The sequence below is a fragment of the Triturus cristatus genome, chromosome 2_2, assembly GCF_964204655.1.
Source record: "Triturus cristatus chromosome 2_2, aTriCri1.1, whole genome shotgun sequence".
In the NCBI taxonomy this organism is placed as follows: Eukaryota; Metazoa; Chordata; class Amphibia; order Caudata; family Salamandridae; genus Triturus; species Triturus cristatus.
This window is the reverse complement of record NC_140582.1, coordinates 146100566-146172654: the sequence shown is the minus strand read 5'-3', so window position 1 is coordinate 146172654 and position 72089 is coordinate 146100566.

The window sequence follows — 72089 nt, the reverse complement described above, 5'->3', positions numbered from 1 at the left end:
TGTGGCTTTGGTACCACCACAGGCACAGGAGGTAGCATATAGGAACCGCAAGCATTACCACTCCATTAATGCCCTTGTGGTGTGTCTTGCCAACATGGTGATTTCACATGTCTGTGCTCGTTTTCCAGGATCAGCACACGATGCCTACATCATGAGGCGTAGCAGGGTGCCTGAAATGATGCTGCAGCTGCGCAACGAATGAGCATGTATTGTTGGTGGGTATACTCTGGCAGTCCTGTATTTAACGTCATCTTCCTGTCTTACTGCTTCTCCTGACCCACTTTTGTCAATGATGTTTCCATGTAGGGGACTCTGGCTATCCCAACATGCCGTGGCTGGTCACGCCTCTCGTCAACCCCAGCACGGCTGCCGAGCACCGCTACAACAACGCCCATGGGCGGACCAGGCGAGTGATAGAGAGGATGTTTGGCCTCCTGAAGAGCCGATTCCATTGCCTCCACAAGACCGGTGGAGCACTCCCATATGCACCGGTGAAGGTCTGCAAGATCTTCCTCGTGTGCTGCATGCTGCACAACATGGCAGTGGAGAAAGCTGTGCCACTCATCCTGGATCCAGATGAGCAGGACCATCCACCCGTGGAGGATGAAGGGCTTGGTCACGAGGCAAGTGATGTGGAGGAGGAGGAGGCTGTAGAGGACATCTGGAGTCGGCTCATACGCAACTTCTTTGCTTAGTGGTGAGTTCCAGTGTCTGAGTGTGCACGCATTGGGCCGTGTGTGGCATGTGTTGCAATGTGTGTGTCCATCTGCATGTCTGTCAAGTGAGTCAGAGGTGTGTTTGGATGTGTCACTCGAGTGATGGTGCAATAGAAGAATGTTTTTCCAGAGTCATCATTGTCACCTAGCATGTTGACAACCTTATATGTGTCGAGTGCATGCACATGCATGCGGATGTGCTTCTTTTGGCTGACTTCTGGTGTGTCTCTCATCCACAGGTACTTGTGCATTCTGTCTGCTGGTGGCATTGTTGTGCTCCTGCTATTCCTCATGAACACAGCAACATGTGCTGAATCAGCGTTACATGCACGGACAAGTTTGAAAATCTCCTTAGGGTAAGGGATGCAGCACGGCTTTTTGGGAGTGGTATTTGTTTTGGATGTGTGTGCACTGCTCCTGTTCATATTTGGATACTTTACATACATGTAGAATCACCATGGGGCACATGACATGGAGCTGAATTCACCTGAATTGATGGTCAGACTTGGTGACAGTCATCTGTAATGGGATTGTGGATTGTGATGAAGCCATCAATGTGTGTAACACTGCCCTCGGAAACATACGGGTTGCACCGGGTTGACATGGTGTGTGAATTCCCCATTAGAGGCTCAATGGTGTATAGCAGCCTCTCCGTGAGCAGCAGGGGGTGTTTAGCTGTAACCCGTCACTTGTGTGCCAGTTCTATGGATTTCCAGCATCTGTGGTGCAAAGGGGGGTGCCAGTGTTGGTCCCACGTGTTCATCCACATGACCTGTGTATGTGTTGACAGAGTTGCATTAGCATTCCGACACACATGACTAATAAAGTTGTCCCTCTGCCTCCAAGGTGCCTCATCTCTGTCAATGGTGGACTGTTGCCACTGTGCATGCGGCATGTCTGGCATAGTTCTCAGAGAGGGTGCATGTGTAGAGTAGCAAGATGCAAGCTGTTTGTCAGGGATTAGAATCTGTATTGTGCATGATGTCCCTGGCTGTGTAGGTATTGTGGCATGTCAGTCTCCACGACGGCCACTGTGCTGCATGTGCATCCATTGTGTGTGTGTGCCATGTTGAACCAGACATTCCTTCCTTGACATACACCTTTTGCATAGTTCCTTCCTGAGATCCTTGTCTTTGTGTGCTACTTGTGGCATTGTTTTCTTGACATGGCGCATGCTGCTGCAGGCCCTGCAGCAAGGGCACCCAGTGTCCACGCAAACGAGCTGGTGTTCATCATGGATTGCTTGCTGACATGTGCTATGCTGATCATCAGCATCTGTGCCTCATGCTGCAGCACACTCTGCATTATGCACAAGATCCCCAGTTCCATCCACCTCAAGGCAAGAGAGACCATTCCCCAGGTCAACTACGACAGCCGTGTCTAATCCTACCCTGCACTCTACGGACATGTGCGTTACAACTCCCATGATACTTGTCCACATCCAGGGTGCATCTGCACAGCTCTGCTTCTACATCCGGCGACCAGGCCACATCAACGTCCAACAGAGATGGGGGAATGGATCACGGCCAGTTGCAGGATGACCTTCTCAATCCACGCACACACTCAGGATGCAGCCCATAACCTGGGAGTAGCACCCCAGGACACTCCACATGATCCCTGACCTCTGCACATGACTGTTGCTCTTCTAAATAGGTCTGTAGGCACAGTTGTGCGGGCACCCCCTCAGCTGGTTGGGCCCATCACGGGTGAGTATGGTGCTCCATGTCTGTATTGGATGATACATTGTGACCCATGTGTGTCCTGTGCCAGACTCAGACCCCAGGGTATGGATGGTTGGAGTTACTTCTGAAATCAGGCATGGTTTGACTTTACAACACACACATGTAGTGGAATAATGCAAAATGACGGCATCATCTCGTGATTGTGATGATTTTTATTTGTGGTGGGGTACGTGTTTGGGGGGATGACAAGAGGTGCTTGGCAGGAGTGTAGAATCCAAAGTTCACAGGGGGAGTTGGTATCCTTGCCATTGGAAGTCATCAGAGTCTATGCCACAGTCTTTGTCAACATTGGTCAGACAGTGACCAGCAAGGCCATGTGGCAGAGAATGTCATTTGCTGATGTGCTGCTGTTGGGCCAGAGGGCCAGGTGCCAGGCCAGGTGACCTGGGAGATGGTGATGTTCCGCTGACTCTCACGGTCTTTTGCGTGGACGACCCACCTTCCTGCGGGGACCCTCAGAAGCAGGCCGTGATGATGCTTGTGATGCTCCGTTTGATGAATCATCCTCCTCCTGATCCCTTCCTGTGGGTGGTGATGTTCTTCGCCTGGTGGCACAGGGAGGGTTGCCCATGTTTTTGGCAATCTGACGGAGTACACGGGTCATGTACGTTTGCAACGCCAGGAGCTCAGCCTGTCTTGCCTCCATCCGTCCTTGGTGTCGCTGTTGACAGGCATGTTGCTCGGCCTGCAGGGTCTTTATCTCCTCGAGGGTCCCCTTGATGTCTGTGAGGGTAGACGCAATCTGGACCATGCCCCTGGCGTCACGCCGGTATGTGTCCAGGATGTTGCTGACGTGTGACATTACCGGTTCCTGAGCCAACTGGTCAGGTTCGCGCCTCCGCCGTCCTCCACTCCCACCACCCCTGCCCACTTGCACCTGGCCTGCCGTTGTGGGCACATCAGGTCTCCGGGACCCCTGAGGGATGGCATTTGCAGTGTCGCCTGCCTCCTCCTGGGTGCCCGGAGAACCTTGTCCCTCCTGGGCAGACTGGCTGTGTTGTTGTGTGCAGGCAGGGCTCCTGGGTGTCTCCTGGGATGTGGCAGGAATGGGGGTGGTGGTTGGCACAGTTGTACCTGACGCAGGTGCTGCAGATGGTTGGACACCAGAGAGGCCAGGTTGGTCTGGGTCATCCACGGAGTGGTGAGAGTCGTCGCTGCCGGTGGGGTCCTCTTCACGCAGAGCCTGGTCCTGTGATCGACTACGTTGACCTGTGTGTGAGAGAGACAATGTTAATTGTGTTACATGCGACATCCATGTTTCATTCATTTTTGAGTTGGCACAGTTCCTCTGGGTGGTTGGATTTGGCTAGCATTCCTCTCACAGTGCACTTGTGCATGGGTATGTCCCTTGGCCACAGCTTTCAACACTTTACCTATGTGTGACACAATCTTAGTTGATCCGTCTTTTTGGAACGCAGTCAGCAGTGTAGTGAGCGGGCGTAGGAAGCCATGCAGAGCCGACTTACGTGTTGCACTGTACGTGACCAAATGGTGTTTTTTCCATGCTATTTGAGATTGCAGGTAGGTAACTTAAGCATTTGTGACAGGGTTCTGACAAACACAGTGGGTGGGTATACTGGGTGTAAGGTTAGGTTTGTGCCTGCAGCACGGATGTACTTGTGCACAGATTGACACATGGCCCAGTGTTTATCAAAGGTTGAAGGGGGGGTTCACGCACTGCAAGACCTTGTCTACATGCACACAGTCCACCTGCTGACGAGCGGACATGGCCACACCACCCAAGGGTGATTTGGTCTCCCTCTGTCTTCCTTTCTCCCTCCCTCTGTCAGCCTCCTCCCTCTGTCCGTCTCCCTCTGTCTCCCTTTCTCCCTCCATCTGTAACCCTCCTCCCACTGTCCGTCTCCCTCTGTCTCCCTTTCTCCCTCCCTCTGTCAGCCTCCTCCCTCTGTCCGCCTCCCTCTGTCTCCCTTTCTCCCTCCCTCTGTCAGCCTCCTCCCTCTGTCCGTCTCCCTCTGTCTCCCTTTCTCCCTCCCTCTGTCAGCCTCCTCCCTCTGTCCGTCTCCCTCTGTCAACCTCCTCCCTCTGTCCGTCTCACTCTGTCTCCCTTTCTCCCTCCCTCTGTCACCCTCCTCCCTCCCTCTGTCTGTCTCCCTGTGTCCAACTCTTACTCCGTCCCTCTCTCTACCCCTCTCCCTCCCTCTGTGTGTCACCCTCTGTCACCTCAGCCCAGCTTCCTGGGCACACACAGTTTGCAGGTCTTTCAAAGGCCATTGGCTTGTTCATGTGGGTTTGTTTCTTATCTCCGGGCACCCATTGGGCGGAGTGTCTGAGTCTGCGCTGCTGCTGTGGCGGTGTGTGGTGACACACTTTCAGAGTGATGCATCTTCATTAGCTGCTGTTAGGTGCAAATTGTGCCTTCATACCCATGTCATCCTGCAACGCGGCCACCATTTGCAGGCAACACAGTACTGTGTGGGGACACACTGTTTGTATGGCTGTGCTCTGGCCATATGGGCTGAGGGCATTGTTGTGTGCTTCAGAGTTGCTCTATGTTAGTTTTGAGGCCCACCCTCCCGGCATCGGGGACATCCTGTCTTGTGTTGGTGTTTTGTGTGGCCTGTGACTTGGCATGGCCTTGCTTGGGGCATGGGGCATGGAGGCGCTAGTGGCATGTGTGTGTTTTTGGAGTGTGGTTGTGTACGGTGCTGGCTTTGGGGGGGTTGCGTGCATGATTGGTATTTTGGTTGTGTATGGCGTTCCCCCATGTGAGGTGAGTTGTTTGTGTACTCACCAGGCTCTCGGACTCCTTCTACTCCGTCTTCTCCCACCGGCGGCAGCGTGGCCATCACCTTCTCCTCCCAGGGATGGTAGTGTACCGGTCTGTGGGGCGGCCCTCCTCCAGTGATGTTCCCCTGGTTGTGATCGTCCGTCATTTTGCGGCGGACCGTCCTCCGCAGATCGTAGCACCTGGCTTGGCACTCATGCCTGATCCTTTTGGTGGACCCAACAGCATTCACAGAATTGACAATCCTCTCCCACATGGCTTATTTGTCAGATATGCTGGTCCGTCTGACCAATGTTCCAAAGAGCTGTTGCTCGACTCTGACGATTTCGTCGACAAGGACCTCAAGCTCCTCCTTTGTGAACTTTGGATTCTTGTTAGTGGGCATGGTGTGGGGTGTGGGTGTGGATGGTTGTGGGGGTGTGGGTGTGGATGGTTGTGGGGGTGTGAGTGTGGTTGTGCAGGTGTGTGTGTGTGAATGTGATGAAGGTGTGTTTGTGATGGTGGTTGTGTGAAGGAGTGCAAGTGTAAGGTGTATTGATGGATGTAGTATGCTGCAGTGCGTTGTCTCTGTGGTCTGGCAGTAGTGGATCTGTTGCAAAGGATCATGGTTTGTGTGTGCTGGGCCTTTTTATTGGTCCATTTGTGGGTGTGGCTGTGTTTGAACTTTGGGTGGGTGTGTTAAAAGGAGTGGTTGTGTTTTGGGCCTCTGTTTAGCTGTTTGGCAGTTGCAGGTCAGTGTATAGGATGTATTTGGGCTTGTTGGACATGTTTTGTGGTGTTGTGTGCAACGAATTGACTCTCCTTGTGTTGTTTTGGTTTGTCCTGGTTCAGTACGAGTGTTTTTTGCGTCTGTACGGTGCGTACATGAGCCATGTTGTTGTACAGTGCTGTCCTTTGCTATGGCTTAGTACGACTCGTACATGTGTGATGTTGGGTGAGGGTGCTGGTGTAGGGGCCTGGGGTAGGGTGCGTACAGACACGGGCAGGGTGTTGGTCCGCACCATCCATCGGTGGTGGTGTTTCGCACCGTACATACAGGGGGGGCTGGGTGTACGCTCCGTACATACACGGGTGGGGGTACGCTCCGTACATACACTGGTGGGGTGTGGGTACTCTCCAATCATACACGGGTGTGAGTATGCTCCGTACATACACTGGTGGGGTGTTGGTACACTCCATTCATACACGGGTGGGGGTACGGTCCGTACATACACTGGTGGGGGTATGCTCTGTACATACACGGTGGGAGTATGCTCCATACATACACGGGTGGGGAGTTGGTACGCTCCATGCATACACGGGTGGGGGTATGCTGCGTACATACACGGGTGGGGGTCCACTCCATACATACACTGGTGGGGTGTGGGTACGCTCCAATCATACACGGGTGTGAGTACGCTCCGTACATCCACTGGTGGGGTGTTGGTACGCTCCATTCATACACGGGTGGGGGTACGGTCCATACATACACTGGTGGGGGTACGCTCCGTACATACACGGGTGGGGGTATGCTCCGTACATACACTGGTGGGGTGTGGGTACGCTCCATACATACACGGGTGGGGGTACGCTCCGTACATACACTGGTGGGGTGTTGGTACGCTCCGTACATACACGGGTGGGGGTACGCTCCGTATATACACTAGAGGGGTGTGGGTACGCTCCGTACATACACGGGTGGGGGTATGCTCTGTACATACACTGGTGGGGGTCCGGCGCGTACATCCGTGGCCGGTGGGCGTTTGGCACGTACATGCGGGGGCTGGGGGCGGGTTCGGCGCGTACATACAAGGGCTGGGGGGGTGTTCTGCGCGTACATATGGGGTCTGGGGTGGGGTGTTTGGCGCGTATGCGGGCACATGTCTCCATGGTTGCTATAGGAGTTCGGTCCGTACGGTGTTTTTTCCATACGGTTGTAAAATCGAAAGGACGGGACTGATCGTACTTGCGCGGTCGGACTTCATTTTTCCGATTCGTACGGTAAATCGTCCGGGGATGTGTCGGACACATTTTCCGACCCGAGGACGTGTGGGGAAATTTTCCCAATGCGATTCGTATGGACTTTTTCCCATGCGAATCGTATTTGGCAGGTTGTACGCTACTTGTACGATTCGTACAGAAAAAAATCCGGATACGATTCGTACAGGGGAAATTTTTCCAGGATCGGAATCGGCCCCATAATTGTTATTAGTTTTTATTACTTCATTTTCTAAATAACATAAATATTCAAATAAACATTACTCTACCACTTTCACTTAAACAGCATTTTTAGTTAGTATTTTTATAAATACATACACTTTTTTACTTACATTATAATTTAAATAAAATAACTCATTAATATATGGACAAAACATTTTTCACATAGTGTCCACATTTTTTAGAAGTCATTATGTTTTGCACATAAAGAATATTTTTTTAATATTTCCTTATTTTCCTTTGAATTTTTTTTTTATGAACCACAGGAAGAAAAATCCACATACATATTATAATATTTTAATTTATTATTGACAAAATGTTATTTTACATTTTAAACATTGTACTATATAACATATTTTACATTTCTAAATGGTTTTTTATCAAAATTATATTTCAAACATTTGTACACTGAAATGCATCGAACAGTAGTCATTTTTTTATATAAAGCACCATTTTTTCCAGTGTATAGTACTTTCTAATGTTTCTTTTAGTATTCATTCAGCTGTGTTTGGCACAGTGGTCGAAGGCTGGATTGCTTTTCTTTGGATTAGGCAAGAATAATTTCAATTTATAATTTATTTTTTCATAAAATGTGTGGGAGGGAATGCTTACTGTATGTAATGTTAGAATTTTTAAGTTGTTATTATTTTGGACATTCTGCATTTTAATCACCATGTACTTGTACTGTGTTTGACTAGTAATGTGTTGCAATATTTTAATTCATATTAATTAGTTGATTAATTAATTAAGTATTTCATATAGTGTGTGATTTATTTCATTTCATTTATAGTTAATTTTTAAAATGTTTTAAAGTTAATGAGAGAGTAGGATTTTTGTTTCTGAGATTTGATTTGACTTTTTTATGTATTCATTTAAATTGGGTTTGTTTGTTTTTAATCTTGATTGAAAATGAATGAATATATATTAATTATTTAAAACAAATTATGTTGTTTATCTTAAAAGGCCATTTCCCTCATGTATTAATTTTTAACTGTGTGTTTTTAGAGAGTTTTTTATAGCGTTGTTATTTTGTTGTTTTGTAAGGTGATTTAATTATTTAATTAAAAGTAGAATGCATGCTATTGTGTCTAAGGAAGCTGATTCTTTATACATCTAATTTATTACCTAATACATTGTGCATGTAATGGAATTGTTTGGATAGTTTAGTTTGAAGGTTTGGTCTTGAAATTGTTTCACACTTAGTTCATGATAGTAGTGTTCATCTGTAGGATTTCAATAAACTGGTACTGCATAACTTATCTTTTAATGGTGGCAACAGAAAGAAATGGTGCAAGCCTCTTGCTGCATATTTTATCCTTGCTTCTTTGTTTATGTGCTGTGATAAACATTTCACTACGGTATTTGAAACCTGGTCTGCTGTTTGTCCTGAGTGTTGCAGATGGGAAATCCTGGTATGTTCAAAGTGGTTGAAGAGAGTGGTTCATTTTTCTTCATGGTCTTCATAGACTTTACATTCTATTCCATCAAAGAATTGAGTTACTTCTTTAGACGGTATGACCATAATAGCAAACAGTTTATTAATTTGAAATGCGAAGGTGCTTTTTGTTGAGTAATCAATACTCAGGCCGGAAAGATGGTGTCAGATGGCTCTGTTATTGTTCAAATAGCATTCAGTATTTGGACATTTGCATACACTGTTGTATCATAGCAAATTTGAACTCCATAACAATCTCATTGTTAGTTTCTTCTATTGTTATATGCAGTGGATTCATCTAGGATGTGTTTTGTTTGTTTGGAACTGGTGTAAATATGAGGGGTATCTTGCTTTGTTATTACCCAAGTTCACATGCAATTGGTAAAATGGAGTTGGGCAGGTTCTAAAGGTGCCATCATGAGCCATACTGGAGATTGGGTTAATTTCAATAGGTTCTGGGCTGCTGGGATGTTGCAAATACAATTATGCATATCTCATTATTGAGGTTATCATACAATATGTAATCCTCTTTTGAGTGGGTGACAGATTGTCATAGATGTCTGCTTCAGAGAAAGTTTTTTAAGCAGGGTTAGCTATTCATTCATCTCTTCTTTTCCTAGATATTGCCCATTTTAGGTTAGGTACAGAGGGAAGTAGGGCTATATTTATGTATGTATATAAGTGGTATTTCTATACAGTGGATCCCGCCAAAAGGTCTGGAGCACTGGACCAACATAAAATCAAAAGGTGATAAGAGGGTTAGCTCATTTGTGGACTGTAAATTCATTGTGATATAGTGTTCTTTAAAGAGATTCATCTTCAACTCTTACCTATATCGGAGAATCAATAATGCAGTCCTGATGGATATAGGGATATTGTTCCAGATCCTGGGTGTATGGATGAAAAAGGATCCCTCTCATCTTATTTTCTGTTGTCACTTCTTAGTCTGCATTTTGATGGTGTTCTGGCTGCGGTTGTGCTGAGAACCATAAGTGATGGTGAGCATGTCTGCAAGATAAGCACAGGTGCTGGCTGTGATGGCTTTGTAAATGATACAGGTGATTTTGATGATGGTATGGGCAAGCAAGGGTAGCTAATGAGTTCCATCCAGATGGAGGGGGTTTGATAATTTTTTCCCAGACCTCAATGACACGTACTGAAGCTTGTAGGATGCCTTAAGATGTGCAACTGTAGTGTTTAGGCATACATAGATCAGAGCTGTAGCACTACCCAGATTTGTAAGTATGAGGGATTGAATAGTTCTGAAGTCATTTCTGAAATAAACAATATCACTTTCTTTAGAGGAGAGCTGGAATCAGACACTATTTACAAGTGCCTTTGAAAGGTAAGGATGACAAAGTTGAATCCAAGTGACTTGGAATTCAGTGAAAGTTAGAAGTTGTCAAGGTTCTTATCATTGAGTCAGGATTGCAGTTTATCTTGTTTGGTGTTCTTGGCAAACAATAGTAATTGTGTCTTGGTTGGACTAGTCTTAGCTAGGCACTGAACATCCAGGTATAGATCATGTACAGGCAGTAAAGAAGTATCCTGTGTGCTTGGTCTTTCAGTATTGTATGGGGTGGGCACGTCGCTCTGCATGCACTGAATTTTAACACCGGTATCTTGTTCTGCGATTTAAAATCACAGAGAACAGCACCATGCACCACACCAGCATTCTCAACTCGAATGGTAGAGGCCTGCCTCAAACACCCTTGTTAAGAAAATCGCACCGGAAGTGGTCCGATGTCTTAATTTTTCTCGCTCACACTCGCCAACTTAATGCCATCGAGCCACAAGCAAGAAATATTCTCCCATGCAGATTATTTTCAGAACTCCTCAAAATCCGCCTCCAGAGCAAAGTTTATCATCCACCCCTAGAATTGTAACACTTGGAATTGGGGAACACGTTAAAGACTCATTTGAGTCTTTGGTTATGCTGTGGACCTCAATCTCTGTCTTTATTTGGCAGTTATGTTGTTCAGTTGCACTCTCCACTTCAATATTTAACGTAGTGGCACTTTCAAAGCAACCATTTGAGTAATATCTCATACATTGTCAGTGGGTTTGTGCTTTGCTAATTTGCTTTTTTCTGTAGGTGTAGCCCAAGTAAATGTTCTTGCCTGTAGAATGTGTTCTTTCATTTACAGTCCTGGAGGTAAAAAGGAATACAGAAATTAATATTAGTTTTATTAGTTTTAAATCTATATTGAAGTAGGTTACCTATTTCGAGTTTATAGTTGTAGAATTATTAACAAAGTCTTACCTAATTTTTGAAGTTGGTTTTCTTATATCATTGGGCAACATGTTAGGTTTCAGTTTTTTTCTTTAGAGTGCAGGTATGATGATTTTTTTGTTTGTTTTACAGAGTTTTACTAATGTATGTTTGTTCTGATTTGTTAACTATTTTTCAATTGAATGTGAGTGGTTATGTATTTTTTATTCTTGTAGGCATTTTCCCTATATGGAAAAGCAAATTTAAGTGTAGATTTTGAATGTGTTTGTTTATGAAAATCTTCATTTCAATGTATATATTAATATATATTTATATTGTTGAATTGATATTTTTGTGTGTTCTTTTTTATTTTAATTAAGGACATATTGCTAAATTTTGTCAAAATCTTTGTTGTAGTCAATAATCAGTAGTACAACCTATCTGTTGTAATTTGGGAGCTGAGTTGAAGAGGTGTCTGATGCTAATGGTGTGCAACATCAGATCTGTCGCTGTAGAAATGCAGTCATCCTTGCTTTCAGTGGACGACACAGCCAACTGTCAGCAAAGGTGATAAAAAAGGAACAAACTCAAAGAGGAGAGGAGAATGTGGCATTACGTGGTGTTACAGCCAGAACCTGGAAATGAGGAACCTGGTTCAAGTTTCAGCATTGCCTCAACATCCCGTGACTCTGAGCATGTTACTTAGGGGCACATTTATCAGTCAGTCAAAAAAACTTTATTTCGGCCACAAGGGCCATAAAAGCAGAATACAGTACAACAATTTATAAGTCGAAAGCAAGAGCAGATCACATTTTAACCACCAAAGCAGAATAAAATAATCAAATTAAAATTTTCACATTATTAAAAATTGGTGGAAAGTTTCCTACGCTGACACCATACAGCATTAAGAAAGCGTGAAACTGCGAACACAATTGGGGGATGGGTGTCGTATTTTAAAACTCGCAGGGCATTAACACAATCTCTAAAACCAAGGTTCCTACAAATCGATTTTACCCAACGTTTCCTATGGGTAAGGTACGCAGGACAAACAAAAAACACATGAATTTCATCCTCCAGTTTGTAGCCACATGCAGGGCATGAAATACTATTCTTAATGTCCCATCTAGAAGTGAAGGACCTGAGTGGTAAGGTACCCATTCTAAATTGAACGTATAATTTCCTTGCTACAGGAGGGAAAATCAGATCCAGGAATAACTCCCTCCCATAGTTCGGTTTGATCTGGAGAAACTGTTCGGTCAGCCTGCCTATGTTAGGATCCATGTGCAGGCGTGTTAGATGAAAGTATCTTAGTTCTTCAGCAAGATTGGTTTTTGAAACAGATATGCAGGAAGCTTCTGGGGTATCCCAGAGTTCCCTGCGACCAATCTTGAAGCAAGTTTCCCTAACGTGAGTTAACCAAGGGATCTTCATGTGTTTGAGTGTAGGCCAGAGATCCAGAAATTCATCTCTGAAAATTTCGAGATCTGGATTGGACCATAGTCTCTTCCAATATTGGACAGGCCGGGCCACCACCACTTCTTCAATGGGAAGCAGTCCCAGATCTAATCTAATTGGGACCAGCGGAGTACTAGGGGGTAAACTTAATAATTTCCTGATAAAGGAGTTTTCGACCCTCGTTAGACTATCTATTTGGGAGTGGCCCCATAGTTCTGCTCCATAGGTAGCGGCAGATCGGGCTTGAGTTTTAAAAATTTCTACCACTGGGGCCGCTGGTTTAAAAACCGTGCCACTAAACAATCTAGCCATACCTCCTGTAGTTTGGGTCAACTTAAGTGTAGAGTTGACCACCTGGCCTCCCCAGCCAAGATCTTCTTGGAGTGTAATCCCCAAGTAAGTGAACGTTTTCACCCTTTCAAGGGGGATACCATTCAATACTGGGCTCGGGCGGGTACTTTTAGGAGGGTTGAGAATCATAAATTTCGTTTTGGCTAGGTTGATCTCAAGGCCCCTGTCACCACAGAAGTCAACGAAGCCATCTAAAACTCGCTGAATTCCCATGGGAGTGCGTGACAACAACAGGGTGTCATCAGCAAACATTAGAGCAGGAACCTTGCCCGATACAAGCCTAGGGACGTCAATGTCTTTGAGGGCTAGAAGGTGTTTTATGAGTCCGTTAATGTATAGGCAAAACAACGTGGGAGCTAGCACACATCCTTGTCGAACTCCTCGACTAACAGGAAAGCGATCAGAGAGTTCGCCATACTTCCCACATCTAACCTGGGCGAAATTGGCCTTGTGTAAGTTCTTCAAAACATCCAAGAGATAGGGGGGAATGTTGAGCCTTTGCAGAACGGCCCAGAGCTTTTCTCTCGGGACCAGATCAAAAGCTGACCTTAGATCAACAAAAATGAGGTAGAGGCTGCCACCCTCTACTCTCACAGTCTTCCAGAATATAACCTGAAGACGAAATATCTGGTCAAGGGTTGAAGTACCCTTCCTGAAGCCGGCCTGCAAAGTGCTTAAAACGTTATTTTCTTCTTCCCAGGCCTGTAGTCTATTCAAAATTATGCGCCCGAATAGCTTTTGGGTCGTATCAATTAGGCTTATCGGGCGATAATTTGAGGGCTGTAAAGGGCAGCCTTTTTTGTGAATAGACACTATCTCCGCGCCACGCCAGGTTACTGGTGGCTCTGCACCATACAAAATGGAGTTAAAAAGGACACATAAGTAGGGAGCCCACACCGTAGGTTCAGACCTAAAAAGATCGCCTGGGATTTTATCCAGGCCCGGCGCTTTGTTAGGTATGAGCATAGAGATGGCATTTTCAACCTCCTTAATTTTGATTCGTGGGATAGCTGCAGCACGACAAGCTGTAATAGAGGGGGAATGAACTGGGGGAAGTGAATTAGAATCCGCTATTGAGTATAGGCCACCGAAATGCCCTTCCCACAGTGCAGGGGCAATATTAGAACCAGTAATGGGGTCAGAGTCTTTCTTACCATTGCTAACAATGGCCCAGAAGGTCTTAAAGTCCTTATTCTGTAAAGATACTCTTAACTCCTCCCACATATCGTCTTCCCAAGACTTCCTTGCCCTGTTGGTCTGTTGTTTATAAAGGGCACGGAGTGATTTAGTTCTAAGTTTATCCTTTGCTTTTATTGCCACAATCAGCTCAGTTTTTAATTTCCTACATTCACCTGTGAACCAAGATTGCTTGTTGGGCACTGGTGCCTTAGAAGCCTCTGAACGAGAAAAAACGTCCAGGATTTTCGTTGATAACTGAGTGTGGATAATAACGGGGCTGGATAAACTTTCCGCGGAAGAGCAGTCTAGCACTACACCGGCCATTTCATTAAGGCAGGGAAGTGCCAATCTATAAGTTTCTGCCAGTTTCTCAGGATGCATGAGGATGCTAGACCATTTAACTCTTCGTTTGTTATTATGGAGAGTTAGAGATTGCAATGAAGGGGAAACCCTGCTGACATACTTTGAGAATCCCCAATGATCTGGTTTTAATTTCAGAGTAAGGGCATTGTGGTCACTATCATCACGAACGACCACTCTAAAATCTAAGACCTTGTTCCATGATTTAGTGTCGATCAGGATATAATCCAAGATCGACAAATGCCCAGCTCTATTAAAAGTAGTGTGTCCTGGCTGGTCGGATTTAAATCGGCCATTACAAGCCCTCAATGATAAAGAAAGGGTAAGAGAAAGAATTTGAAGTACTAATGGGGTCCAAGCTCTGACCGTAGGGATCATAGGATCAGGGATATTTAAATGTGTGTCTTCCGCCACAGGATCATTTTGAGCTGAGAGACTGAGCGGCTCAAACTGACAGTTAAAATCGCCGCCTACTATGACGGAATAATCTGGATCTAAAGTCAGAATAAAATCATTCAGAGCTGTAATGACCTTAGATTCACGTCCTCCTGGAGATGGTCTAGAATAGACATTTATGAGAACCAAATGCCTGTTCTCAGGCAAGTCCAGTATAACACATAAAATGTCATCAGATCCTGTTTGGAGTTGCCTGGCTTTAGCACCCAGGTGAATTGCAACCCAGGTGCTAAGACCTCCAGAAGGTCTCCCCCTACCACTAGATAAAGCCAGAATGCCAAAAGAGGCAAACCCCTCTCGTTGGTAGTTATCCATGGCCCATGTCTCTTGTAACAAACAAATATCAAAAGTGTCCATAAAATTACCCCACTCATTGCATATCTGTTTGTTCTTTAGGCCCGCTACATTCCAAGAGATAAGGTTGACATCAGTTTTGGGCTCTCCTATGGTAGGGGCATCTATGCTTAGGTTTGGGGAATCAGCTATAGAAGGAGAATTAGAGCATAAGACAAAGACATTATCCCTGGTACAGGGGCCAATAGGGGAGCTCACAGGAGACACAATCTGTGGTAAAATTTTAAAATCCTCATCCGGATTTGAATATGAGGTCGGGCTTGGTGGTATGGCTTTAATAACTCCCATGTCTAGATCTCCTTGGGAAGATGGTTCAGTGTAGAGCGACCCACTGATTGGACATGTATTTGGAGCCAGTCAATCAACCTCGCTAAGACATCTGAATCGATTGTAATCCCCCAAATATAGGGAAGAGCCCTGTAGTTCATATCTATTACTATGCCCATTACAGAATCCATTACGACCCACACGTGTCCACCCTTGGTCATAATCATGTTCTTGTTGTCTTCTCGGTGGGGGATAGAAAAAAGCTAGTGGGAAGGGCTTTATTAAAGATTCAGACCCCACATGAGGGGAGTTAAGGATGAAAAAAACGGCACCCTTATCCCTCAGGGTTATAATCACACAATCCCCGATAAGATCTTTCTTAGTGTTACCCACCCAGTGGGCCCTACGAACCATCAAAATCTCACCCGAGTAATTTGGGGGGAGAGGTCTATGGTTTGTAAGCCAACTCACCACTTTATTCTTGAGCGATGAGAATGATTCGATGGTTCCTTCAGTAAGTTTAGGGACTCCCGTTAGAACAACAACAAACGGGGCAGCCTCTGGGGGGAGGTTTGGGGTAAGATGTACTCCAGCAATGGGAGGATTGGTAGTAATGGTCTGGTGGAAATCTGGCTCTACCCTTCCTAGAGAACTTGTGTTTGTCACCGTAGAGGAGGGAGGCATGAAGCTGCTGATAGGGAGTGTGGGAGCCTGGGCTGGCAATGTCGAGGATGCGGGAGTATGTGTGGGTAATTGTAGAATTGGAGCGCTTGTACTCTGTAGTGCAGCGACATTACCCCGCTCCCTTTCAGAAGAGGATGGAACTATGGGGGGATTGGGGTAAGACTCAATTACCCTTGTCAATTTGGCTATTCTATCCTCCAATTGGTCCAGCTTGAAACAAAGAGGATCAAGCAAAGATTTTAATAAAGCCTTTACATCTTTGTAAAGCGGTTCAGTATTTATGCCCAAATTAGTATTAAAAGTGGGGGTGACTAAGGAATGGAGGGAAGCCACCTGATCTGGACAAATAGTCATGGTAGATACAGATCTGCTTATAGCGACGGGAGACGCGCTAGAGTTTGAAGTGCTTTCAAGAACTGTATCAGTACAAGGGGAAGGAACTAATGGCTTGTGCAACTTGTTTCTCTTTATTGGGGGGCCTTTGTTCTTCTTAGGGATGGCTCCCTCCCTAACAGCTCTAGAACGCTTCCTACCAGCCATACTGTTTTTAATAGTGGGATTAGGATTGGGGCTTGTCACGGGCGATGTCCTAGCATTAATCGTTCTCTGGGGACACTCATTATCGATAAGGGAGTTAAAAACAGGAGTAGCAGGGCTAACAATAGATAGTGTCTGTTTGCCGGGCAGAGAGACATTGTCAGGCGTCCTTGCCTGGGCAATATGACCCAAAGAGGATCTTTTGGCATTTTCAATGCCTATAGAGAGGCGCTTTTCAAGGACCGTTATCTCATTATTTAATAGAGAATTGGCTCGAATTAAAAAAGCATCTAAAGTCCCTGATACAGACCCACTACTTACAAGACATTTACTACGGGTTTCCCTTGCTGCCATTTTAAGCTATGGTCACTGAAATGAAAGAGAAATGGCCCGGTCCGGTCTTACCCGGTCTGTAACGGGCTAGAACGGGCCCGCCCTTGGCCCGGGCTTCGCCCCGGACTACGCCCCGCACGCGTCCCGCTAGCGCGAGAGCAGGCAAGGATTAAATGGGCCGGAGTAAGGGGCGGGAAGAGGAGCCAGGTGCGATTAATCAGCAGGAAAGAAAGCACTCTGGTCCTCGCAGTCCCGCGAATCACACAAAGTCAAAATTAAAACCCCCTGTAGAGTTCAGTGAAGATCCGTGCTGTCCTGCGCCAAGGTCCACTGCGGGAGACAGCTCCAGGTGAGTCTGAATGGGAGCAAGGTCCTGCGCCTGCGAGCGGCACCCATTTATCAATCTTTCATTCAGCGCAGTGCAGCAAGCCACCTTGCTGCGCTGGGCGAAAGTGCAGGATATGCCATATTTAACACTATACAGCACATTTCTGTTGTTTTCTTGTGCTGGTGCACAATGTGCTGCCTATTGCCAAGTCAAGGACCCTTGCGCTGGCAGGCAGGATTGCTTTTGTGCATTAAGGATCACCTTCCTGCACAAAAACAATCATCAAATGGATTTTCCTATTTTTATCTGTGCTGCAAAGTGCAGCACACATAAAATGAGAAAGGAACAAGGGTAAATAAAGATATTTCACCTTGTTACGCCTCACCTGGGAAGACTTAGCTTTTGACACATTCTCAGGTTTCCCGGTAATGGTAAATCTGGAATTAATCAAAGTCCATGGGTGGATGCATGGGAATACTCACCCTCCACTCCTGGAATGCCTCCCTGTGGCAAGGTAGAGCAACGAAGCAACTCTATGTTTATTAGACAATGCAGGGCCACGCAAGGTGGCATTGCATGGCTTGATAAATCTGACTATGGGCTTGATTTAGATCTTGGTGGGTCTCCCGTCGGGCCTACGCGGTGGTGGTTAAAATTACTCCATTGAGCTGACAGTCCCGCCTGCCATATTTAGATGTGCACAGGTTGATCCACCATCTGGATCAACAGAATGTTTACCATTGCATAAGTGTTGCACCTCCATCGATGCAGCAGACTCCTTTTCTGGCTAACACTACTCCGTCACCATCAGGCAGGCGGGTTTGCACCAAGCCTATTTAGATTTCCCCATTGTGCAGGTAATGTTCTAACGGCGGATTCCTGAAAGAGTGAATCCCTGGTGGAGTGGAGACTGGTAAGTACTGCTTCTTAATGTGTAACTATACATATATGTTGTGTTTGCTTCAAACATATATGGAGGTAATGTGTTATGCCACTTTTGTTACATATAGCTTAGCACACAAACAACATACCACACTGTTGAATGTAGAACCACAGCACAACAACCAACACAAGAATCAAATATATTTTTAGGAGTCAATACAGGTGTGCTCATTTTACCTAGATAAGTTGCAATATGAACACCACTGCATTACGCCTTCGTAACAAATTGCATGTAAGAGCAATGTAAAAATACACGATGCCAAAGCAAATGTTAATGCACAATCTAGTAAAATAAAAGCTTACCTGAGATCCCAGTGACAACAGAGATGATTAGTATTGTGGTCAAGTACTAGCAGCAAAGGAAGGACCTGGACAAAGTTGAAAACGATAAAAACTGTACGATTCTACGTAATATTCTCTGATTCCTCCATCTCAATGGTTGAGGTGTCCCCGCCACAGCTTCCTCGCTGGAAAGGCACATTGTGATTGGCCTGGTGGTAATCTTGGCTGGACTCCCTCTGACAGTCGCTTTTGCCTATAATGCTGTCAATGTGGGAGGAACATTCTGGCAGGGAGACGGCAGTACTCGGATGGACTATCGCCCATAGACCCGCCACCAACTAAATAGTGCAAGTAGAACGCCAAGTAAGCAGATGGTGAAACCGTCAGAAAAGTGATGGCGGGACTAGATCTTCCAAGATCTAAATCAGGTCCTTAGTTGTTGCATCGCTCTTTCACCCCCTTGTATGGTGCAATATTGACGTATCTCAGTGATAAAAATGCCCCCACAATCTAGCTGTGCCTATAAAAAAAATTGACCTTGTGTAATGTAACTGGTACTCATGTAAAGCACTGTAATACCTTTGGGTCCAATTCAAACTAAATAAAACTGCAAAAAAATACATCCTCATAAAATAGTGGGAATTGTGACTGTAAAATGTAGTTATTTGCTGCCAGTGGCCGCTATGGTTTTTTTAGTATCTGCCTTGACTTTCTTGCAGCTATGAATTATAGAAGGAGGACTGTTTAAATGTTATTTTTTTATGTTGATTTTAATGAGTTGATTAGTAGGTAATATGAAGTCATTATTTTTTAATAATCTACAGCACGTTTTATCCTACCTTTCAATATCCATGAAATTGTTGCAATTTACGTTCAACCTAATTTAGTGAAAGAAAATATATTTCAATTAATATTTGCTGGGCTAATTGTGTGCAAACCCGCTTTTATTGTTCTGATGTATTTTTAAAAGACGAATAAACTCGAATGTAGAAGCCATACATTTCAAGTGAATAATTTAACTGTTCTGTAGTATGGAATAATATGGTACTGTCACAAAATATTACTCTGTAATAATTACTAATAGATTTTTACAGCTAATACCTCACAGTCTGCAGGCGCAGAAAAATGTAATCTACTCTAGTGAAACCGCCTCATGTTCCTCCTGAGACACCTTTTATCGAGTTAACAGTATTATTTCCAATGTTCATTTAAAATTCTGTCTGGGTGCCAATTCTGGGCTGTCAGTGTTGACAACTGAAAACACAGAATAATTTGTAAAATCTCTGGAACAAGTGAAATGTACTTGGCAGCTTTATATTACAGAACCAGGAACATATGAAACATCACCATCAATATACCATTAATTACAATCCAAGCTTTATCACAGGAAAACGAGCATATTACTGAGGTGACAAGCTACTGAATAAGTGCCATGAATTGTGCTTTTATTTTTATTGAAAAGCTTTCAATCCAACTGTGATTTTAAATGCCGAATAAATAATTGATTCTTATTGTCTTTCTGCAGTGGTATTTCAGAGGGCAAACAGAGCGTTAGAACTAATAACACCTCAGTGCCAGGCGATTTGCAAAGGCTTTTGTTATTCTGATGTTTGATTTTTATGTTTAGGAATGAAAGGCTCTAATCACATTGAACTTTATTCTGTTTTTAATGTGTACTTTAAAGTCATAACACTGAAATAATTTCATTTTGAAAGTTAATAAAACTCAATTGTGCTTCCAGGCTGTGGCACAATTATCTGATTATAAAGATATGTGCATTTATCAAAAAGTTAGTGCCATCCGTCTTACCGCTTCATAATTTCATTATATATTCATCATTGATGGTGTCTAAATGTGTGACACAGGCCCCTGTCGACATATAATTTCGTGCTTATTATCACTGCAGACCAGGTAGGCATCGACGTGGTGCTGAATTCTTTTCTCAATTTGGTTTTGATGGAAAAAAATATTCATCCTGTAGTGAGACTCTGAACTTAAATATTCAGTCAGTACTTACACAGGAAAAGGAAAGCTATGCTGTGAGAACGATGGAAACCTGCTCTGTTATTTGTCAGTTCAAACATACATTTCTATTTAAAAAACATATTTTGAAGAAATTTATGAGCTTATTTACTAAGATTTTCTGTAGGTGCTGAGACGGTTCAAGTCGCATCGTGTAAAAGCAGGAAAGTGCAGGGTAACATTTTTCAGCGCCTCAGGTGCGTCTGCAGCCCTCTGTAAATCTAAGTCTTAGGGGCATATTTATGAGGGCCTTGCATCATGCTTGCACTACGCAACGTTGCAAATGCACGACGCATAGCCCCAAGTCATATTTATAAAGCGACGCAAAGTCACTTTGTGTAACTTTGAATGGCTTCACAAATATGGAGTAATGCAACGCAGTGCAAAACGCTATGTTGCTTTACTCTGCGTAAGGGAGATGTTCCATGGGCATTGCAGTGGGTGTTCCCACGCAGCTACCATAGCTGCTGATGCATTCCCAGATTTAAAACTGTTTATAAACCTTGGAATGCCTCAAAATCTTACGTCTCCCAGGTGAGGCCTAACATGGAGAAATGTGGGCCTCTTTTACAAGAAATGCCACATATATGGGCCATATTTATGGTATGGTTCACCATGGCATAAGGTATCGGCTGCATCAATTTTTTATTGTTTTTCCATGGGAGTGATGTCGCAAATGGAAACTGACGGATTGAGAGCACCACATAAAAAGATGCTAACCATCTTAGCGTCACTTTTCAGTGTATGAAGTATCAATTAACAGATAAAACATGATGCTTTGGTGAACAAAAAAGTGTCACACTTCACAGAAGGCAGCCATGGAGCGGGGAGAAGAGAGCAGCAGCCAGGACAACAACCCCAATGACCACTGCACCAGCCAGGAGGCACACACAGACTCCCAGGGCTAGAGGAAGCGCAATTTCAATGAGGAGTAGAACGACATCTTGATCACTGAGGTGACAAAGCACCAGCATCATTGCTCTGTCAACTCAAAGTTGCCATTAGGCAAGAAAGAGGCCATTTGGTAGTCCATAGTGGCAAAGATCAATAGCTTGAAACAAGTGAAGAGGACAGTCATGACTGTAAAAAATGCTGCCATGACTACAGGCACAGGACGAAGGAGAAACTGACCAACTTAACAAAAAACCTGAAGGCTGCCATGCAGACAGGAGGAAGAAGCCTGGTGCCCCAGGTGGACCTGGATGCCTTGGAGGAGCAGATGACAACTGTCATCTCAGAGGAGTTGGTGGCTGGAGTTCTAGGACAGGACAGTGCTAGCCACGAGGAACAAGAGGACCTACAGGATAAGTCGCAACAAGGGAAAATGTGGGAAAAAAGGTCACGTTGGACAGTGCAGCTAGCTACGTCCCAGCACTCCACCATGATGTGTGCAGTGCAAACAGCAGGATTCTGGGTTATGCACCATTAAACATCGCATAAATGTAAGTCACAATGCTCAGCTACTTGTGGCACAGCTCCGTCCAGCTCTGTCAAGTTTCTCCCTTCCATGTGTGAAGTGCAGCACATGTCAAGGTTCACCTTTGTATACTGACACTTGTAGTGGAAAGTACAACATGACTCACCAGAGCCTAACAGCTAGGGCAGCCGGTCTCAAATATGGGGAACTGGGTTCAAGTCTCGACAATGATGCTCAACATCTTGTGATTCTGGTCAAATCACTTAATCTCCCCGTGCCTAACAAAACTGAATGTGTCCTTGTGAAAGCAACTGGTGCTCATGTAAAGCGCTCTGATAACCAATACCTTTGGGTAAAGTTTGCACTATATAAAACTCAGAAAAAAAACTACAAGTCCCACAATACAAAGCAAAACACATGGACTGGAACAGCACATTATGCATGGACACTTTAACCCTACCCAACCTGACTGTGACAATGCAGGCCACCTGGTACCATTAGGCCACTGTGTCTAACTTGTGCCCAGCTACACAAATCTTGACTGTTAAGCAATGGAATTAAATGGGCTTGTCAGATGAGAAACTGCTCACTGAGAGCGGGGGTCAGGTGTGGGGCATGTGAAGTATCAATAAATATGAACATGCCAAGAGTCACGTGTATAGTAAACTGTATAAAACTACATAGCATGCAGCTATCCCGATGTGCATGGTGGTAGCCGACAAAGTTGTTGTATGAACAATGCAGATGCCATTTGAAAGGCAACTCCAGTACAACTTGGCCTAAAAACCTATGGGGACAGATGTCCTAAGAATCAATGTTGACCTGAAAGTAAATATTAGGGAGTCTGAATGCCAATCAGATTACTAATATCACCATCTAACACAGATCACCATTAACATATATATATTTAATTGCTAATGATGGACCAACAACTCCTTACCAGCTGCCTGCCCTGGATGAGGATCCTGCTAAGAATGGCAGCCTTCCAACACTTGACCAAAAGACCCTCTGGCAAATCTTGGACTCCATTCAGAAACCATCTCAGGTCGTGGGAAGGGCCAACAACATCGCACAGTGTGCAGAGGATACATCTAGCACCCAACAAACACCACCAGCCAGCTCTTCCCCAATCCTCAACTCTGAGGACCCCCAAGTTGAATTCTAACGTTGTGCGGCAGGAGTCCAGTGGGAGCTGGTAGATGAGGTGCTGGCAGGGATAGAAACCATGATGGGCACCCTAGAATGAGTCTGTAGGTTCCTCAGTCCCAATAAGGACACCTCGGAGGCTATAAGGGGCACCTACCCCTTGGTTCAGCCATGGCTGACATCGCTGGTGTCATGAGGCAGAGGCACAAACAACTGCCCTGCCAAAGTGGCACTAGTGAGGTTTCCAACCATCTGGGGGTGATCCTTTAGAAGACTAGTGTAGTGCAGTGTATGCACCTTCCTAACCTAGTGGGAACTAAACTCTCTTAGGTTGGAGAAAGGGTGTGCTAGACCCTTAACTACCCAACCCTAAGTTCAGTAGAACTTACTTATTCTAATCTTTAAGTATTATATGTGCCTGAATACTTTAGTGGTTTTCAGTTAATCAATGCAAAGAGATTTATCTGGTAAAACAACGCAGGATTGAATCCCGACCGCTGCACACCAATGTGAGAAGTTGGCCTGGTATATTCTGTCCACTAATTAAAGTGGGTACCTTACACCAGTCCAAACGACCCTTATGATGTATGAGGTCAAAGATAACCTTTAGAAAGCTATCCTAGTGGTAGCTGTGGAGAGCAGCCTTCAGGCTTAATCTTGAAGGAATGTAAAGCAGCTCGTTTTACCAGAATATCACCTCCTATATTGACTAAATGAAAGGAGAACCACACAGTAGTTATATAAATTTTTTATTTATTAATATAACACTCTCTAGTATCCTCTGCACGAGGACAGAACACAAAGCACACAATACGAGATCAATAGAACAGTTGTAAGAAGCACAATACACAGTGGGCTCCAGAGGAAGACCAAACCATACACTAAAATAGTGGTATAACAATCACGACTTGAGTCAAGACATAGTCTAGAGCACGTAGAATTGCTGGGACTCCAAGGAACCACCCAAGGTGAGTAGATAGGGACCCCACAGAGGACAGGTGCAGTGTACTAACACGACCGCGGACTCTGTACAATTCTAAGGGAAAGTCACGGTTACAGTTTTAAAGTTTTTTTTTTAACATCATTTTATTGTTTTTCTCAAAGTCATTGCATTTACAATTTCTTGAGGAGTAATATACATTGAGCAATCAGCAGTCTCATTGATATTGTTATTAATAGCATAACATTAGAACTCATCTTATATATTTAACTAGGAACATTCAGTGATTCAGAACCTCCCACCCATAAAGGAACTTTCCCATTAACTCTTGCTTGTAGATTCTGGTCCACACAGTCTTTACAGTCCTGTTGAACATAGGCTGCTAAGGCCCTAAATGCACAATAGAATAAAAAAGGCAGGGGGAGGGAAAGACGGGGGAGTGAGGGGGAGGCAGGCAGAGGGGAAGGAGCGACAGACCAGGAGGGAGGAAGAGCCGGAGGAAGGAAGACAAGGGAACAGCAGGCAACCACAGTGATATTAGCTCCATCCATCCCTTGTCATAGTCAAATGTATTAGCCCAACAAATGTAAGTGGTGCACACCACCACAGTTTTAGTCAGTAGAAATATTACTTTTGAATTGTTTCAACAGTTGGAACCAGTCTAGCGGTATTGTTTTTTTGTAAAGCCCGCTGTACTCCTCCCTCCTTAGAGCCTTCCACTCTATTGGGGCCCATCGCAGCAACAGTTTTAAAATTTGAGGACCCTTCTAGGAGGACTTCGAGCAACTCCTTTTGAACTTAAGAGGTTGGAGAGCTACCCCAGCCGTGGATACTGTAGTACCTGAGGTACCTATCCCAGAGGAGCCGGGTGCAGAGGTCTGGAGTCGTGTCGGAAACCGCCGTCATTCTCAATGGAGGGCTGTGAAGAAGTACTGCTGCCGTGAAGGTGAAAAGGGTCCGGAGGAATCCAAGCCTGGATTCTGGAAGGAAGGAACGTGAAAGCAGAAGGGACAGAGTCTGGGTCACTTCAGAGTGACCAGGGGCTCGGTAGACGAATGCTCACCAATGTCGGGTGCTTCAGGTGCGATGAAGGGATGCTTGACTCTGCAGCCACGAGGACCAGGACATTTTGAGGATGACTTGGAGCCGGAAGTGAGCTGTCTCACAAAGGATGTCGAGTGCTGAGGGGTTGGTGTCCGGTGGGAGCTCCAACAAGCCTTGGCAAGAGCAACCCATGCAGAAAGGCCAAGCAGGTTACGGTATGGACCAGCAAGGTCCAGGAGTCTCACCAAGCAATAGATAGTCAGGGCACATCCGGAGAAACCACAAAAGCCCACGAGATATCAAGATGACCTTCAGGAGGACCCACAGGCCAAAAGACCAAGAGTTGCGAGGGGACCTCGAGCAAGATTGCAAAGCACCAGCCCATGGAGCACACGGTGTCAGGAGGCCAGAGTTCTTTGGTGCTAATACTGCTCAGGGTCAGGACTACAGGGAGATTAATGCACAAGCGCGGGAATTGTCAACAAGTATATGCACTTGCAAATGGATGTGGTGCACAGGGATTCGGGTTACGCGCCTCCACGACGGATACTGGCCTCAAACTCGATGAGAGGGCAGATTGACCTCAGGGACCTTCTGGAACTCACCTCCAGTGTTGCTGAAATCTTCGGAGTCTGCAGAATGGTCTCCGGAGGCTGCCGAGAGGCTTTGCTCATGCAGGGGCACCCTCTCACGTAAAACCCAGCACCCTGCCTTCAGGATTGTTAAGGCCTGCTATAGGGGTGACTTATAAGTTTTAAATGACAATTAGATATAGTTAACCTATATCTAATGTAAGTGGTGCGAGCACCATCTTACACAGGCTGCAGTAGTAGACCTCGAGTTCTATTTTGCATGGCCTCTTCTGGTTGGCATAATACATGCTTCAGCCCATGTGAGGACTCTGGGGTACTTATGCCCTGGGCATATGTGTACCATGTACTAGGGACTGATAAGGGTACCCCAGTATCAGCCACGGCCCGTATAGGGTGTGTTACCGGGGCGGTGACGTGGGGCGGAGGAGAGGCAGGGTGGGGGATTGCAAAATGCAGCATACGGCCGAATTCAGCTAAGTTACGAAAAAAATAAATAAAACGAATTTCGTTGCGCGCACTGTGTCGCCAAATGCGATGCAGCGCGCGCAATGAAATTAGTTTTTTTTATAAACATCCTATTGAGAGTTAATAGATACATGTTTTGCAAAATATAGTGGCATATTCAAGCATGTGTTAATTCTGCTCATGTGAGCAGACTCATATCATGAAGACCGCGTCGTTACAAGTGGTATGACTGACCCATCAAAACCATTCATATTGAAAATCAAAAGACGCAATCACCACAGTGAATGGCGACATTTTAACCAACAATTCAACCCCAGTGTGTATTCCTTAATAACTTGAAATAACATCTTTGTTGTGTTCATAATCAATTGTCCATTCACTGATTCAATTCAATTCTGCCCTTGTGGGCAAACAATAACTTCCTGGCGTTTTAAATTTGTGAACAAAGCTTCTTGCTACATAATTGCAAATAACTACAGTGAGTCATTTAATTAATGGTAGTTCTGCTCTAGTGAGCAAATATTACCAATCACCAATCCGTGAAAGAAATTCATATTCATCTGCTGGTGTGTAGACAGATATTAGAGCTCATCTGCATCCCTCATTGGTATCTGTAATAGACCAGACAGACACAGTCAAATAAAAAACTTGATCAAAGTGCACAAAATAACAAAGTAAAACAAAAATCAAAACCTTATAAAAACATCTTAATTCTGCACGAGGACAGCTGTAAATACACTATCGATTCTAAGTGAACGGACATTTCTTTATCCAGATTGAGACCCATTGGAAACCAAGTATTGTATTTGATAATCATTTTCGAATCAAGCTTTCTTATTTCCAAGGTTCTATTGCCTCCTATTTCTCTAAGGGGAATACCGTCAAGGACATAGAATTTGAGCAGATAGGAATTCTGGATGTAACATATGTTAAAATGATGAGCGATTGGATATTGCTTGTCATTCCTCTTTATGGCACAAAGATGTTCTAGCACCCTCTTTTTTGCCTTGTGGATTGTGCTCCCAATATAAAATTTGTCACAGAGACATTTCAAAACATAAACAACAAAATTTGTGTTGCAAGCCAAATGTTTCATGATTTTGTGCGATGCTTTCTCGTTATACATTTTTTAGGATTTACAGCTGTTGCTATATTTGCAGGCCTTACACTGATTACAAGTGAAAAAGCCCTGGACATTTTTATGGTTCTATGGTCGTCTTGGTTGACGACAATCCTACTCAATGAGTCTCGTAGAGATTTAGCTTTTCTGAATGTTACAGATGGATCTTCCCCTATATATTCACTCAAATCATCATCAGTTCTCAAGACTTGCCAAAAGTTTTTCAAGCATATTTTTATCTCCCAAACTTGGCTGTGATAGGTTATAATATATCTAATTGGTTCTTTTTCATTATTGATTTTGTTTTTGGGGATAAGCAGATCATTACGCTTGAGTTTATCTGTTTAATCATAGCCTTGCTGTAACTTCGTGCTAAGAATCTCTGAGTCATGGTGTTTTTTCCTTGAAGGTAACTTTATTCTGTACTACAGTTTCTTTTGGCCCTTAATAACTCACCAAAAGGATAGCTGCGGATCAAATTCTTGGGATGGCAATTATTTGCATGTAACAGGCTGTTGCCTGTCGTTCTCTTCCTAAATAGTTTGCTTGTTATTCTATTGTCCTGGATCTCTAATTTTAGATCGAGGAATTCGATCATGTTGGTGTTTGTTTCACTTGTAAAACTGCAAGTTCAGAGATTTATCATTAAGTAAGATCATCAACTCCTGAGCCTGGACTTCAATTCCTCTGCAGCTGCAGAAGATGTTGTCTATGTACCTAACCCAGAGGATGATGTGGTCATTGAAATGTCTGATATTGTTGACCACTTGCTTCTCCCACCAGCCGAGGTAAAGTCCTGCAAAGCTGGGGGCGAAGCAAGTTCCCATCGCCATTCCCTGGGTTTGTCTGTACAATTGTTTGTCAAACAGAAAAAAATAGTTTTTGAGCCAGATATGAAGAGCATTTTCGTATGATGAAGAAAAGACAATGATCTTCCCTTCAAAAAGTATCTACGTTCGTCAATGCCTAGATCTTGAGGGATACACGTATAAAGGCTACTTACATCCATACTCAGAAGTAAGTAGTCCTTATCCCAGGTGATTTCATTGATGATTCTAAGGAAGTCACCTGTGTCCTTTACATATGATGGCACTGATTGAACCAACGGCTGTAAAAAATAATTCACATATTTATGTATTTGTGTCAGAAGATATACCTTCTGCCAAAAATACATAAAAATGCCACAAACCCCCCAGGAAGACCTATTGTGTCTTCCAGGAGAAGTTCGCTTGAAATTATATCCAAATATGTGGATTATTTTTTATAGCCGTTGGTTCAATCATTGCCATCATATGTAAAGGACACAGATGATTTCCTTAGAATCACCAATGAAATTACCTGGGATAAGGACTACTTACTTATGAGTATGGATGTACGTAGCCTTTATACGTGTATCCCTCAAGATCTAGGCATTGAGGCATGTAGATACTTTTTGCAGGGAAGATCATTGTCTTTTCTTCTTCATACAGAAATGCTTGTAGAGATGATTCATATCTGCCTCAAAAACAATGTTTTTCTGTTTGACCAACAATTGTACAGACAAATCCAGAGGACGGCGATTGGAACTTGCTTCGCCCCCAGCTTTGAAGTACTTTACCTCAGCTGGTGGGAGAAGCAAGTGGCCAACAACATCAGACATTTCAATGATCACGTCGTCCTCTGGGTTAGGTACATAGATGACATCTTCTGCATCTGGAAAGGAACTGAAATCCAGGCTCAGGAGTCTGTGATCTTTCTTAATGATTTTTCTCTGAACTTGCAGTTTACAAGTGAAACAAACACCAACACGATCAAATTCCTCGATCTACAATTAGAGATCCAGGACAATAGAATAACAAGCAAACTATTTGGTAAGAGCACGGTAGGCAACAGACTGTTACATGCAAATAGTTGCCATCCCAAGAATTTGATCTGCAGCATCCCTTTTGGTGAGTTATTAAGGGCCAAAAGAAACTGTAGTACAGAAGAAACACCATGGCTCAGAGATGCTTAGCACAAGGTTATAGCAAGGCTATGATTAAACAGGCAATCTCTAAGGTTGATAAACTCCAGCGTAATGATCTGCTTTTCCCCAAAAACAAAATCAATAATGAAAAATAACCAATTAGATTTATTATGACCTATCACAGCCAAGCTTGGGAGATAAAAACATGCTTGAAAAACTGCTGACAAGTCTTGAGAACTGATGATGATTTGAGTGAATATATAGGGGAAGATCCGTTTCAGAAAAGCTAAATCTCTACGAGACTCATTGAGTAGGATTGTCGTCAACCAAGTGAAAAAACATAGAGATGTCTAGGGCTGTTTTACTTGTATTCAGTGTAAGGCCTGCAAATACAGCAACAGCTGTAAATCATTAAACATTTGTAAAGAGAAACCACAGCACAAAATCATGAAACATTTGACTTGCAACACAGATTTTGTTGTTTATGCATTGACAAATGTTTATATTGGGAGCACGATCCACAAGGCGAAAAAGAGGGTGCTAGAACATCTTCGCGCCATAAAGAAAAATGACAAGCAATATCAAATAGCTGGTCATTTTAACATATGTCACAACCAGAATGCCAATCTGCTCAAATTCTATGTCCTTGACGGCATTCCCCTTAGAGAAAGAGGAGGCACTAGGACCTTGGAATTAAGAAAGCTTGACTCGAAAAGGATTATCAAATACAATACTTGGTTTCCAATGGGTCTCAATCTGAATAAAGAAATGTCCATTCACTTAGGATAAATAGTGTATTTAGAGCTGTCCTCGTGCAGAATTAAGATGTTTTTTTAAGGTTTTGATTTTTGTTTTACTTTGTTATTTTGTGCACTTCGATCAAGTTTTTAATTTGACTGTTTCTGTCTGATCTATTACAGATACCAATGAGGGATGCGGATTGGCGATTGGTAATATTTGCTCACTAGAGCAGAACTACCATTAATTAAATCACTCACTGTAGTTATTTGCAATGATGTAGCAAGTAGCTTTGTTCATGAATTTAATGCGCCAGGAAGTTATTATTTGCCCACAAGGGCAGAATTTAATTGAATCAGTGAATGGACAATTGATTTTGAACACAACGAATAAGTTATCTCATGTTATTAAGGAATACCCACTGGGGTCGAATTGTTGGTTAAAATGTTGCCATTCACTCTGGTGATTGCGTCTTTTGATTTTCAATATGAACGGTTTTGATGGGTCAGTCATACCACTTGTAACGGTGCGCTCTTCGTGATACGAGTCTGCTCACATGAGCAGAATTAACACATGCTCGAATATGCCACTATATTTTGCAAAAAAGTTATCTATTAACACTCAATAGCATGTTTAATATGATGCATTTCACTCAGATGTTGATATACAAAAAACGTTATTGACACATGTAAAGGTGACCAGTTTGAAAGATTTTTTTAGGTCTATTATCATGCACATGAATTCAGCACATGTCTCTTTAAAAGAAAGCAAGGATGTACAAACCTTGCCCATGACAAATGAGCGACGTAACTCCGACACCCGTCAGGACCTTTTTTTGGTAAATAAACACATTTGTTTATACAAGCCACGGCACCGGTGTTTTTCTTGTGAAAACGAATTACAAGTGACCAAAGCACGGGATGATTGTGGATGTTTTAGAGTTGGCTACCCTGCTGTGTTGTCTCCCAGAGTAAGTGGCTTGGTCTGATGCCGAACATTATTGTACACTAAACATCAAATACAACATACAAATTTACAAATAATCAAAATTATTTCCTAGACCCCAATTCTTTATACAACCAGTGTCCGCGCACAAGACTCTGTTGTGGTCCACTGTGAGGTAACCCTAATGTACAGGTGAGGAAATTGCTCCACCTCAACACATTCTTTTTTCTGTACAAAACAATCAATATATGTCACTTTAATAACAATGGGTTCCTTCTTTTCCGGTATCCTATGCGTTTTGACCCCAATATTTGGGTCTCATCAGGACGAGGGTATGAGGAAGGACAACTAGCGGCAGCGGACGCTAAAAGATAAAAAAGTGGCCGCTCCTGACACCAAAGATTGGGTCATACCACTGGATTCTTGGTCCAGTCTTATTTTTTATAAATTCTGTTCGGAATGCAGATCCAAGCCGGGTATTAGCTTGCCACTGTAGGACCTGTACTCGCCGTCTATCAAGTTAAATGCATAACATTTAAGGGAGAAAGCAGATAGACTGGGTTCCTGATTAGCAGGATCCCAGTCAGACTAATCAAAAACAGTGAGACTTCAAGCAAAAAGTGGGAGTAACCAGAAACAGACATTTCTTTCCTACACACCTCGCTTGAACTTCTTCAGCTATTACTTCTTCCACATTTCTGGGAACCATCTTTTCTTTTTCAATTGGACAACCGGTTTTAACCTCATAACAATGACCTCTGGCATCAACTGCATGAACTAATGTATTTTGTAGAAAAGAGCTTTCTTCATTAAAAAAAGGTTCAGTATTAGAAGTGTGCTTCCATTCACCCGAATTTATTTTTGCAGAAGTTAGTTCTATTAACAAGCCTTTTTCTTTTACTTTTCTCCTTCAAAAAGTGCATTGTTTTATTCAATGTTTTTATTCTCTTCAATACTTATATAAACAATTTTCTTTTCACTTCAAAAGCCTTTTCGACTACATTTCCAATCTATTCTTTCTTCTTGTAAAATGCAGATCTTCTTTTATATTTTTTGCAATCTTTAAATACATTTTGTAGTACTTTACTTTTATACATTCTCTTTCTAATGTCTTTATATGCTTTCACCCTTTTTCCAACATGGATTTTGTTCCTATAACCTGATTTTGCATTAATTTGTCCTCTTTTCATTTGCTTCTGATTGCTTGTAGTACTTTTCTTTCTCTTTCCCCATTTTGAAAATTGATTACATTTTTTAAAACACTTTTAACAAATTGTTTCGTTCTCTTATCAGAAGACTTTTCTTCAAGTCACATGTTGTACTTCATCTAATTTCTGCTTTTCTCTCTCCTTTAAATAGTTCTGTTTTCTTTGTTGTCTTTTCTTTTCAACTTTACTTACCATGCTGAATATTTCTTAATAACCATGGAGAATATCTAATAAAAAGTAAAGTTTATTATCTTTCTAAAAATTATTTGATATTATTAAAATAATTATATACAAATATTATCATTTTTAAATAAACAGATACATTGAGTAGTGGCTGGGTGAATAGATGATTACAACAGTAGGACCTGGGTGATTCTCCAACTGCAAGGGCAGTACATAACTAGTGCCTGGGTGATTGCATCACTGAAGGGGTAATATCTGGGGGATTACTGGAATACATAGCAAACGAGTGGGTGATTTTACAACTGCACGAGTACTGCTTGGGTGATTGCAGGAGTACTGAAGGAATGCCTGAGTGATTGGAGGAGTAAAAAGGTAGTGCCTGGGTGATTTTATAAGTATATGTGTACTGGCTGAGTGATTACATTAGTATAAGGGTAGTGCATGCGTGATTGAAGGAGTACAAGGGTAGTACCTGAGAGATTATATAATGTCGTGAGTAATGGCTAGGTGATTGAAAGAGTGCATGGGTAATACCTGGGTGATTGCATGAGTGCTTAGGTAGTGCATGTATGTTTGCATGAGTGCAGGAGTAATGCCTGAGTGATTACAGCACTGCATATGCAGTGACTGGATCATTGGAAGACTGCATGGGTAGTACTTGGGTGTTTTTATAACTGCATGAGTGTTGCGCCTAGCCAAATATAATTGCAGCAGACTATTACATGACTCAACCATAAGTCTCTCCATATTGTTAAAAGTATGCATACAAATGTCTCTACCTTTTCAAATCATCATCATATCTAAAAGAAATATATGTACAATATATTTGGAATATAGTGAAACCTAGAAACTGAGACATGTAATAGATATGCTTGAGTGAATGCATAACTCCATGCATAGTGATTGGGTGATTGTATGACTCCAAAGGTAGTCACTGGGTAAGTGCAGTAGAAGATAAATAGTGACTGGCTAATTGCATAAGTGCACACAGAAACATTGAGTGCATGGATAAGTGTATGAATAGCACCTAAAGGTATAGATGACTCATTGAGTAGTGCAGAGGTGAATACATGATTGCAACAGTAGGACCTGGGTAATTCTACGACTTCAAGAGTAGTACATGGGTTATTACATGAGTGCATAGGTACAGCCTACATGATGACATGACTGCTGCGCTAGTACATAACTAGTACCTGGATGATTCCATGACTACAGGGGTAATATCTGGGGGATTACTGAAGTACATAGGAAGTGAATGTGTGATTTTATAAGTCCATGAGTACTGCCTGGGTGATTATAGAAGTACTAAGGTACTGCCTGAGTGATTTTATAGCACCATGACTACTGGCTGAGTGATAACGTAAGTACAAGGGTAGTGCCTCTGTGATAGAAGGAATGCACTGTTAGTGCCTGAGTGATTATAAAACGACATGAGTAGTGGCTACATGATTCAAAGAGCACATGGGTAATACCTTGGTGATTTTATGAGTGCATAGGTACTGCCTGGATATCTGCATGAGTGCAGGAGTAATGCCTGAGTGATTACAGCACTGCATATATAGTGACTGGCTCATTGAAAGATTACATGGGTAGTAAGTGGGTGTTTTTATAACTGCATGAGTGTTGGGCCTTCCCAAATATAAAGCAGCAGACAATTACATGACTCAACCATAAGTCTCTCCACATTGTTAAAAGTATGCATACAAATGTGTCTTCCTTTTCAAAATATTATATATATATATATATATTCACTTCAAAACCATAGGTTTCACACATGTTATAGTTAGGTGGATATTTCACTCGTAAAAAATTCCCCCATTATAGTTAGTTGAGATAACTATAACTCGCGCGCCCGCAATCCTCTGCTCATGACGTCACATATTACATCACTCATGACATGGTCAGTGGCATCACTCATGACATCACTGATGACATCATCCTTGTGATAGAGTGGCAGTCGCGCGAGTTATAGTTATCTCAACTAACTATAATGGGGGAATTTCATTGGTTTTTACGAGTGAAATGTCCACCTAACTATAACATGTGTGAAACCTATGGTTTTTTAAGTGAATTTGCAAGGTTTTTTAAATGCTAATTCCGAACTAGAACGTGTGTGAAACCTATGGTTTTTTCAGTGAATTTGTACGGTTTTTTAAATGCTAAGTTATGTATTTATTATTATATTTTTTTTTTATGGTTTTTCACCGTGCGCGTACGGTGCGCGCACGCCGCAATTTAAAAAAAAAAAGAATTAAAATGTTTTTTTCTGCCTTCGGGGTCCTTCAGGGACCCCCTGACAAAGGCTAGGGGGTCAGGAACTCTCTACCCTGCCCCCTTTTCACGTCCGCCACCTTCCTTTTTCACTTTCGCACTCAAAACAAACAAAATGGTGGCCAACACTTCCTGATTTCGACCGATTCGAACGTTGACTGACATGTAACCACCAATCAGAATTACGCTTGCGCACGTTAGGGTGCGTGCACCGTGTGCGCACCGTGCGCGGTGTCAGAACTCCAAGGTTACAGATAAGTTTCATAGCGTATCGAAAGGTCAAAGCCTTCACTCCCCGTGCTATGGAAGATGCATGGATGGAGCTAACTCGGAAATGGCACCTAAAAAGGCCACCGGAACGAGTAGCTGTTAGCGTTCTAGTGTCTATTAGAGAACGCGCTGGAGTTCCAGGTGAGGCTCGTGCTGCTTGTGAACTGCGCACTTCACCGAGAATTCCAGAGAGTCAGGAGCGTACTTCAGAGTGCGATAGCGAAAAGGTCATAGTGTTTGTTTTTTGAGAGAAATCATTATCAGGGCAGAGAAAGGCATTCGGGAGCCTGCTGGTTACGAGTTCGCGAACCCGAATTCAAAGAAGTTTAGTGGTTATGAGGAGAGCGGCAGGTCTCCGTGTTGTGAGGCATTAATACCGTGAAGAGAGAGAGAGAGGAAGCAGCGTCGCACCGAAGCATCTGAAAAAGAAGAAGAAAACAAAGCTAAGTTATCAAAAGCATATTTTTACAATCTGTGAATAGAAATACATTTGCTGATAACAAAATAAGTAAACAAACTTACTGTGAAGAAAACGGCATTTCTGTAACCCAGCACAGAAATCAAGTGTTAAATCGGCAAGACCTGTAACAATGAAGGGGTTGTTAAAATTACAGTTTAGAGCAACACAAGCAAGGTGTAAATAGTTAAACAAGAGAACAATACTTACCAGAGAGAAAAAAGACGTCAGTTGGTAGCTGGGAAACCGAGAGCAATAAGATAAAACCTAAAAGGAAAAGAAGAGAAAATACATTATAAACTGATGATAATTACCAATAGGAAAAGACCTTAAACACAGTAAGTAGAATTCTAATTGAATACAATAATACAGAGTCAAGGGGAGAGTAGAGGTCCTTAACAAATAAATGTAAATATATTGCAGGTGTGCTAAAAAGAAAGAAACTGCAAATAGAGGCTGACAGCAAGGAAGATTAAAATAGAAGAGAGTACAGAAAATAGAGAAGTAAGTAAACATACTCAGGGAGAAGCACAAAGAGGATAAGCAATAGGTTAAGTTGTCTTTCTATTGCAGATAAAGAATTCAGTTAAGGAAAGAAAGAGCAAACACAGAAAAGACTACATAGAAATAGAAGAGGAGCTGTGTTCTGGGATTAACTGGGTAAGGAAGCGAGATAAAAGGGTTTTTAAAGAATTAAGACAGGTTTATGGACAAAAGGGTTTATGATAACAATAACTCTTGTCTACAGGTTTACCTCATCAACAACAGAAGTCTGCAGGACGGACTACTGAAGAAACCAGCCAGAACAGTCTCTTCGCTCTTTTGTTATTTTATCCACTTTTCCCCCTTCCCCCATGAAAGCCTCTCTAGAGACTTGTTACAATAAGCTCTAGGCTGCTGTCAGGGTGGATTCGAGAGCTAGCATCTCTGTTCCTGTGTAGTAGCGTACAGTAACTTAAATCTGACACGCGGCTATAGATATTTATGTACTTTAACTGCCATTTTCTCAGGAACTACTGAACAGATTGACTCCATATATGCCAAAGGCACATCCCTGACCTGAGGACTACCTCTTTGCCAAATTTCAAGTAATTCTGTTCAGCCGTTCGGGCTGTACCTTCGACTAAAGGTCCTATGGGAAAATGCATGGGGAAAATGCATTTCGGGACCCCCTTTTTTCTCGGCCCCCGCTTGACGAACCCCCCTGAGACTTTCAGGGTAGGAGCTGAGTGGAGCGCCCCATTAGTTTTGAAAATTTCGCGAGGATTCGTCAACCGGCACCAAAGTTATGCAAAATAGAATTTTGAGATTTCCTATGGAAACATGGTCCTAACTATAACTATCTACTGGCGACCGCCATAACTTAGCATTTAAAAAACCATACAAATTCACTGAAAAAACCATAGGTTTCACACACGTTATAGTTAGGAATTAGCATTTAAAAAACCTTGCAAATTCACTTAAAAAACCATAGGTTTCACACATGTTATAGTTAGGTGGATAGTTCACTCGTAAAAAACCAATGAAATTCCCCCGTTATAGTTAGTTCAGATAACTATAACTCGCGCGATTGCCACTCTATCACAAGGATGATGTCATCAGTGATGTCAAGAGTGATGCCACTGACCATGTCATGAGTGATGTAATATGTGACGTCATGAGCAGAGGATTGCGGGCGTGCGAGTTATAGTTATCTGAACTAACTATAACGCGGGAATTTCATTGTTTTTTTACGAGTGAAATATCCACCTAACTATAACATGTGTGAAACCTATGGTTTTTTCAGTGAATATATATATACATACAATATTTCTGGAATATAGTGAAACCTAGAAACTGAGACATGTAATAGATCTGCTTGAGTGATTGCATTATTCCATGCGTAGTGTTTGGGTGATTGTATGACTCCAAAGGTTGTCGCTGGGTAATTGCACAAGAAGGTGGATAGTGACTGGCTAATTGTATGAGTACACACATAAAGGTTGAGTGCATGGATAAGTGTATAAATAACACCTGAAGGCATAGATAAATCACTTATTAGTGCCTAGTTGAACAGATGAGTGCACTAGTAGGGCCTCGGTGATTCTATGACTGCAAGGGTAGTATGTGGATTATTACATGAGTGCATAGGTAGACACTGCATAATTCTATCACTGCAAGGGTAGTACATAACTACTGCCTGGGTGATTTCATGACTACAGGAATAATATCTGGGGCATTACTGGAGTACATAGCAAGTGAGTGGGTGATTTTATAACTGCATGAGTACTGCTTGGGTGATTGCAGGAGTACTGAGGGAATGCCTGAGGGATTGGAGTGCAAAGATAGTGCCTGGGTGATTTTATAAGTGCATGTGTACTGGCTTAAATGATTGGAAGAGTGCATCGATCCTGAGAAGGTGATTGGAGGTGTGCAAAGGTGTTACCTGGGTAATTAAACCAGTATATAGCTAATGTATTGGTGATTGCGTGAGTGCAGAGGTAATGTCTGGGTGATTAGCCCAGTACATAGGTAATGTCTGGGTGATTGCATGAGTTAAGGGATAATATCTGGGGGATTATAAGTGTACATAGAAAGTGCCTCAGTGATTTTATACGTGCGTTGGTACTGCCTAGGTGATTAAAGTAGCATTGTGGTAGTGCCTCAGTACTAGAAGGAGTGTAAAGGTAGTGCCTGCATGATTTGATAAGTGCACGGGCACTGGCTAAGTGATTGAAGTGTAAAATCCACACATGAGTCCGTTATAAATCTCTCCATATTCCTGTAACTATGCATGCATATATGTATAACTTTTAAAATCATAATCATATATAACAGAAATAAACAAATAGACTGAGCTTTACATTTCAAATACACACCTATATTTCGGCAGTGTATTTCAAGTGTATCTTTCTCCAGACTCAGCACGTAGCCTAATCAGTAATCCCTTCTGCTAACTTGTCTTAAAACTCACTTTTGTGCTGCAGCTTCACCATTCTACGAATATTGGGCCTAGTCAAACATAAAGCAGCAACCCATCACATGTCTCCACCATAACTCTAACCATATTCCTAAAAGCATAACTGCTTCTGTCTATACCTATTGCCAAAAGCATTACACATATTAGAATACATGTGCAAATAGACACATAACCACACTCATAAAACCATTAAGGTCTTAAAACTTGACTGACTACACCTAACATTTCAAACACACCTAGATTTATGCATCAAATTTCAAGTGAACTTTTACAGAGAATCTTATAAAGAACCATAATCAATAATTCCCCTCCCAACATATCTTAAACATTACTTTTCTACTACTACTGCTTCACTGTTCTAGTACTAATCAGGCATAGAGCATAGTTAACAGCAAAGCAATACTTCACGTATCTTTCATGAAAGTCTCTCCTTCTAAAAGCATGTATGCATATGTCTGTACCTTTTGCTAGCAGCATCATATATAGAAATAATATACAGATAAATGTATACCTCTGTTTTATACATCTATCATCTTAAAACGCATAACACATACCATAATATATGTGCAAGCAGGCACATATCTCAGTTACAACACAATCCACAGCTCAAAACTTCACAGACTACACTTCAATTTTCAAACAGGCACTGAAATGTATGTGGTATATATCAAATATACATTTCCACACATCATACAATTTACTCCAATAAATAACATCTCTACAAACATATCTCAAACTTTAATTTTTGGCTGCTGTTTTACCATTCTACAACTACTTATAATGTTACACCAAACCAAATACAAAGCAAAAACCCTTCACATGTCTTTATAAAAGCCTCACCATATTCCTAAAAGCATACATGAATATGTCCGTAGCATAACACTATCCAAACCAAGTTCACAGAACAAACTTCCAATTTCAAGCAAACTCCAAAAATGATGTGGCATATTTCAACTGTACCTCTCTAGAAACTTTATAAAAAGAAGCTTAATCACTAATACCTTATGTCAACATCTTTTAAACAACACTATTATGCTGCATCTTAACTATTCCACTACTACTCTTAGTATTCAGCCTACCACATAAAAAGCAACAACATCTCTTTGTTATACATCATTCACTTTCAAATGTATAAGACATATGAAAATACATATACACGTAGAGACATACTTGAGACAGAAGTCCATGCACACATTAAAACTTGACAGACTCCACCTCCAATTTTAAAGCAACACCTAAAATTATTCGGCATACTACAAATGTATATATCTACACATTAAATCAACCTACTATAATCACTAATCCGTTTTCCAAAATACACATTACTATACAAAATCTATTTCAAACAACATTTAACTACAATAAAACAAACTACAATACACATCTCTACATGCAATAATATATTTCAAACATTACAGTTCTTGAATATTTTTTAAAGATTAAAAATAAAGCTATTACATAATACACCTCACAAATGTATAACTCACCTTACAAATTGATTTGTATAATTTAAAATACCACAAACTCATAAAAGATTTTCTTATGCACACAAGCAATGCACCACTCTCAGCAAGGTAAAACCAGAAATGGCAAACTTTCCCTCTCTTTCTCCACACAAATATATATAAGTAACAAATCACTTTGCCTCCTACATTATTTCAAATTATAAAACACATTTCTATTGGTTAGACATATTAACACTTACCAACTGACTTTTTTTAAAAGTGCCAAACTGCTTCTAGAATTTTTAGGAGTCGGGATTCCACAGTGTACCAACGCGATGGAGCCGCGAATCCATACGGGTGTTCAAAAATGTATTACAAATTAAATGCCACTATTTTTTAAGAACACACCACTTATAAACAGAGTACTGATTTGGGAAATCTTACTTTAATAACATATCACTTATATATAAATTACAATTCCATATTGAAAGACCACAGATAACATTCAACCCTTCCCCCATTCTGGTTAATGCCAGTTTCATAGTAACAGTTCATGAAACATTCAACTGAACTAACAGGTCACAAGTTCACCATATTTTCAAGTTCAGTACACAATGTTACAAATGCAAACAGCAGATGTTGTTGACATGTGCAAAATAAGACCTTTTGCTATCTACTATACCTTTCAAACATTTTTTAATGACCAATAACAAACATGCTTTTTAAAGAAAGTAACATGCACCCTATTTTTCAGTGTACAATGTTCTTAAACAGCTAATCTATTCTCTACTTTTTTTAAAACAGCATCTTGTCACCCATTTTAGATACATCTAATTCTACCAACTGACTACCTCAGCCACAGACATTTTTTCATTACTTCCAGAAATCCCTTCAAGATGCTTACAGTATGGATTGTTGGGCGCAGCTATGTTGTCTGGTGCAAAAGGTATGCTGAACGCAGAGGTATTGTCAAAGACCTAGCTTTGCAAAATGTGGATATTAAATGGATTGGACAGAGAGGGTTAAAGTGACACTAATGGATGCCTTTGGTTAAAACCTTTTTGCATCTCCAATCCCCTGACCTCGTGATTGTGAACTGTGGTGGCAATGACCTAGGCACATTGACTGGGGTAGGACTGGAACTGCTCATGAAGGATATCTTTGCACAATTGATGTTGCTTTTCCCCCAAAGTGTCTTTGTATACTCTAATATTTGCCAAAGACAGAAATGGAAGTGTTCCACTTAATTCTGTCCACAGATTGAAACAGCTAGGAAAAATGTCAATAAAGCTGTTTCTGCTTACCTTAGAGACTATAGGATGGGCTCCATCTATAACAACAATCTATGTTTTGTTATGGATGACATCTACAGAAGTGATGGAGTACACTTCACAGATCATGGTAACAGAGTCTTTCTCAACAACCTAAAGCTCTGCATCTGCACTTACATGTAGCTACAACAAACTCTTAATGAAAACAAGGGCTCTTTTTAGAGCCACTCTATAACACAATAGTGAATCTTATTCTTATTTAAACATACATACTTTTTTTTTTACATTTTTCATGTTCCATCGCAAATCTGCAAAAGCATGAATTCCATGTACTACAACACAACACACTTTTCAAGCTTAACTATTCATTTTTAATTTTATATATTTCTAACAACTCTATCAATAGTCATCTTGTCATTAACTTCAATCACAGTTCCTCTTTAAAACAACTTCACAAACACAACACTACCATCTAAATTATATACTAGTAAAATATTTATTTGAGGTGAATTCGCGACTCCAACGCAACGTTACATGGGGGGCTGCTCTGAGAGCTGCGTCGGGGTTGTGACTCCAAAATAGAAAGAAAAAAACCTGCCCTATTTCCATTATTCGGTATTCGCCCTGGGGACCCTATCTCCCGGGGCCTGACAATTTTTCTTAAAAAAAATATGGAGGAAGGCCATGTGGTCCCCCTCTCCTAAGGCCACTACTGGCCCCAGGTAGCCCTTCCCCCAGGGCCTGGACAGCCTGCATTTTTTTTCAGGAGGGGTGCAGTGTGGCCCCACTCCTAATGACAATTATGGGCCCGGCCCCCCCGGGACCAGCCTTCTTATGTTTGTAAAAAAAAATCCCAGGAGGGTGGCCGGGTGCACCCCCTCCCATGGCCCCAATCTGCCCCTGGTGACCCCATCCCCAAGGGCTGGCCCTCAACGTTGGGGACCATGAGGGAGCCCCAATGCCCCCAGGGTCCCTGCCGGCTCCCCGCCTCCTGCGGGAGCCAGCATTGCTTTTGGGCAAGGGGAGCTGCTAACATGCTCCCCTTGTCCAAAAACAATTCTGCTTTGTTTTGTTGAAGCGAGAGCAGTGTTTGCTATGGCAGGGCAGAGCCGTGCTCCCGCCCTGCAATAGCAAACGGCAATGTCCTGGGGTGAACACCACAGGACATTGCATGCACCGGTCCTGGGGTTGGTGGTCCCAGGGCCATCGGGAGCTTCAGGAGGGGGCCGCACAGCCCCCCTCCCAACATTTGCACAGCCCCAGGAAGGTGGTGGTCCCCGGGGCTGGGGGGGCCCAGGAGGCCCCCACACAAAAATAAACAAAGCCCCAGGGAGGTGGCATCCCCGGGGCTTGGGGGGGCATGTGAGGCCCCCCGGAAATTAGTAATCAAAGCCCCGGGGAGGCATAAATGTAAATGCCCCTGGGTTTGCAGGGGGCCGTGTACAACTCACTTACCATTATCTATGCCCGGGGAGGTGACAGTCCCCATGGGCCCCTGCTAATTTATTTAGCATTGCCACCGGGACCTGGTCCACCCAGGGGCTGATAGCAAACAAAGTGTGGGAGACCACGCTTCATTTTTAAAAATAATTCTCTGCGGGATTCACACACCCAACATGACTTCTGCTGAAAGAACAAGAAAATGCTTTTTTAGGCCCTGGGGACCCCCTGACCAGCCCTAGGGGATGAGGGTGTTTCTACATGTACAACCTTTTACTACCTTTTTCATGAGACTCGGTTCTACCGAGTCTCAAAATGGCTGCCAACACACTCTGTTTGGAGTATTGGCAGCCAATTAGAATGAAGCTCGTGCTCGGGAGGATTTGCGGTTCCTCCTAAGTGTTCAGATATCAATATTTTTATGAATTGATTTACACCATTTAAAAATCTGACCCAAGAGCTACCCCTTTGCCAAATTTAGTGTGATTCTGTTCAGAAGTTTAGGCTAAAGCCTGTTCCAAAATTCCTATTGAAATTAACATGGGTAAAATGTGTTTTGGGACCCCTTTTTTTCTCGGCCCCCACTTGACAAATCACCCCCTGCCTTTCAAGACTGGAGCTGACCGTAGCTGGTCATTAGTTTTGAAAATGTTGCAGAGATTGGTCAAACGGCGCCAAAGATATTGGCAAAAGAAAAAATACTTTTTGAATAAAAACAAGTTCCTAACTATACCTACCTACTGGCGAATGCCAGTAGGTAATATGCAATACATATTACCTACTGGCGGTCGCCAGTAGGTAGTTATAGTTAGGACCCCTTTTCCATAGGAAAACCTCAACATTCTATTTTGAATAACTTTGGCGCCGGTCGATGAATCCTCGCGAATTTCTCAAAATAGGTGGGGCGCTACGCTCCGCTCCTACCCTGAAAGTCTCGGGGGGATTCGTCAAGCGGGGGCTGAGATAAAAGGGGGGTCCCAAAACGCGTTTTTCCCATGCATTTTTCCATAGGACCTTTAGAACGAGCTACAGCCCGAACGGCTGAACAGAATTACTAGAAATTTGGCAGAGAGGTAGTCCCTAGGTCAAGGAAGTGCCTTTTGTAGGTTTGGTGTAAATCTGTTCAGTAGATTCTGAGAAAATAGCCTTTAAATCAATATATATATCTGAGCCCGCTTACGGTACGCTTACCGTACGCTTACCGTAAGCGTACGGTGGCGTGCGCGAGCGCGATTCTGATTGGCTCTTAGATCTTAGTAAACATTCGAATCGGCCGAAACCAGGAAGCGCCGTCCGCCATTTTGTCTCTCGCACTGAGTGTTGTTTATCAAACATGATGGCCAAAAACATGTTACGGGGCTGTTTTGACAACTCCCTCCCACATAGTCATGTTGAGGGAGTCCCCAAACATCCCCCAAGAGCAAAAACGGTTTTATTTTTTTTTCGGCAATTTCGCCGAGTACGCTTACCGTACGCTTACCGTAAGCGTACGGTAAAAAAAAAAAAAAAAAAAAAACACTATCCACACTTACCCCACCCCCTGTGCTTTTGGTGGCCGTAGGCCACCAAATGTACAGGGCTTATTAATAGGTAAAAAAAACTAAATTTTGGCAACATGAAATTATAAAATCGAAATAAAAAAAACACTATCCACATTGACCCCCCCCCTGTGCTTTTGGTGGCCGAAGGCCACCAAATGTACAGGGCTTATTAAAGTTGATAAAAACCGTGCACGGAACGAACTGCGTTAAGTGGGCGCGCACGCCTCGAATGGCGTAAAGTAACTTAGCATTTAAAAAACCGTACAAATTCACTGAAAAAACCATAGGTTTCACACACGTTATAGTTAGGAATTAGCATTTAAAAAACCTTGCAAATTCACTGAAAAAACCATAGGTTTCACACATGTTATAGTTAGCGGAAATTTTACTGATAAAAAACCAGTGAAATTGCCCCGTTATAGTTAGTGCTGGCAACTATAACTCACGCGACCGCAATCTTCTGCTGATGACATATGTGTCTTTATGAAAAAAAAATATTTGTAATATATGTATAGCTAAAAATGTATGGAAGAAGACATGGGCAAATAAGTGTCTAAATACAGTATTAGCATCAGCAGAGGATTGCGGTCGCGTGAGTTATAGTTGCCAGCACTAACTATAACGGGGCAATTTCACTGGTTTTTTATCAGTAAAATTTCCGCTAACTATAACATGTGTGAAACCTATGGTTTTTTCAGTGAATATATATATATATATATATTAAGTGTATCTCAGTGAATACATGGGTTAGTGAGTAATGTTTAAATATATAAATATCTGTATCAGTCTCTCACTTTGTGTATAAGTGGCTGCATGGGTTTGTGAGTAGCTACATGAGTGTCTATATGGGTTATTAGTTGGTTTTTTGAGTATCAGTATGAGTGTCTGAGTGTCTGTATGATTTGGTGGGGGTTTTACTTAGTGCATAGATGCATGAATGAGTGACTCACTGTTTGTATGTGTTGAAGACAGCATGTGTGCAGGACTGTATAGGTGGATGAGTGTGTGTATGGGTGTGTTAGTGAGTGAATGACTGTCTCAATAGTGTATTTATGAGTAACTACATATGTTTTAAATGAGTATATGTGAGTATTGGTGAGTATATGTGAGAGTGAGAGATTGGAAGAGTTCCTGAAAATGTCTCGATCTGCCTGCTTGCATCGCTGGCACAGAAAAAATGGGTGGAACTGACGTCAGCATGCCGCCAAGGTCCTCTTATGGCTCCGAAGACCTAATACGGTGTCGCGAGCGGGTGACGTCCCTGTCGAAGTGGGAGAGCTAGGAAAGACTTTCCGTGGAATGCTGGTGCAGGTGATATTCACCTAAGTGTTCAGGCCAGTCCTTTGTAAGCAACTGTTTATGTTGCCACTCCAGAAACCGAAACCAGTGATCCGAGGGCAGGGGCCCTGCAGATGGCACACAATGGCACATGAGGTGGGGTGCCCAGTCATGTGCACCGGTGGGGCAGCGAAGTGACAAGCACGACAACCCGCAGAAAAGGTAACGAGGGCACTGAATAACACAGGATCTTCTCTTGTATCTAGCAGGAACAAAAAAGTTAAAATGCCCTAGTACCAAACTGTAGAATTAGTGCTACAACGGTCTTCAAGAGGACCTGCGATGCCGCTTCTGCCTCCCGTCCCCTGGAGGCGGCACATGGGTCACGTGGCATGGTCATATTTCGGTGGGACGCACACTCGTTGACCTCTCATGGCACTGCTCCACACTTCAGGGAGGACGCTTTCCATTAGCTATGTTTTCTGATGACATGTCACGCCGGCCCCGTCCAACAACAGAACTCCTTTAGATCCAAACAGACTCTTCCACTTTCTCACCGGAAGTGATACCAGGCCACGCGGACACTTTCTCAATACAACAGCGGGGGATGCACTTTTCAGTAAAAAAATACATTCCTTCCTCCTAATTAATCAAATAAACGTCTCACTGAAGAACAGGGGCCAGCTTCGATCAGTAAACAGCCGTTACAACGACTTTTTTACTTCACGATACCATTACAATGCATGCATTACCACGCATGCATTGTACATCGCAAAGTCATTACTACACATTTTTTTAGAACGCATGGTCATTTACTACGCATGCCTTTACAACAAATTTTGTTGTAAAGGTATGTATGGTAAATGACCATGCGTTCTAAAAAACATGTAGACGATCCACGTTGTTGTAAGGAAACAGAGGCTGTTCCGTTTCCTCATAAAGATGTGCACCGTCCCTCAGAGATGACGTGAAGCAGGAACCACAAGGAGAGAGGAACCATGAGGAGTGAGAGGTAAGGGCGATTGGGCATGGGGTGTTTTTTTTCTTCTAGGGTTTAGGGTAGTGCAGCGGTGTTTGGGTAGTGTAGGGGGTCATGCTGGGGTTAGTGTTTTTGGGTTTAGGGTAGTGCAGTGGTGTTTGTGTAGTGTAGGGGGCTGTGCTGGGGTAGTGTTCTAGGGTTTAAGGTAGTGCAGTGGTGTTTGGGTAGTGTAGGGGGTAGTGCTGAGGTAGTGTTTTATGGTTTAGGGTAGTGAGTGGTGTTTGTGTAGTTTAGGGGGTAGTGCTGGGGGTAGTGTTTTAGGGTTTAGGGTAGTGCAGTGGTGTTTGTGTAGTGTAGGGGGTCGTGTTTTAGGGTCATGCAGTGGTGTTTGGGTAGTGAAGGGGGTCGTGCTGGGGGTAGTGTTTTAGGGTTTAGGGTAGTGCAGTTCTGTTTAGGTAGTGAAGGGGGTCGTGCTGGGGGTAGTGTTTTAGGGTTTAGGGTAGTGCAGTTCTGTTTAGGTAGTGAAGGGGGTCGTGCTGGGGGTAGTGTTTTAGTGTTTAGGGTAGTGCAGTGGTGTTTGTATAATGTAGGGGGTCATGCTGGGGTAGATTTAGTGCTAAGGGTAGTGCAGTGGTGTTTGTGTAGTGTAGGGGTCGTGCTGGGGTAGTGTTTTAGGGTTTAAGGCAGTGCAGTGGTGTTTGTGTAGTGAAGGGGGTCGTGCTGGGGGTAGTGTTTTAGGGTTTAGGGTAGTGCAGTGGTGTTTGTGTAGTGCAGGGAGTTGTGCTGGGGGTAGATTTAGGGTTTAGGGTAGTGCAGTGGTGTTTGGGTAGTGGAGGGGGTAGTGTTTTAGGGTTTAGGGTAGTGCGCCCAACCAGCCACAATATCCATGGACAAAGGGGATCCTAACTCTTTTGAACGCTCCACCAATTGAATAATTTGGGTCAAGGGCCCTACCACGTCCAAGACCTATCAATTCCTTTCTTGGGATCCCTCATATACTTGGAGAAAAAGGTACATAGTTTCTCATCAATTTCAGGCGTGTGCGCCACCTTCCCCTTCAGTGAGGGCCTGGGGCATTCTCCCCTCATCCTATTCCTGACCTCACTTTCAAGGGGGTTGATGGATTTTCCCACCACATACTCTGCCAATTTGGTGTCAGGGGTCCACTCCGCCGACCTAGGATTGTAAATTTGGGTAGGCTCGAACATGTCCGAGTAGACCCCGTCCCCAACCCGGGACTGAGAGGAGTGGGACTCTGGATGCCAGGGATGCCCCAAATCCTTATCCTTATCAGAGGAGAAATCGTCCTCTGATAAACCCTCTCCCTCTAAGGGAAACCCGCCGTCGGGTTCTACAATAGCGGTGACAGCATCGCAATTTTCTCCGGACTCCTCCTCCCCTCGGCAGGGTGCATGTTTTAGCGTTCGCGCATTCTTGAGGAAGGTCTCCGTAAGTTTATCAGATCCTCCCAAGTGCCCCGCGTTATCAGCCTGATTCTTAAGAGGAGCCAGAGCCCTAGAAATAGCAAGAGAGAGGGCTAGGTTTACTGCTGGAGGGAGAAGTTGGGGGGCCATTCCTCCTCCACTTCCTGGTAAGAGAAGTAAAGATGGTCTTCTGGAGAAGACATGATAGCAGAGGGTGTGAGCACAGAACAAATGCCCTTAAAATCCTTAAGGCAGCCCCCTCGCCGGTGCTCCAACAGCTGGGCTTTTCCCGAAGCTGTTATGAGAATAGACTGAGGCGCAATACAATTACCACCACCAGGTGGCGCTGGTCACTAACGCAGCTGTGTGGGGAAATCACTGCATAGCGGTGTCAAAATTAGGCGAGGTTTGGTCGGGAATCAAGCGGACACTAAAGGAGTGACCAGATTCCCAAACGCCCATAAAGACCAGCGGGAGCGCTCGACAGAGCTGCCTCGCTCGGACCAGACGCGCCTGACAGGATCTCACCGCGTGCAGAGCGCACATCGGGAGAAACTGCGAGGGGGAGAACGCTCTCGGGCAAGAGCCCGCTGAGCAGGGAATATGAAACAATACCAAGGCAATAATGCTAATAACGTACACAAGAAACAGCCATACAAACAGCAACATTGTCAAATTAAGCCTAAAATGTAAGGAATGCACTTAACTGACGAACAGTGAAGAAAGAGGAAATCGAAGGGACATCACGATATTATATGCGATGGACTGTAGTCTTTTGTTTAATGATTGTTGTGTTACGTTTTCTTTGAACTGCTATGTAAATAAAGTGAGGAAAGATATGCATAATCCTCGCCTCCGTCCTGCCATAGAATTCATTAAACTTTATTCGATCTGATTTAGAAACATAGATCATAAAAGTGTACATAAAAACAGTAAATCCTCTTTCCTAATACAATACAGTGAGAATTAATTAAAACCAGTAGGTAAAAACGGGTGTTACAAAGCCCGGTTCAGAGCAACATCAGATTAACAGAATCGTAAAGTTCAATGTTTCGCAAGATCAATCTCATGTACTTCGTGCCAAATACGCAATAAGGGGTCCAAGTAAGATGTAGCGCTCCAATATCTGACCAGTCTGCACTATATAAAACTGCAGTAAAACTAAAAATAAAAAGTGTTTTGCACACTTCTGTCATTGGGCTATATGTGGGCTACATCTGGGTGATATTTGTGCTACATTTGGGCTCTTTTTCTCTGGTGGCCATCTTGAGAGACTTATTTGTTATGAAGTTTCCTAATTTCCTCATTTACTGCAGTCTCCTCAGTAGGAAATGCTTTCAGTTTTTTACTTTGATTCCATCAAAAAGGCATTCGGACATGTCACACATTTGCCATAAATTCTGAATGTTAGCACTCTAGTTGTTCATTAGATCACTGTAGTGACGCTACTGCTCACCAGGGAGTTAACTGAAAGTCTACTGCGTGTATTGAAAGTGATTGTTTCAGTCTGCATGTCAGAATTTTCTAATTAAATAGAAGAGGATTTGAGATCTCACTTACAACATGACCTAAATGTTCTTTCTGTAGTACTAACCATAATTTCTATGGCAAAATTAACCCCCTTTTTAAATTAAATGTTTTAAGTGTTACCAGTCTATTCCAATCAAGATGGCTTCGGGTGTGCCATAATTCTGTCATAAGTAAGACTGTCAGCTCTCTAGTTGTTCTTCAGGCGAGATAAACAAAATGTCCCACGTTTGCAAATTATACTTTTTGTGGAAGTAGTGGGGAAGGGTGGGGGGTAGGAGATGTATGTGCTATTAAGTTAAAAGCGATAAAACCAAACCCAGAAATGTTATGTGGACAGGTTGTGGTCTCATTTTTGACAGTTAGAGGTAGATTTGAATAGAAGTCTAGGTAGGTTGGTGTACTGTGAGGCCGTCTACAGTATTTGGAGATTACATGGAGAGGAGATGGAGATAGTAAAAGTGATACGTTCCTTTTTATATGTACGCATAGTTTGAATCATTTGAACATAGGTTGAGATATAATATGAACATGGTTTCTGGTTTGCATTTGGGTATAGTGGGCTATCCAAGTAGGGGTGAGGTCTAAATCAAGATAACTAGCATGTGTGCTTAAGAAAATCCCCTCCAATTATCCTACGTTCGGAAAACACACTCTTTAAAGGATTTCCCTTCCTCCTACAACATGGCTCACCTAGCATGATGTCTCCACTTCTCAGTAGTGATCAAAATGAGCATGCGCACATCGATGTGCATGCTCTCACTGGAGTCTAACAAAAAAAAAGAAAACTAACTACCTTTGCGAGGACCGAAAATATAGCCCGATAGAAACCCATTTCGAGGCCTTCTGAAAATAACTGCCGGTGCTCAGAGCCGGCCCACTTAAAGCCCTGCATCCATCCATCCTAAGCACTGCGCCATCCAACCATCTTTCAATTCATCCATACATTCCTACCTACATACATATATACATCTGTCCCTGCACTTATCCTAAGCATCTATCAGCCCACTCACCTATGGTAAGCACTGTGCCATCCATCCAGTAATACGCCCATATATCCATACATACATCTGTCCCAGAACCAATCCTAAGCATCTATCAGCCCACCCGTCTATCCTAAGTATTGGTCCATGCATCCATTCATCCTTCCATCCATTCATATATCCATACATCCATCCATCTTGCTATCAATTCATCCATCTGGCCATCCATCCACTCGCACTTTATTCAACTATCCGTCCTTATTTCCGATCCTAAATACCGCGTATTATACTCATTCACCCAGCCTCTTAAGGGGTCCAAAAGGCTGGCGATAAGCATTAACGGCAGATGTTTCTGATAAAGAAAGCTTTGAGTTGCTCTTTGTAGACCATAGTTCACCACCCTTCTCTGGTGGTCTTTTAAACAAAGGTTGATCCAGCTAAAGAAATGTTAAGCATCTTTTCATTGTAAGACGTTAATTTAGAAACATAACGGGCATATTATTAAGAACGGCGTTAAAATTATATTACTGGTGTGAAGCTGGGCTTCTATGGGAATTCACAAGGTCATATTATCATGCTCATTAACGCCGCTTTAGCGGCAGTTTCCTGCCGCTAAAGTGGCGATAATTTTAACGCCGTTCTTCATAATAATATCATAAGTGAGCCAGGCAAAGCGTGTGTTTTTGTAGCACTACAACAAGACACTGTGAAAGGTGAGAGCATGGTTGTGCTGGAGATGGCTGCGTGTGGTCATCTCCAAAGGCGCAACCAGAGCAAAATTTCGGGGGAGGCTAATTCTTTCAGCAATAGGCAGATTGGGGATGCAGGGGCTCTAAAAAGGGGTGAAAAAAACAGAGCATCATTTACAAGCAAATGGTCTTTTGAAGACCTGTGATGTACTCGGGTGCGGCTCTGTGTGTGCGATTGGGAAGCTGTCTCAGGCAGTCCGGGGCAATGGGCGTTGCGCACCTGGTTCGTCTCTCTGCTAATCGCGCCACGATGATGTTGCTCCTGCATTGCAAAAAATAGAAGGGAAATCCTGAGAGAAAATGGCTCTCTTTAAAGGATTTCTTTTCTCCTACAACGCGACTCACCTAGCATGATGTCTTCACTTCTCAATAGTGAGCAATGTGCAGTCCAATAAAAAAAAAAAAAACAACGGACTACCTTGGCGAGGCCCGAAAAGAGAACCCCATAGAGATCCGTTTTGAGGCCCCCAAAACTAAACTGCTGGTGCTCAGACCTCCCCAGACTCCCCCACTTAAAGCTTTGGGTGCAGTGTTAGGTTTGCGAAGTTGTAGATAAAGTTGTTAGGCTAATAATGGTAATTTTTCTGTGTGCCGTTTGGTTAATAATATACAACAACAAAAACAAGGCTGTTCCTGACAGGAAGATATGAGAAAGGGGAGGGAAAAATGTGTTCACGGACACTTAAAATACTGGATTTTGAGGCCCTCACACAAACTCAGGGCTATCGTAATTTACGTTACCCCCTTGAATGTATTGCATCATCATCGGGCTGCTCCTGCGTCGAGTCGGCTGGTGCAATACCCGACGGGCTCTTGTTCAAGGAGCACTTTTATGGAGATCTTTTAAATCCAATGAAGCCGGTGGATGCGTGCGTGTGTGGGGCTCTAAAGTGATGTAGATGAAAGATGTGTGGGTATTAAAATAGGGGTCGAAGTACTTACTCAACTAATTTATTAGGAAGTCTTCTCCCCTAGTTAAAAGATTCTGAGGTCTAGTGTTATTAACTCGGAGTTATTAACTAAGTTATATACACTGCCTCAGTTAGGTCGACATGTTTCTCGCTCCATTTAGAGAAGTTCTCTGGCGATTCTTCAGGACCAATAAAAATGTTAGTCTATCTACATCTAAACTAATATTTAAATAAACAGTGTGCAATCTCTGTCACAAAACGGTATTACCTGCAGCTCGGTCTACCTGTGGAGGGATAAAGGCCAAGGAGGTTAAAGAAAGCATTGTATAGTTACTGTTTAAGTACATAAGATATCTCGTGAATCACTGAGTGCTACTGTGGTGAAAGTGCACTCTAAACGTGAACAGTGAAAAGAAACTAAGTGAAGACTAAACCCTGTGAAGTGACTTCTATTATACTCGGTGTTGATAAAAATCATAAATGGACTTACCCTAGCAATTCTTAAGGATATTCCACTGCAGTTCCTGGTAGATGAACGCAAGGAGTTCCTCGCGTTCTGTAATCATATATGAACACTGCTAGAGGAACAGGGGTTGTTTTAAAATTGACAAACTCCAGGGTCATGTTGGCCCCTTCTCTTATTATTGTAGATACATCCTAAGTTCTGTAAAGACGCTTGAGACACTCAAATTATCTGAATAAAAACAATCCTTCTTTTGGTAATAGCGGTTCATTGTTTTGTATGGAGTTACATACATAGAGAAGTGACAATGAACCTAATGTATGGTCAAGGTACTCTCCCTAGTCTAAAATTTAAAACATGTATCTGCTGAAATGGCTAATCCGACCTTTGTAACTGGGTCGCTGTTTGCTGCGATTAGACTCATAAACCCACCAAGGTTGGAGCACTATCTGAACTATGCAAGGATCTTATTAGAGACTAGCTCTTATAAACAATGTTGGTTATTGTTTGAGTTCACTGATCAATGTCCATTTGAGTGTGGAATCTAAAAGTTACAAAGTGGTGGTGATGGATGTACCACTCGCGTTATCATTAACGCTAATGTTGTTGACTCTATAAGTTCTCTTAGTCAATGCGGTTACCCTGAGATAACTATCAAAAACAATTTGTGGTCAACGTGAGCGATCAGTTAACGTCCTCTTGAATGCTTGTCCCTAATTCTATAGGGTACCCGTTTGGTTGTTAAATAAATCCGTAGTGACGAGTAGAACCTCCACACCCCTGCTTCGTGTTTAAAATGAAAGACAATAACAATCAGCAAGTAAAATGTAAAAAGGCTACTTACTGACACGCCGAGTCCGTGTCTCGTACACACCTACCCCGTTCTACCAGGACTGGGCGGCGGTGTCTGGAATCCCGTTGCTGTATTTAACCCGGCGTTTGACGTTGTCCCGGAAGTAATCGGAACACTAGTGATTGTATAGCTAACTAGCGGCCAGTGGCAAACCCAGTCGCCATCTTGGGTGGGGGACATCAGTCGTGCACTGGCTCTTCCAGTGATGTAGCTATCGGGACCTAGTTAGTTATTCACAAGACACTTTGATTTACAAAGGGGAGGGGGGGAGAGGGGGGGGGAAGGAGAAGAGAGGGAGACTAATTTCTTATAGCTAAATAGCGGTCGGTGACAGACCCGGTCGCCATCTTAGGTGGGGATCCTGGTATGTTAGTCATTTATCGTGCACCGGCTCTATGTCAGTATGGGAGAGTTCTGTATATCAGGGAGATGATGTTATTGGGTACTTAATTCACGGAGGTTTGATCGAAGCCCATGGAATCGCGTCGTTCAATCCTGTAACATGAGTGCCCAATCTGTACACCCACCTCTGTTCTTTTGTAAGTAGAGCATCCTTTGTGATGCTTGGAAATGATTCCAATATGAGCCAGGTGAATGACTCAGGAAGATGTCCTTTTTCTAGGAAGTGGGTGCACATCCTAGTGGTGATCTTTTTGCAGCGAAAATTGCTGCGGTGTTCCGTCATGCGTATTTTGATTGGGCGGGTGGTCATGCCAATATATTGCAGTCTACAGGGGCAAGTGATAAGATATATACAGTTTGCTGTGTTGCAATTCGTATGGCGACGTAGTTCCCATTTGAAATTATTCCTGAAGAGAACAGACTTGTGTGTTGTGGTCATAGGACACACTGAACAAGAGCCACAGGGGTAATGTCCAGTTACAGGTGGCAAATCCCATAGTTGTCTCTGGATTGTTGGCCCCTGTGGACGTGGCCGAGTGTGAATCAGGGTGTCTTTTAAGTTTTTTGTACGTTTGAATGCAAATCTAGGGATCCCGAGTTGCATAGTGCCTGTGTTCAGAATGCTCCAATGTTTTTTGATTGTTTTAGTAATCTGGTTTGACAGTGGAGTAAATGATGTGACACAGGTCAAAGTGTCATTTGGAGTTGTCACTTTGGGTTCTAGAAGGGCTTCACGGTTGTTGTTTCGGGCTCTCTTCCTGGCCAGGGCTATCTGCTTAGTGGGGTAGCTGCGTGCCCGGAGATTCTTTGCCAATTTCTTCGCTTCTACTCTATAGTCTGCCAAGTCACTACAATTTCGTCTAACCCTAAGGAACTGTCCAATGGGTAGATTATCCCTCAGACTACGGGGATGATGACTTGTGTAAAGTAGTAAACTATTACGATCTGTTGGTTTTTTGTATAGAGAGGTGGATAAGGTGCCCCCATGTAGACTGATATTTAGATCTAGGAAGGGAATGTTATTGTCAGACACTGTCTTTGAAAACTTGAGGTGTGGATCAAGTGTATTGATCCAATCACAAAACTCGGTACAGGTCGACATATCCCCCTTCCACAGGATGAGGATATCATCAATGAACCTCTTCCAGAGGTATATGTCTGTGCTGAATGGGTTGGACTCGTGGTGAATGTATCGGGTCTCAAAATCAGACATATATAGGCAAGCCAGACTAGGAGCAACCGTACTCCCCATGCAAGTTCCTTGTACCTGCTTGTAAATCTGGCCTTTGAATTCGAAGAAGTTCTCCGTCAATGTTAGGGTGGCACATTCCATAATGAAACCCGTGGGGGTGTTGTGTTCCCAAACTCCCTGATTCAGGACTTCTTCTATCACATTCAGAGTGGCCCTCTGTGGTATATTTGTGTACAAAGCTTGTACATCTAGGGTCACCAATAGTGTGATCTCGTCTGTGGATGGTAATTCATTCAAGAGTCTTAATAGATCTGCGGTGTCCTGTATATAAGAAGCAGTCTTCTTGACTAAAGGTTGTAAAAAGTAGTCACAGAATTGGGACAATGGTTCCAAAACAGAATCTATCCCTGATACGATAGGCCTTCCAGGGACAGGTGAAATACCCTTATGGATTTTTGGTAGGGTATAAAAGTATGGAGTGCGTGGATTCTTCTTCACCAAAAATGCGGCCTCTTTCTTGCTAATCCAGCCTTCGCTCTCAGCCGAGAAGACTAAGGCTGTGATAGTAGCAAGTAGGTTTTGAGTGGGGTTGGTGGAGACCGGGGTGTAGTAGGTCCTGTCACTCAGTTGTCGTCTACATTCCCGGTCATAATCTGATGTATCCATTATGACCGTGGCTCCTCCTTTATCGGCTTGCTTAATGGTAATTGATATGTCGTTGGATAAGGTCCTAATAGCCTCAGTCTCCATTTTGCACAGATTGTTGTATTTATTGGGTTTGGTTAGATTGGCTAGGTCCTTTAATACCGCTTGTTCAAAAGTCAGTACTTCTGGTGGAATCATTGACATATTGGGAGTGAAGGAAGACTTTAGGTGCAAGCCACTGTCTGTTTGTTCTGTGGTCTCGTTTCCATCAAAAAAGGATCTTAATCTGATTTTACGGAAAAATTGTTGAATCTCGCACTGCTGTTTAAATTCATCAATCTGAGGCGTTGGTACAAAGCCCAAGCCTTTTTGAAGTACTCTGTGTTCAATCTCAGTTAGAGTTCTTTCAGATAGATTGACAACTAAGTCTTCTTCCTGATGTTGGTGTGGCTCCTGGTCTCCATTGTCCTCGGAGTATCTTCCCACTGGACTCTGGTTCCTTGTTGGGTTTGTTGGTTGTTTCCTCTTCTTCGCCCGCGCCCTCTGCCCCAACCTCTGCCTAAAAAAGGCTGGTTGAATACCGGGGGGTAGATCTGTGGCGGGCCCTGTGGTGGCATAGGATATTGAGGTTGGCCATGCAAATTCATAGGATATTGCCAAAAGGTTGGATATTGAAAAGCAGGTGGTTGGAAAGTAGGGTAGGTTTGGCGATTTCCCTTACGTGAATTACCATAGTTAGTTGAGTCAGAGCTCGAGTTACTGTTGCTCGAGGAGCCTCTTCTAGTGGAGTTAGAATTTGTATCGGATTCTCCAGAATTGTTGGAACTTGGAGGTACAAAATCTTCTTTTAAATAGGGGTACATTTTCTCTTTGTTGAAGTTGTTCACATCTTTTTGTAATTTTTTGATCTTTTGTCGCATCAGGTATTCACGATGTTCTGCGATCTCGTTGTTGATTTCCGACAGCTTAGATTTAAAAAGAGTCGTCGATGTTGCACTTTTCAACGTGCTTTCTGCCAATTGGATCCTTGCCAAGAGAGTATCCGCTAGTCTCTTGGCTGTCTTAATAATCAATATGAGGAGATCTCTGGTGCATTTCCATGACACCTGTGACCAATCGGTCTTGAATGTTCCATCCTCTAGAAAAATGCGTGGGAAGATTTTCACTATTAAGCCATTGGGGGCGATGTTTGCCCTCAGGTATTCTGTCATCAGGGCGCCATGGAGTGTGATCTTCACCCAGTCTCTTTTTAGTGAAGATAAGGACTGCCAGTCTTCTGTTTGGCTCCCTGTGGCTGCCCCACCATCAGCTCCCAAAATTGAGGGGGCATTCAGTATCTCGTCAACAAAATCATCCCCAAAACTTAGTCCTTGACCTTCCATGATGATCTAAGTAGTTGTCTCTGGTTATGAGATCCTCTCTTTATAGGATTATCGAATGTAGAAGTCAATTTAAGGGTTCAGGTGAACTGACAAAAAGGAGTTCTTTTTGTACTGAATGAGGAGAAGGAAACCTTAAAAATGGGGGATATACACTGGTTAACCCACCGGAAGATGCCCCACGGATAAAGATCCGTACATAATATATCCACAAAATGAACAGGGGGGGGCGTAAGGGCGTTTTTTTGAGGGAGGTCCAGCTATGTGTGCCCTAAGAAGATACAACAACAAAAACAAGGCTGTTCCTGACAGGAAGATATGAGAAAGGGGAGGGAAAAATGTGTTCACGGACACTTAAAATACTGGATTTTGAGGCCCTCACACAAACTCAGGGCTATCGTAATTTACGTTACCCCCTTGAATGTATTGCATCATCATCGGGCTGCTCCTGCGTCGAGTCGGCTGGTGCAATACCCGACGGGCTCTTGTTCAAGGAGCACTTTTATGGAGATCTTTTAAATCCAATGAAGCCGGTGGATGCGTGCGTGTGTGGGGCTCTAAAGTGATGTAGATGAAAGATGTGTGGGTATTAAAATAGGGGTCGAAGTACTTACTCAACTAATTTATTAGGAAGTCTTCTCCCCTAGTTAAAAGATTCTGAGGTCTAGTGTTATTAACTCGGAGTTATTAACTAAGTTATATACACTGCCTCAGTTAGGTCGACATGTTTCTCGCTCCATTTAGAGAAGTTCTCTGGCGATTCTTCAGGACCAATAAAAATGTTAGTCTATCTACATCTAAACTAATATTTAAATAAACAGTGTGCAATCTCTGTCACAAAACGGTATTACCTGCAGCTCGGTCTACCTGTGGAGGGATAAAGGCCAAGGAGGTTAAAGAAAGCATTGTATAGTTACTGTTTAAGTACATAAGATATCTCGTGAATCACTGAGTGCTACTGTGGTGAAAGTGCACTCTAAACGTGAACAGTGAAAAGAAACTAAGTGAAGACTAAACCCTGTGAAGTGACTTCTATTATACTCGGTGTTGATAAAAATCATAAATGGACTTACCCTAGCAATTCTTAAGGATATTCCACTGCAGTTCCTGGTAGATGAACGCAAGGAGTTCCTCGCGTTCTGTAATCATATATGAACACTGCTAGAGGAACAGGGGTTGTTTTAAAATTGACAAACTCCAGGGTCATGTTGGCCCCTTCTCTTATTATTGTAGATACATCCTAAGTTCTGTAAAGACGCTTGAGACACTCAAATTATCTGAATAAAAACAATCCTTCTTTTGGTAATAGCGGTTCATTGTTTTGTATGGAGTTACATACATAGAGAAGTGACAATGAACCTAATGTATGGTCAAGGTACTCTCCCTAGTCTAATATTGCATGGGGAGTACGGTTGCTCCTAGTCTGGCTTGCCTATATATGTCTGATTTTGAGACCCGATACATTCACCACGAGTCCAACCCATTCAGCACAGACATATACCTCTGGAAGAGGTTCATTGATGATATCCTCATCCTGTGGAAGGGGGATATGTCGACCTGTACCGAGTTTTGTGATTGGATCAATACACTTGATCCACACCTCAAGTTTTCAAAGACAGTGTCTGACAATAACATTCCCTTCCTAGATCTAAATATCAGTCTACATGGGGGCACCTTATCCACCTCTCTATACAAAAAACCAACAGATCGTAATAGTTTACTACTTTACACAAGTCATCATCCCCGTAGTCTGAGGGATAATCTACCCATTGGACAGTTCCTTAGGGTTAGACGAAATTGTAGTGACTTGGCAGACTATAGAGTAGAAGCGAAGAAATTGGCAAAGAATCTCCGGGCACGCAGCTACCCCACTAAGCAGATAGCCCTGGCCAGGAAGAGAGCCCGAAACAACAACCGTGAAGCCCTTCTAGAACCCAAAGTGACAACTCCAAATGACACTTTGACCTGTGTCACATCATTTACTCCACTGTCAAACCAGATTACTAAAACAATCAAAAAACATTGGAGCATTCTGAACACAGGCACTATGCAACTCGGGATCCCTAGATTTGCATTCAAACGTACAAAAAACTTAAAAGACACCCTGATTCACACTCGGCCACGTCCACAGGGGCCAACAATCCAGAGACAACTATGGGATTTGCCACCTGTAACTGGACATTACCCCTGTGGCTCTTGTTCAGTGTGTCCTATGACCACAACACACAAGTCTGTTCTCTTCAGGAATAATTTCAAATGGGAACTACGTCGCCATACGAATTGCAACACAGCAAACTGTATATATCTTATCACTTGCCCCTGTAGACTGCAATATATTGGCATGACCACCCGCCCAATCAAAATACGCATGACGGAACACCGCAGCAATTTTCGCTGCAAAAAGATCACCACTAGGATGTGCACCCACTTCCTAGAAAAAGGACATCTTCCTGAGTCATTCACCTGGCTCATATTGGAATCATTTCCAAGCATCACAAAGGATGCTCTACTTACAAAAGAACAGAGGTGGGTGTACTGATTGGGCACTCATGTTACAGGATTGAACGACGCGATTCCATGGGCTTCGATCAAACCTCCGTGAATTAAGTACCCAATAACATCATCTCCCTGATATACAGAACTCTCCCATACTGACATAGAGCCGGTGCACGATAAATGACTAACATACCAGGATCCCCACCTAAGATGGCGACCGGGTCTGTCACCGACCGCTATTTAGCTATAAGAAATTAGTCTCCCTCTCTTCTCCTTCCCCCCCCCTCTCCCCCCTCCCCTTTGTAAATCAAAGTGTCTTGTGAATAACTAACTAGGTCCCGATAGCTACATCACTGGAAGAGCCAGTGCACGACTGATGTCCCCCACCCAAGATGGCGACTGGGTTTGCCACTGGCCGCTAGTTAGCTATACAATCACTAGTGTTCCGATTACTTCCGGGACAACGTCAAACGCCGGGTTAAATACAGCAACGGGATTCCAGACACCGCCGCCCAGTCCTGGTAGAACGGGGTAGGTGTGTACGAGACACGGACTCGGCGTGTCAGTAAGTAGCCTTTTTACATTTTACTTGCTGATTGTTATTGTCTTTCATTTTAAACGCGAAGCAGGGGTGTGGAGGTTCTACTCGTCACTACGGATTTATTTAACAACCAAACGGGTACCCTATAGAATTAGGGACAAGCATTCAAGAGGACGTTAACTGATCGCTCACGTTGACCACAAATTGTTTTTGATAGTTATCTCAGGGTAACCGCATTGACTAAGAGAACTTATAGAGTCAACAACATTAGCGTTAATGATAACGCGAGTGGTACATCCATCACCACCACTTTGTAACTTTTAGATTCCACACTCAAATGGACATTGATCAGTGAACTCAAACAATAACCAACATTGTTTATAAGAGCTAGTCTCTAATAAGATCCTTGCATAGTTCAGATAGTGCTCCAACCTTGGTGGGTTTATGAGTCTAATCGCAGCAAACAGCGACCCAGTTACAAAGGTCGGATTAGCCATTTCAGCAGATACATGTTTTAAATATTAGACTAGGGAGAGTACCTTGACCATACATTAGGTTCATTGTCACTTCTCTATGTATGTAACTCCATACAAAACAATGAACCGCTATTACCAAAAGAAGGATTGTTTTTATTCAGATAATTTGAGTGTCTCAAGCGTCTTTACAGAACTTAGGATGTATCTACAATAATAAGAGAAGGGGCCAACATGACCCTGGAGTTTGTCAATTTTAAAACAACCCCTGTTCCTCTAGCAGTGTTCATATATGATTACAGAACGCGAGGAACTCCTTGCGTTCATCTACCAGGAACTGCAGTGGAATATCCTTAAGAATTGCTAGGGTAAGTCCATTTATGATTTTTATCAACACCGAGTATAATAGAAGTCACTTCACAGGGTTTAGTCTTCACTTAGTTTCTTTTCACTGTTCACGTTTAGAGTGCACTTTCACCACAGTAGCACTCAGTGATTCACGAGATATCTTATGTACTTAAACAGTAACTATACAATGCTTTCTTTAACCTCCTTGGCCTTTATCCCTCCACAGGTAGACCGAGCTGCAGGTAATACCGTTTTGTGACAGAGATTGCACACTGTTTATTTAAATATTAGTTTAGATGTAGATAGACTAACATTTTTATTGGTCCTGAAGAATCGCCAGAGAACTTCTCTAAATGGAGCGAGAAACATGTCGACCTAACTGAGGCAGTGTATATAACTTAGTTAATAACTCCGAGTTAATAACACTAGACCTCAGAATCTTTTAACTAGGGGAGAAGACTTCCTAATAAATTAGTTGAGTAAGTACTTCGACCCCTATTTTAATACCCACACATCTTTCATCTACATCACTTTAGAGCCCCACACACGCACGCATCCACCGGCTTCATTGGATTTAAAAGATCTCCATAAAAGTGCTCCTTGAACAAGAGCCCGTCGGGTATTGCACCAGCCGACTCGACGCAGGAGCAGCCCGATGATGATGCAATACATTCAAGGGGGTAACGTAAATTACGATAGCCCTGAGTTTGTGTGAGGGCCTCAAAATCCAGTATTTTAAGTGTCCGTGAACACATTTTTCCCTCCCCTTTCTCATATCTTCCTGTCAGGAACAGCCTTGTTTTTGTTGTTGTATCTTCTTAGGGCACACATAGCTGGACCTCCCTCAAAAAAACGCCCTTACGCCCCCCCCTGTTCATTTTGTGGATATATTATGTACGGATCTTTATCCGTGGGGCATCTTCCGGTGGGTTAACCAGTGTATATCCCCCATTTTTAAGGTTTCCTTCTCCTCATTCAGTACAAAAAGAACTCCTTTTTGTCAGTTCACCTGAACCCTTAAATTGACTTCTACATTCGATAATCCTATAAAGAGAGGATCTCATAACCAGAGACAACTACTTAGATCATCATGGAAGGTCAAGGACTAAGTTTTGGGGATGATTTTGTTGACGAGATACTGAATGCCCCCTCAATTTTGGGAGCTGATGGTGGGGCAGCCACAGGGAGCCAAACAGAAGACTGGCAGTCCTTATCTTCACTAAAAAGAGACTGGGTGAAGATCACACTCCATGGCGCCCTGATGACAGAATACCTGAGGGCAAACATCGCCCCCAATGGCTTAATAGTGAAAATCTTCCCACGCATTTTTCTAGAGGATGGAACATTCAAGACCGATTGGTCACAGGTGTCATGGAAATGCACCAGAGATCTCCTCATATTGATTATTAAGACAGCCAAGAGACTAGCGGATACTCTCTTGGCAAGGATCCAATTGGCAGAAAGCACGTTGAAAAGTGCAACATCGACGACTCTTTTTAAATCTAAGCTGTCGGAAATCAACAACGAGATCGCAGAACATCGTGAATACCTGATGCGACAAAAGATCAAAAAATTACAAAAAGATGTGAACAACTTCAACAAAGAGAAAATGTACCCCTATTTAAAAGAAGATTTTGTACCTCCAAGTTCCAACAATTCTGGAGAATCCGATACAAATTCTAACTCCACTAGAAGAGGCTCCTCGAGCAACAGTAACTCGAGCTCTGACTCAACTAACTATGGTAATTCACGTAAGGGAAATCGCCAAACCTACCCTACTTTCCAACCACCTGCTTTTCAATATCCAACCTTTTGGCAATATCCTATGAATTTGCATGGCCAACCTCAATATCCTATGCCACCACAGGGCCCGCCACAGATCTACCCCCCGGTATTCAACCAGCCTTTTTTAGGCAGAGGTTGGGGCAGAGGGCGCGGGCGAAGAAGAGGAAACAACCAACAAACCCAACAAGGAACCAGAGTCCAGTGGGAAGATACTCCGAGGACAATGGAGACCAGGAGCCACACCAACATCAGGAAGAAGACTTAGTTGTCAATCTATCTGAAAGAACTCTAACTGAGATTGAACACAGAGTACTTCAAAAAGGCTTGGGCTTTGTACCAACGCCTCAGATTGATGAATTTAAACAGCAGTGCGAGATTCAACAATTTTTCCGTAAAATCAGATTAAGATCCTTTTTTGATGGAAACGAGACCACAGAACAAACAGACAGTGGCTTGCACCTAAAGTCTTCCTTCACTCCCAATATGTCAATGATTCCACCAGAAGTACTGACTTTTGAACAAGCGGTATTAAAGGACCTAGCCAATCTAACCAAACCCAATAAATACAACAATCTGTGCAAAATGGAGACTGAGGCTATTAGGACCTTATCCAACGACATATCAATTACCATTAAGCAAGCCGATAAAGGAGGAGCCACGGTCATAATGGATACATCAGATTATGACCGGGAATGTAGACGACAACTGAGTGACAGGACCTACTACACCCCGGTCTCCACCAACCCCACTCAAAACCTACTTGCTACTATCACAGCCTTAGTCTTCTCGGCTGAGAGCGAAGGCTGGATTAGCAAGAAAGAGGCCGCATTTTTGGTGAAGAAGAATCCACGCACTCCATACTTTTATACCCTACCAAAAATCCATAAGGGTATTTCACCTGTCCCTGGAAGGCCTATCGTATCAGGGATAGATTCTGTTTTGGAACCATTGTCCCAATTCTGTGACTACTTTTTACAACCTTTAGTCAAGAAGACTGCTTCTTATATACAGGACACCGCAGATCTATTAAGACTCTTGAATGAATTACCATCCACAGACGAGATCACACTATTGGTGACCCTAGATGTACAAGCTTTGTACACAAATATACCACAGAGGGCCACTCTGAATGTGATAGAAGAAGTCCTGAATCAGGGAGTTTGGGAACACAACACCCCCACGGGTTTCATTATGGAATGTGCCACCCTAACATTGACGGAGAACTTCTTCGAATTCAAAGGCCAGATTTACAAGCAGGTACAAGGAACTTGCATGGGGAGTACGGTTGCTCCTAGTCTGGCTTGCCTATATATGTCTGATTTTGAGACCCGATACATTCACCACGAGTCCAACCCATTCAGCACAGACATATACCTCTGGAAGAGGTTCATTGATGATATCCTCATCCTGTGGAAGGGGGATATGTCGACCTGTACCGAGTTTTGTGATTGGATCAATACACTTGATCCACACCTCAAGTTTTCAAAGACAGTGTCTGACAATAACATTCCCTTCCTAGATCTAAATATCAGTCTACATGGGGGCACCTTATCCACCTCTCTATACAAAAAACCAACAGATCGTAATAGTTTACTACTTTACACAAGTCATCATCCCCGTAGTCTGAGGGATAATCTACCCATTGGACAGTTCCTTAGGGTTAGACGAAATTGTAGTGACTTGGCAGACTATAGAGTAGAAGCGAAGAAATTGGCAAAGAATCTCCGGGCACGCAGCTACCCCACTAAGCAGATAGCCCTGGCCAGGAAGAGAGCCCGAAACAACAACCGTGAAGCCCTTCTAGAACCCAAAGTGACAACTCCAAATGACACTTTGACCTGTGTCACATCATTTACTCCACTGTCAAACCAGATTACTAAAACAATCAAAAAACATTGGAGCATTCTGAACACAGGCACTATGCAACTCGGGATCCCTAGATTTGCATTCAAACGTACAAAAAACTTAAAAGACACCCTGATTCACACTCGGCCACGTCCACAGGGGCCAACAATCCAGAGACAACTATGGGATTTGCCACCTGTAACTGGACATTACCCCTGTGGCTCTTGTTCAGTGTGTCCTATGACCACAACACACAAGTCTGTTCTCTTCAGGAATAATTTCAAATGGGAACTACGTCGCCATACGAATTGCAACACAGCAAACTGTATATATCTTATCACTTGCCCCTGTAGACTGCAATATATTGGCATGACCACCCGCCCAATCAAAATACGCATGACGGAACACCGCAGCAATTTTCGCTGCAAAAAGATCACCACTAGGATGTGCACCCACTTCCTAGAAAAAGGACATCTTCCTGAGTCATTCACCTGGCTCATATTGGAATCATTTCCAAGCATCACAAAGGATGCTCTACTTACAAAAGAACAGAGGTGGGTGTACAGATTGGGCACTCATGTTACAGGATTGAACGACGCGATTCCATGGGCTTCGATCAAACCTCCGTGAATTAAGTACCCAATAACATCATCTCCCTGATATACAGAACTCTCCCATACTGACATAGAGCCGGTGCACGATAAATGACTAACATACCAGGATCCCCACCTAAGATGGCGACCGGGTCTGTCACCGACCGCTATTTAGCTATAAGAAATTAGTCTCCCTCTCTTCTCCTTCCCCCCCCCTCTCCCCCCCTCCCCTTTGTAAATCAAAGTGTCTTGTGAATAACTAACTAGGTCCCGATAGCTACATCACTGGAAGAGCCAGTGCACGACTGATGTCCCCCACCCAAGATGGCGACTGGGTTTGCCACTGGCCGCTAGTTAGCTATACAATCACTAGTGTTCCGATTACTTCCGGGACAACGTCAAACGCCGGGTTAAATACAGCAACGGGATTCCAGACACCGCCGCCCAGTCCTGGTAGAACGGGGTAGGTGTGTACGAGACACGGACTCGGCGTGTCAGTAAGTAGCCTTTTTACATTTTACTTGCTGATTGTTATTGTCTTTCATTTTAAACGCGAAGCAGGGGTGTGGAGGTTCTACTCGTCACTACGGATTTATTTAACAACCAAACGGGTACCCTATAGAATTAGGGACAAGCATTCAAGAGGACGTTAACTGATCGCTCACGTTGACCACAAATTGTTTTTGATAGTTATCTCAGGGTAACCGCATTGACTAAGAGAACTTATAGAGTCAACAACATTAGCGTTAATGATAACGCGAGTGGTACATCCATCACCACCACTTTGTAACTTTTAGATTCCACACTCAAATGGACATTGATCAGTGAACTCAAACAATAACCAACATTGTTTATAAGAGCTAGTCTCTAATAAGATCCTTGCATAGTTCAGATAGTGCTCCAACCTTGGTGGGTTTATGAGTCTAATCGCAGCAAACAGCGACCCAGTTACAAAGGTCGGATTAGCCATTTCAGCAGATACATGTTTTAAATATTAGACTAGGGAGAGTACCTTGACCATACATTAGGTTCATTGTCACTTCTCTATGTATGTAACTCCATACAAAACAATGAACCGCTATTACCAAAAGAAGGATTGTTTTTATTCAGATAATTTGAGTGTCTCAAGCGTCTTTACAGAACTTAGGATGTATCTACAATAATAAGAGAAGGGGCCAACATGACCCTGGAGTTTGTCAATTTTAAAACAACCCCTGTTCCTCTAGCAGTGTTCATATATGATTACAGAACGCGAGGAACTCCTTGCGTTCATCTACCAGGAACTGCAGTGGAATATCCTTAAGAATTGCTAGGGTAAGTCCATTTATGATTTTTATCAACACCGAGTATAATAGAAGTCACTTCACAGGGTTTAGTCTTCACTTAGTTTCTTTTCACTGTTCACGTTTAGAGTGCACTTTCACCACAGTAGCACTCAGTGATTCACGAGATATCTTATGTACTTAAACAGTAACTATACAATGCTTTCTTTAACCTCCTTGGCCTTTATCCCTCCACAGGTAGACCGAGCTGCAGGTAATACCGTTTTGTGACAGAGATTGCACACTGTTTATTTAAATATTAGTTTAGATGTAGATAGACTAACATTTTTATTGGTCCTGAAGAATCGCCAGAGAACTTCTCTAAATGGAGCGAGAAACATGTCGACCTAACTGAGGCAGTGTATATAACTTAGTTAATAACTCCGAGTTAATAACACTAGACCTCAGAATCTTTTAACTAGGGGAGAAGACTTCCTAATAAATTAGTTGAGTAAGTACTTCGACCCCTATTTTAATACCCACACATCTTTCATCTACATCACTTTAGAGCCCCACACACGCACGCATCCACCGGCTTCATTGGATTTAAAAGATCTCCATAAAAGTGCTCCTTGAACAAGAGCCCGTCGGGTATTGCACCAGCCGACTCGACGCAGGAGCAGCCCGATGATGATGCAATACATTCAAGGGGGTAACGTAAATTACGATAGCCCTGAGTTTGTGTGAGGGCCTCAAAATCCAGTATTTTAAGTGTCCGTGAACACATTTTTCCCTCCCCTTTCTCATATCTTCCTGTCAGGAACAGCCTTGTTTTTGTTGTTGTATCTTCTTAGGGCACACATAGCTGGACCTCCCTCAAAAAAACGCCCTTACGCCCCCCCCTGTTCATTTTGTGGGTTTGGTTAATAATATCATCCTAAGTACATAGATTACAAGTGGTCAAATGGAGAAAGTGGACAAGTCAAGGACTGAAGAGATTTATGAACATTACACAATATGTCCTTTGCATTCAAAATAAGTAATAGGAAGCAGCATTGAGTTATTTCAAATGAAAAAAGCACAGGGAACTCCAATGAGTGTATCGGAGAAGAGCTTGAAAGCTCGTTGTTTTCCACAGGTGTTTCCTACTGGAGAAGGTGGACAATATGATGACCGAGCAGTATGGATTCCAGCTTCAGAATATCGGTCAACAAGATTATATTCTGAAGATCCTAGATTTCAACAGTGAATTCCATACATATTTCACCTTTTGTTTGAAAGTGATCTATCTTCTCTGTCGTATGCAGTGAACGACATACTTAAAACTGGAGTTCATCAATCACTTCTTTCTGCGAAAGAATTTGTGGAGAAAGTTCAAGAAACAGATGAAAATTTAGAAGCACAGTTAATCAATTTGATGGCATGTCAACGTGGAACAAATGAGTATTGGTATCGTCGTCATGGAGAACTCAAGTGTATGTTACGGAACTTAGGTACACCAACATGGTTTGTCACACTTAGCTGTGCAGAGTATGCATGGGAAGATTTGCTTGAGTTTCTAAGACAAGTGAATTCCAATATAAAAAATGTTGAAATAAAGACTCCTGGTGAACTGTGTTCATTGGATCCTGTAAATGTGCGCAGATATTTTAATCATAGGTTTCAAGCTATGGTGTCTTTTATCTGCAATAAAAAGAATCCACATCTTGGAGAAGTTACCGATTTCTTTTGGAGAAAGGAGTACCAAGAAAGAGGTGCACCTCATATGCATATGCAACTATGGGTGAAGGATGCACCTAAATTTGGATCTGATTCTGATAAAACAGTATTGTCCTTCATCGAACAGTATGTGACATATGAGATTCCGAGAAAAGGAGATAGAAGCTTGAGACAACAAGTTTTACGTTTCCAAAGTCACCGTTGTGGAAAGTACTGCAGAAGAAAATACAAGTCTAAAGGAACATTTTACACCAAATGTCGGTTTGGTTTTCCACATCCAGTCATTTGTAAAGGAAGAGCAAATTCTTTTATTTCTTCTGTAAGGCACACAATAACTCGGAAATCTCCAAAGAATACCTACAACTTAGAAAGAACAGAAGTGTCAAAGTATATCAATGACTACAATCCAGTCATTTTAAAAATGTGGAATGCGAAAATGGACATCCAGTATGTTGCAGATAACTCAATTGCTGTTGCACTTTATGTTAAATCGTACATAACAAAATCAGAAAAAACAGAGATGAAAAAATGTGGGAAGAAATTGCACAAGAAAAAAGTCTTAGCAAAACATTGCACAGCTTTACTTTGAAAATGCTTTCCCACGAGAAATTGGATCCTATGAATGTTCAGACCGCTTCTGCTCTTCAAGTTTATATTCAAAGTCACGAGGTAAGTTTAGGTCTTGCCTGCTCACGGAATAGGGTGTTGAAATCATTAGAAGAAAATGAATACTCAGCAGCAAATGAACCAGACAGTACAGACATTCTTAAAACTAATATGTTGGACACATACTATCCGAAAAGGAGTCGACATCTGGAACAGATATGTCTGTATGAAGTGCTTTAACATTACAGCTTCAATAGAAATGTTAAACAGAATTTAAAAGAAGGAAAATATGCAGTAGTTGGATGTCATGGTTGTTTAGTAAAACATGCAAAGGGTAATCTTATAAACCACAAGAAACTCAGTTGTGAAACTCTGGATAAGCGAGAATTTTACTATTTAGCACTTCTCCAACTCTTTAAATCATGGCGTAGCGAAAGTGAATTACTTGGAGACTTTGACTGCTACGAAGATTCTTTTAATGAATGTAAAGATAGCATTGCATGTACAATTTTCCCTACATATTTAAACATGTTGAATGATGAAGTTGAACAGGAAAAGACTATTACAGCTGAAAGAGCTAATGAAAGTTCTCAAGATAGTCAAAGTAGTGGTCAATGTAGTCAAGATCCTCTTGGACAACCAATACTGGAAAATGAAGCAGCGATTGCTATGCATGCAGTCTAAATTGCAATGCAACAATCACACAAGGAGAATATTACTTTGGAAAACTTAGAAGAACAACTAAATGTTGAACAGAAAGAAACATATGTACAAGTGAGAGAACAGATAGAACATGGTTTGTTGCATGAAATAAAAGAATGTGTGTGTTCATCTTTTAAACCTCTTCTGATGTACATCAGTGGTCAAGCTGGGACAGTAAACTTTTTTTAATTAAAGTTTTGACCAGTTATCTTCAAAAAACTACTGGTTCACATTTATGTTTTGTGGTAACAGCTCCAACTGGATTAGCTGCAAACAATTTAAAGGAGTTACTTTGCATAGATTACTGATGTTACCAGTTGAGCATGATAATAAATTACAATATCAGAAGTTGTCTGGAGTAGCTTCTCATGAAGTGTCAAGAGTGCTGAAGAAAATGAAACTATCAATTATTGATGAGGTGAGCATGATCTCAAACGTAATGCTTGCTTTTGTACACTTAAGATTGCAACAGGTATTAAAAGCAGATTACGACGTTCTCTTTGGAGGAAAACATTTAATTGTATTTGGAAGTCTGCTACAACTAACCCCTGTAAAAGGAGAACCAGTGTTTAAAACTCTTCTACATGAAGACACAAATAAATCTCTGGGAAGTCTTGGAAATGTGAATCTGTGGTTAAATGTTGAATATAGTCAGTCAGTCAAAAAGCTTTATTATCGGTTAAAAACCATAAAAGCGCAGAATACATAATTACATACGACAACCAATTGATCACCAATGAGCAGCAATACAAAGTGTACATGATTAACCAATACACCTAGAACAATAAATAATATTTAAAATAATAAAAACAGATAAAAACAGGCCACTCAGAGTGGTATTAAAAGTCCCTAGTAAATGCAGAAGGGTACTGACAGTTAAACAGTTAGTGCAGCTTTCTCCTCAAGTTTGGCTCCTCTAGAGCACCGCATAGAGAACACGAATCTGGAGGTCGCAAACACAGTCAACGGGGTAGAGTTATATTTCAGCAATCTAAACACAACCCTGTAATCCCTGAAGCCCCTGGACTTGCATAACTGTAAGATCCATTTGGCTCTAGCCGTGGAGTATGAGGGGCAGAAGAGCACAACGTGCAGATCTGTCTCTTCGGCGTATTCACACCCCGGACATAGGCTAGATGCATAATGAGCCATTGACCACTTGTTTGTTACTGCCCTCACTGGGAGAGATCCATGTCTAAATTGTACATACAATTTCTTCGCTAGTGGGGGCTGAATGTCGTCCAAGAGTTTCTTAAATTGGTACCTGTCCTTGACTTCGAGAAAGCTACTGGACAACCTACCCAACGATGGTCTTAGTGCCATCTGTTCCAATCGGAAAACGTTGAGTGCTTTGACGAGCGCCCTCTTGGGAGTCGTAACAGAGGAGAGTGCGGGGGCAAGCCACAGATCTCCCTTCCCCAGGGCCAGGCATAGATGTTTAACATGCTTTAACCAAGGGAATTTTCCCACACCCCTTAGCGTCAATAGATGACTAAGTTCCTCCTGATAACTTAAGAGCTCAGATGTGGACCAGAGTCTCCTCCAGTACAATAGAGGACAGTTAGGGATAACTTCATGTATGGGGACCAGACCTAAGTCAAGGCATAGCGGGATCAGCGGTGTGCTCTGTGGGAGTCTCAGACGCCTTTTGAAACTATTCTCAAAGATAGAGAGCGAGGAGGCATTGGCGTGGCCCCATAGCTCTACACCGTAGAGCACCCCACCTCTTGCTTGTGCTTTATAGATTTCTACTGGAGGTCCCACAATTTTGGATGTGTACTCATTATGTACCTTTAGAATACCTCCCGCTGCTTGGACCAGCTTCATATTTGCCTTGGCTATATGGGTCCCCCATTCCATCTTGTCATTTAGTGTTACCCCTAAATATTCAAAAGTAGAGACTCTTTCGAGGACCGTGCCATCCATGTGGGGAAGGGGACAGTTGGGCAATTTAGAGTTAAAAACCATAAATTTGGTTTTGGACAGGTTGATCTCCAGGTTTCTTAGTCTGCAAAAAGAGCAGAAAGCCTCCAATGTTCGCTGAATACCCATTGAAGATTTTGATAACAAAAGGGTATCGTCAGCAAACATCAGGGCTGGTATCTTTCGGGCTGCCAAGCTGGGAGAATCTAAATCCCGCCCGTCCCAAAGATGTTTGATCAAGCCATTAAGAAAAAGCGAGAAGAGCATGGGGGCCAACACGCACCCCTGCTTCACTCCCTTTTCCACCGGAAAGGCGGCCGAAAGCTCCCCATTCCTCCCGTACCTCACTCTTGCAATGGTGCCCTGATGTAGACGTTTAAATAATTGGCACAAATAGGCTGGAACACCCATCTCCAACAAAATGCCCCATAGCTTCTCCCTCTGGACCAGGCCAAATGCAGATCGCAGATCTACAAAGATCAAATACAAACTGCCAGCCCCCAAAGTCACCGTCTTCCAGAATACCATCTGTACAGTTGGTCGATGGTGGAAACTTTGGTACGAAAACCTGCTTGTAGGGAGGTCAGGATGTGATGATCGTCCATCCAACACTGCAACCTTGATAGAAGAATGCGGGCCATTAATTTCTGGAAGCTGTCAATAAGACTGATGGGGCGGTAGTTGACCGGGTCCAGGTGGGATGCCTTTTCATGGATGGGAATAATCTCCGCGCCCAGCCAAGTTAGAGGAATTTCCATACCCAGGAGTATGGCATTAAAATATAAGCACATGTAAGGGACCCAAATCTTCTGCTCACTCAGAAACAGGTCTCCCGGTATGTGGTCCAGTCCGGGGGCTTTCCCTGTGGCCAGACTTTTAAGGGCTCCCTGAGTTTCCTGCAGGGTTACTGGATAGTAGTCCGGGTAAGTAGTGACCTTTGTGTCTGGAGCAGGTGTGACTGAGTCTGTTGGGGTCACATTATTAGTATGCGTGAAGAGGGGTTTAAAGTGCACTAT